At 33.8% G+C, this 72,089-nt stretch overlaps 4 protein-coding genes across 6 annotated transcripts in view; 3 read left to right on the forward strand and 1 right to left on the reverse strand.

Annotated features, from left to right (window-relative positions):
* Window positions 1–1,038: 1,038 nt before the first annotated feature.
* On the reverse strand, window positions 1,039–23,669 carry LOC138333634 (putative ammonium transporter 3). Its single transcript, XM_069282132.1, has 9 exons — window positions 22,973–23,669; window positions 20,714–21,118; window positions 10,074–10,623; window positions 9,419–9,490; window positions 6,799–6,858; window positions 6,235–6,311; window positions 5,233–5,381; window positions 3,608–3,775; window positions 1,039–3,064 (listed from the first exon to the last, which is right to left on the reverse strand). The coding sequence occupies exons 2-9, from the start codon at window positions 20,832–20,834 to the stop codon at window positions 2,657–2,659; spliced, it is 1,605 nt and encodes a 534-aa protein (XP_069138233.1). The 5' UTR covers window positions 20,835–21,118; window positions 22,973–23,669; the 3' UTR covers window positions 1,039–2,656.
* Window positions 23,670–38,580: 14,911 nt separating this feature from the next.
* Window positions 38,581–43,049, forward strand: LOC138333635 (uncharacterized). The gene is made up of 2 exons (XM_069282134.1): window positions 38,581–38,739; window positions 39,995–43,049. Exons 1-2 carry the CDS (start codon window positions 38,737–38,739, stop codon window positions 41,927–41,929), a joined length of 1,938 nt encoding a protein of 645 aa, XP_069138235.1. The 5' UTR covers window positions 38,581–38,736; the 3' UTR covers window positions 41,930–43,049.
* Window positions 43,050–49,084: 6,035 nt separating this feature from the next.
* On the forward strand, window positions 49,085–52,745 carry LOC138332798 (toll-like receptor 8). Its single transcript, XM_069280757.1, has one exon. The coding sequence runs from the start codon at window positions 49,511–49,513 to the stop codon at window positions 51,650–51,652; it is 2,142 nt and encodes a 713-aa protein (XP_069136858.1). The 5' UTR covers window positions 49,085–49,510; the 3' UTR covers window positions 51,653–52,745.
* Window positions 52,746–59,883: 7,138 nt separating this feature from the next.
* LOC138333636 (microtubule-associated protein 1B-like) overlaps window positions 59,884–72,089 on the forward strand; it is a 17,860-nt gene continuing 5,654 nt past the window's right edge. Inside the window, exons 1-2 of one of the 3 annotated variants that reach the window (XM_069282136.1) lie at window positions 59,884–60,013; window positions 63,407–63,504. The gene's annotated coding sequence lies outside the window, so the exon portion shown is untranslated. Of the gene's footprint in view, window positions 60,014–63,261; window positions 63,278–63,406; window positions 63,505–71,660; window positions 71,812–72,089 lie in introns of those variants that run through there. The other 2 variants (XM_069282137.1, XM_069282135.1) reach the window with 2 other exon arrangements.

Here is a 72,089-nt window from a genome sequence, read left to right on the forward strand (position 1 = left end):
AAATGCCATCTTGTCTTTGTAATTTGAATGTTTTATTATTTTTGGGAACGGGCTTTATATAAGTTGTATAACTTGTGCTCAATCTTACGGCGGCATATTAGGGCCACTACAAACTTTTATTTATCTTGTACGTACAAGTTATTATCTTGTACGTACAAGTTAGTATCTTGTACGTACAAGTTAGTATCTTGTACGTACAAGTTAGTATCTTGTACGTACAACCCAGCATCTTGTACGTACAACTTAGTATCTTGTACGTACAAGTTAGTATCTTGTACGTACAAGATAGTATCTTGTACGTACAACTTAGTATCTTGTACGTACAACTTAGTATCTTGTACGTACAAGATAATACCTTGTACGTACAACTTAGTTTCACTTTTAAATGACAGGGAACCTAGGGAACATCAACACCTTTTACCTATGCATTACCAGAGAGAACAGCTAGTCAGCTAGCTAGCTAGATACTGTTGTAACGGAAAAGATATCACCTTCCGACTGACTTTTCCAGAAGGTGATAACTTTTCCGCTACAACAGTAGCTACTAACTAGCTAAGACGTCATTTTAGTTCAGTCACTCATGTATGTAATTTGTTGCATATGCGAGTATGTAGTATGTTTTGAGAGACAGCAGTACATTTGTATGTTCGTTTTTATTGCGTTTTCTTGTTAGTGGAATTATACACAGTACTATGTTTGCTAAAATATTGCCAAAGCACATCGTACCCAATCAAAACATACTGACAAAGGGCAAACCAGTCGTTCCACTCCCTTTATCCGTATCTTTATTCATGAACTGTTTATGAAATAAGGTAGTTTCTCGGTAAGGGGCAGAACCCAGAACACTCTAAAAGGGATATTGATAAAAATGGATTTCCATGCTACATTACAATGACAGGGAAACAACGTGAATATATGAATTCATATCAAGGAATCGATATACAAATGTACACAGCAATGGAATGCACCCAGACGACTGTATATGTTTGCTAACATGGTCACATAATGACTGGAATATTAATAGATCAGAAAACCTCGTAAACTTTAAAATATCTTTTTTATTCTAAAAATGACATCTTCATTAACGTAGATACACGCAATGTTTACCAATGTATCGATCGATATCCTTACATAACAACATTAGTGCACTCAAGCGCATCCATGAACACGCAGAAAATGAAAAATATGAGACGATATGAGTGCATGATTATGGTGAATTATACGTAGTATATATAATGACCGATTCCATAAAATATCCACAGGGAGATCATTGTTTATAATTTTACATTGTACTTTGACGTTTTTATGGATTGGTACCACGTTGTATGCATAGTTTATTAAAGATCCATCGATATATTATCCATACTTCTATTTTATGGCCATCATTATTCACCACATGACACATTATCAACTGTTAGTTTTCATTGAGTAAATATATATATTATATACAAATCAATTTATTATATCACAATATTGCAAATGTTGAAATTTACGTGAGGCCAAGTATGCATATTAAGTATTTTTACCACGACACTTTCCTCTTTAAATATTCACCAGATACAAATTTTCCCACAATTTTGCGAGAGAACGCGAATTCAATTATGTATGATATATGCTACTACTGTTTGAAGGTAACATGTATTGCGAAAATAACATTGGAGCGAAGTCTACAAATCAAAATTGTAAAGAATTAAATAGAGTTATGCATAATGACGCCTTTACTGTTGTCTCTTCGTTCACCATGGTACATTAATAGGTTTAATAGTTGAAAATATAATTTTATAATCATAAGTATTTGGCATAAGATTGATGAGTTATTTAGGTTATGGTAGCATATTTGTCATCCACATGTATGTAATTTAATGGAGTAAGAACTTCATAACACATATTTTCTCACCAACATATTCGTATCAGCAAAGACCTGTGAACTGTATTTACAATAATTTACTGAAGTAGGAATAAAATGGTTTTCGTATTCAGTTGTGACGAATAACCAGGTAAGCAATTCATTACTTCCATAAAAGGGAATTTCTTTAGCCCACGGACACTTTCAATCTCCCATCGAAATTGAACATGCACTCAACAGCCGAGAAAACACACGTCAAATCCAACTTCATTTTGTATCCATCTGTTTCTATTTACTAGTATTAGGACAGATTTGTCGTTTAAAATGAGTCTTCGCCGTTATTCTCGGGACGATTTCAGATTGGGAAACACCAAAAGTAAAATTTAATTGTAATATTCACAGCTATTTTGATGAATTCATTGATGAATCCGATATCATAAATTGACGCCTGTGTATTTTCTTTTTAAAGGTATATATGCCGTAATTTTCATACTCACGAATAAAGAAAAGCGTTTATTATGTTTTTGCATCGAAATGAAAAGAGGATTAAATCGAATAGCGCCGATGAAGTTGTTTTCCATTTTTTTGTTGACGCACAAGTATTTCCTTTTCATTGAAAAGAACAATGCACAAATTCACAACATTGCATGAAAAGATGTTTCACAATTAATAATGATGTACACGTCCAAACTTAAATACACATATCCGATTGAGCAAACAAGAAATAGGGAATGAGTGACACAAGGGGTCAAACTGTCGATCTACTTTTAAAATTTAGCATTTGTGGAATTATTTGTCGTTTGAATGTGGCTATGAATTGATAACTAACTTCCGATTTGTCTGCTTGCAACACAAGAAAGAAATCCTTGGTTTGTTCCGGGGGCAGTGCTGTTTGGGTTTACTGTTATTTGACACAACTGTCGTATTTTCGACGTATTCGATGCTTTCATCAGTGAAATCAGTGACTGCTATTACATCTGAAACGGACGTCTGCGCTTCAAGGACCGCTCTGCTAGCCCCACTGGTTGATACCTTATCACAGACGATGCTATTTAGGCGATTTAGGCGATGTCTGCTGGCTGCTTGGCGGTTACGAGCGGTAGATGGGCGTGAGAAGATGATGTTGGTCTCCTTGTGCTTTATATTATGTTCTACATAATCCGCACCAAGGAACTCCTCGTGTTCCGATAAGCGGAGTCCGAGTGTCAATTTTATAGGCTGCAAATAAATCGAAAAGTTAAGTCTCTTGCAATTCCATACATAGCCAATTAATCAGGGAAAATATGAAACCATAAATGCCAAATGGGATAAAAAATATCTCTTATCCATAAACAGACATTACCAAAGAGTATAAAAGGCGAATATGTCAAAATGTCTTTTGCGAGACGTACTTTTCCATATAAGAGATATTTAACAAGCGATATCATAAGACTCATTATACAGTTCAACCTCGTTAATTCAAAATTATATATTTCGATGACCCTGTTTATTTTGTAGTTTACAATTGTCCTTGGCGGAAGATTTCAATTCGTCTTGGCCGAAGCGTTCACTCTACATTCGAGCTAACTTAATTAACTCGAATACTGGGATGACTTTTATCGAGTTATCGAGGGTCGACGTTTTATGATTTTTAGAAACTAAAACAGTGAAAGAATTATGAACAACGTCTGAAAGACGCACTTTCCCATGATCACGCTTATCAGTATATCTATTTTATTTTTGAAAATTTATTTGTTTGGCAGTCTTTGTGAATCAGCTTACCATGAGAAGAAGAAATGTACAGATAGCTGCCCAGACCGTGAGTGTAATGGCGGCTAATACCTGTACACCTAACAGGTAAAATCCGCCTCCGTGTATGACACCACTCCGTCCGAGCGTCAGGTTCTCAAGCATATCGTTTTCTGTGAATATCCCTACTACCAACAAACCCTGAAAAGTTTGCAAGGTTAAATTTTCAGTTTCCAAATATTTTATTGACAAGAAAATATTAAAATGTCAATAGATTTAGACACCAGATATAGCCTATCTTAATCTTCTCCTGAGTTTACAAGTTAAAAGACATCAAATATCTAACACCATCATACACAGTAAAGTAAATTGTCTTACGAACGATTTAATTTAACGAATTATTGCGGTGAGCAGAAACCGCGAGAATTAATCATCGCAGATTTGGATGCAAATAAAACATGATTTTCACTCTAAGTCGAAACTCGTTGAACTAAATCGTCACGAATCATACAGATCACGCGAAATTTGTCACTATGGAAATTAGTTGGTTAATAGTTAGTTATCCAGTCTACAGTGAACCAGTTCAATATCATCTCTAGTGTGCACAGTGAACCAGTTCTATATCATCTCTAATGTGCACAGTGAACTAGTTCTATATCATCTCTAATGTGCACAGTGAACCAGTTCTATATCATCTCTAATGTGCACAGTGAACCAGTTCTATATCATCTGTGCACAGTGAACCAGTTCTATATCATCTCTAATGTGCACAGTGAACCAGTTCTATATCATCTCTAATGTGCACAGTGAACCAGTTCTATATCATCTCTAATGTGCACAGTGAACCAGTTCTATATCATCTCTAATGTGCACAGTGAACCAGTTCTATATCATCTCTAATGTGCACAGTGAACCAGTTCTATATCATCTCTAATGTGCACAGTGAACCAGTTCTATATCATCTCTAATGTGCACAGTGAACCAGTTCTATATCATCTCTAATGTGCACAGTGAACCAGTTCTATATCATCTCTAATGTGCACAGTGAACCAGTCTAATGTGCACAGTGAACTAGTTCTATATCATCTCTAATGTGCACAGTGAACCAGTCTAATGTGCACAGTGAACTAGTTCTATATCATCTCTAATGTGCACAGTGAACCAGTTCTATATCATCTCTAATGTGCACAGTGAACCAGTTCTATATCGTCTCTAATGTGGACAGTGAACCAGTTCTATATCATCTTTAATGTGCACAGTGAACCAGTTCTATATCATCTCTAATGTGCACAGTGAACCAGTTCTATATCATCTCTAATGTGCACAGTGAACCAGTTCTATATCATTTCTAATGTGCACAGTGAACCAGTTCTATATCTTCTCTAATGTGCTACCATGTATGGCGTATTCTAGAAATAAGGAATTAACATTAGGGTTCAGTTACTCTTTTAAAACAATAGGTATTGCGTTATTTTTCAAAACCATTTCCTAAAACTAGAAAAACAGTGAAAAGTTACATTTACATGAAGAAAATAAAATGTGTTTTTGTAAGTCTTATGACTTTCTTATGACATATAACCCTGCAACAAAATTAAACCACTCCTAAACTACCAAAACCCCCAAAATCACCCGTAATCCTGAGAAAATCATCATTTTACCCAAATTCCGACAACACCATGGATAGACACGGCGTCCACAGGATCATCCACTCTTATCCTGTTGATCAGTTTTGGTGTGTAGATGGCTATGAATCCGCCAATGGCTCCGGCTATCAGCGCTTCCCACGGTCTGATAATAGCGCAGGCAGCTGGAAAAAAGACATGTTCAACAATATTTCACTTAAGGTGTGATTTAAGAGAGGAATCGGTGTTTTTAAGGGAATATATTTAAAAGATGTCTTACCCGCAACGTTTTGTGTATATTTGCTAAAAACCTGCATGTATACCACACAATAACACATACGAGAAACGTTTCAATTTGTAAATAGGCAAATAATAATTCGCGAATACTACCGATGTTTACAGTATGATCTTCCAATTCATCCTTTGATGTTATGTAATAATCCAGGCACATTGAAAGATCAAAGTGAAAGTGTTTCGGTTCAAGAATGTTTTACTTACAAGTTTCACCTTCATAAATTTGGACCTGAATTGTTAGAAAACAAAAATGTTGTCTTGCGTTTAACGAGCATTTTTCAGCTGGATGTCCTTTTGGCTGGCAATGAAATAAAGTGTGTACTGATCAAACAAAAATTCTTTGTCGGTGATGCTTTAAGTACTTTTTTGAGATTTTTGTTGTAGAGTACTTGCTCACAAATAAAAAAAATGTAGAAAGAATCATACTATTTCGGTTATGTGATTGTCGACTTAATGTTAATTATAGTTGACTCTTGTTAAGTCGAATGTAAATAATCCAAATACTCTGTTTATTTGGAAGTGATTTGTTGGTGTCAATTCCACTTTAATTTGGAGATAATTAATATAAGTACTCTCTCTATTGTTTGATCTATTTTCTTTGTTAAAATAAAATATAATCAAATTGACCCAGAAATTATATATATACAAACTGTTATTTCAAGTAAACTTAAAAACTTGGGTCCCGCCATCTTGTTTACGAGGGTTTGACGGTACTAGTAATTATAAGGTCTTTGTAAACGTTACCTGTAATCGCCACTAGGCCTCCGAGAATACTGTTTACAATGTAATCAATTTCAAATTTCCCCTTTCTTGTAATGAAGCTGTCAACAGAAAACGGAATCGATAAGTCATCTGATCAGAGCCAATTATCCAATCTTTTATTTAATCATAATATTACGAAATATTTAAAAAAAAAATGTTATTTTACAGTTTGTATAAAGAACATATTTATCATTGACAATAATTACTCCATTTTGTGCTAAATTGTAAATTCATTGAAGAAAAAAAGAATAAAATAAACTCAATTAAAGTTATTGTCATTTATTTGCTCTTGAATATTAAATTTCATGATGTTTATATAAACTAAATGTATTTTACATCTATTACGAAACAAGCCATACAACTTATATAAATTACTTTCGATGGCCTGGATGAAAGCGCGCGAGGGGTCATTTTTATGTGTGATTTGACATCGTATTAACATTTCGTGTTTATCAAACCAATTATTTAATATGGTTTTTTTTTAAATTATTATATAAAAGAATAAATAAATATATATTTCATAATATATAATCAATAACACATTACCTGGTAGTGATACCGACCACGCCTCCACCGATTGATCCTAGTAGTGTCACAATGGCACTTCTGTAAAATCAAAACATTAACGTTAAAACTTACAATATTAGAGAAACGGGTCGTGAAACGTCCTATTTCACTATATATCTCATGAAATTTTACTTCTGGATTTTTTTACGGATAAGTTTTTCATCAATTTTTCTTTTTCCGTAGCCTATTTCAAAATTTCAAAACAAATTTCGCCCGCGGAAATATGGATATATAACATACTGACGTCAACGTTTTGTCACCCTGCATGTAATCGCCTATTTTACAAAAACCAAATAAAGGAGAGATATTAAAAACATATCCAAAGAAAGTGATCGTCTACAAACGTTTACAATTTCTAGCAAATCTTTCTAAAACAGATTATTATTCAAAATGCATGGAAAATATAGTACATGTAAGAATATGACATTTCTCCCCTTAATGTAATATTGAGGTGCATCATCATTTAAGCAAATGTACAACCATGAAAGAACACTACATGATCTCAGAACTCTAAATACGGGTAACAATAAATAACAAAAGGAGAACACAAACTATGGCACTAAGGGCACTAAAATATATTAGATACCGAAATAGAGGTTAAGGTATTGTCAAGAATAAAATGTCAATAAGGGATACTTTGAATGGTATTGATACTAATGAAATACGAAAATAAAATAGGGGAAAACGCTACACAAAGAAATTGAAAGACACAAAACGTGTTTGTGTGTCGGGATGGGTAACGGATAGATTGTACTACATGGTTATGAAGATACCTTTTGAAGACACATAGCAGTTTCTATGGCAAGCCAAGTTACTTTTTATTCCAATTACCGATATCGGGAATTCTAATTACCGATATCAGAAATTCTAATTTCCGATATCGGGAATTCAATTTCCGATATCGAGAAATCAATTTCCGATATCGGGAATTCATATTAATTTTTGATATCGGAAATTCTAATTCCGATATCGGAAATTCTAATTTCGATATCGGAAATTCTAATTCCCATATCGGAAATAAGAAAACAAATTCTGATATGGGTAATTCTATTTCCGATATCGGTATCTCAATTTCCGATAACGAGAATTCAATTTCCGATATCGGAAATGAAGTATAATCTACAATGCAAATAATGAGTAGAGAGAATTTCCGATATCGGGAATTGAATTTCCCATATCGGAAATTGTTTTCTAATTCCCGATATCGGAATTAGAATTTTCAATATCGGAATTAGAATTTCCGATATCAGAATTAGAATTTCTGATATCAAGAATTTTTGTTCTAATTCCGATATCAGAATTAGAATTTCCGATATCGGAATTGAATTTCTGATATCGAGAATTCTAATTCCGATATCGGAAATGAATTTCCGATATCGGAATAAAAGAATAAAAAGTAACTTGGTTTGCCATAAGTTTCAACCTCGTTTCAAATGTTGACACTTTGGTGTAGTAATTTATATTTCAAATTCTAATCTCCCCAAAACGTACAGTAAATTAACATAAATTTTACGACACTTGCCCTAGATTGTTGTAACAAACTTTATGTGTAAAGTGTTGATTTACAGACAATGAAACATTATATCACCACGGAGACACATGCAGCCTCAGTTTCATGAATATCAAATTGTAATTATGCTTTTGTCATCATGCTGTTACCATGCTTCACGTTGGTCTATTTCATACAGACGTTGTTATCAATAGTCTATGTCATACAGACGCTGTTGTCAATAGTCTTTGTCATACAGATGCTGTTGCCAATGGTCTTTGTCATACAGACGCTGTTGTCAATAGTCTATATCATACAGACGCTGTTGTCAATATTCAATGGCATACAGACGCTGTTGTCAATAGTCTTTATCATACAGACGCTTGTGCCAAAACAGTTTTTTTTATCAAAAGTTGGAGGCGTTGTGATTGATCTCAGGGGATATTTATCATCCATTTCAGTTCAGTAGTTGCTAAATACAACACTGTTGTTATTACTCTTCCTTCTTGGTTAAATTATTAAGTATTGATAAAGGACTCAGTGTTGCGAGAAGCCATTGTGAAAGACCGGAATTCCCTGAAGTGTCGGGAATGGCCATTTCAACATCATAGTAAACCATCAAATGAAAAATCGAAGGTACTAATGAAGATCTGTTTGGTTTATATTTAAAATTAGACTTAATTATGAGCCCCCATAAAGTAATAGGCTCTACTGATTGTATTATGACATGCAATCAATTTAGGCCACCTAGTAGTAAAACTCGCACTTTCATCTGGAGTCGATGTCTTTTGTTTTCTAGGTCATACCAATATTATGTCTGCACTCTGTGACCTACAAATCGGATATATTGTGATGAAGATACCTATTTTGTATTTGCATATTAAAGAGCTATCTGTCCTTGTGGATATATTTGATTTTAATGCCGTGTGTCTGTGAGTGTAAAGTTATATTTTCAAAGAAAACTGTATGAATTTTACTTACAAAATATTGACGTCACAATCGATACCTTTCCCCAAGGGAAATAACTCTGAAATATGCCAAGACGGAATAATTTATACGTAATCATGGTAAACTAATTCATTGGTATATGTCCAAACTGTCTTTACTTACTTGGCAGCCAGTTTCCATTTTCCACCTGATATGCCAAATGTGCTGCCACAGTTAAAGCCAAGCCAGCCCCACCTTGAACAAGAACAAAAACATTGAAAAGGAACATAAATAATTCTCTTTTAGCACGATTCTAATGAATTTAAAATACAAGTCAAGCCGCCATGTATCGAAGTTCAATGGACCGACAGAAAAACTTCGAAACATCGAGACTTCGAATTATTCGTGGTTGGGATTAGGCCGATGCTGTTTTACCATGGCCAACTGTGTACATTCATACATGGTTTTGTTAGTAACGTTATTTAGTGAAGAAATTCGGGACCAAGTAAAAAGATCGATACAGCGAAAAATTCGATTCATCGGAGTTCGAATCATTGAAGTTTGACTGTGGTTTCATTTTTATAGTGCAAGATTAAAAGACCAGAATATTGTGAAACATATTAAAGAAAATAATCTCAATGTGGATTATTGATTTCACAATGTTTGCATGACACCTTTGTGAGATAATAGAAAAAATTAGAAAAGTAAATTCTAAAAATTATTCTTTCACTAAGTTGGGTATACTGTATGTAATTGCCTACTACAAACGATTGATTAAATTATACCTGGAAGATACAGTGAATCTATAATCTATAAAATTAAAAGCGAATATACGAACCACAACATAAAAGTTCCAAGCAGTGAGTTGACAGGATTTCCCATAGGAAGTGATTCGGTCCCATGGTCATATCGCCCTGATCTTGGTTTTAACATGACCGCTGCCACAAACGCGGAACTACCTCCGATAAGGTGTACACCGCCGGAACCAGCAATATCTATGACACCGAGTTTGCGCAGAAAGCCAATATCATCCCATAGCCAATGCGCAGGAATACAATATACCACGGTATTAACACAACTAAATATGATATATGACGTGAGTTTTGTTCTTTCCGCCATTGCTCCGGATACGATTGTGGTGGCAGTTGTGGCAAAGGAAAGTTGAAACACAAATGTAGAAAATATAACTCCCATTTGATCATCGTCTGCATCGACGAAGAAGTACCCCACACCACAAAACAGATTGGCACCCTTGTCCTGTCCGAAGCTGAGACCAAATCCGAATGCCCAATACGTCAAACCACCAAAGATGACGTCAGCGGCGTTCTTCACCATTATGTTAACCTCATTCTTATTGGTCACTGCTCCGGCCTCAAGCAAACCAAACCCTGTAACAGTAATGTATTCATTCAATTCTAGTTTATATTCTATCTTTTAAAAGGTTATGTTTGTTTCTTAATTTTCTTCATAGCAAACTACGCTTTGTCGATATTTTAGGATGCCAGGCTCCCATTTGTTTCACGAAAAGTGCAGACTTAAGATAAAACGTAAGTTCATTTCCCTACATAATGTATGTAACATATGTGAATTTTTTTATTTAAACAGTTTTTGACTGAAGTTTGTTTCGAGAAATCCGTCCCTTATTTAACCAATTGACGACAATCTTAGATAGCTTGATTGATGTGGGCACGATTCGCGTTGATCAGTGAGTAAACGGATACTTCTCTGAAGCTAGCGATTTCAGAAAGATCTGTCTTTCGTTCACTAAATCATGTGCGTCCATATATGGATGTTAAATGTAAACAAACGGAACGTTGTTCTACCCAACACAAATATTATTAGAAAGAGAATTATACGTTTTTGTACACTTTGAAAACATAAATACAGAATTATTAGCAAAGAATCCTTAAATGCCCCGATTTTTCACTTCAAAATTCGAACAGGAAGACTGCTGTTGATGTCTTCAAGGCACCGATAAAAACACATACTGAACACATTTTGCTTTGAACTAGCGATAGTGGTTGATATTAAACATGTTGCGAACTTGCAAATGACTCCAATTCAAAGCAATCGTTATTTCGCAATATACCATACTATAGGCGAAAATTTAAATAAAATATCATGAATTGAACAATTTATGATTTAAAAGGAACGGAAATGTTACAGAAGCTCATCTTAAAAATTCTTTTGCCATTGAAAGTCCTATCTAATACTCTCTATTTCACTATCAACCAACTTATTTTCGCGTGCGATTTCTTATCTCATGGATGAGAGGAAACCACGAAATCACTCTCCTCGAAAATGATCAAAGCTCAGGTACAATAAAACCATATGCCTCTAAATCTCAAATAAATCTTCATGATACAAAATTAGCCATGGAAACGCGACATTACGTCACAACGTAAGTTAATTGGTTGACAGTGACTGTAATGACAATGGTTATTTTTCTTTCATACCTACGGACGTAATACCGGTTTATCCCACGCAAAACACTTGTGACGCCACTACGCCAACATTACTGTTTTCACGGTAACATTTGAACGTAATTTTCAGACACTTCACTTGTGCCATTGTAAGGGAGGCAAACAGTGGGATTTATATTAGAAATATTACACAATTTTCATGTATGAAGAAGTGACTGGCGGTCACGTTTGACTGTTGTTTTTTTATATTTAAAACACTGTTTTTTTATTTCGACGTAGGTCGTTCTAATTATGGAATAGATGCTTATTTTGTTGAGTTTATGAGGGTATAATGATAATGGAGCACGTGTAAATTATGCCGGCAAAACACGGGCTCCATTATCATTATACCCTCATAACCTCAACAAAATAAACATCTATTCCTTATATTTACAGTTTTTCAAGTAAATGAATATTATTTTTCCCGTGGCAGTTTTATATTTTTTATCAAAATACCCATTTTTTTTCTCTCCCGTCATCGTCAACGAATTCGATTGAACAGCTGATTGGAATCCAATCATTCATATGTTCCCGCCAAAAGTGGAATCATGACCCCACGTTGCTACGCCATCGACTATTCCCGTAACAATAGAATCGCCGCGCGTGTTGTGCTAACATTATACACTGATAATGATAATACTAGAATGCATGGTTATTGAGTCCATGTCAGTGCAAACTGTATATATTCTAAAATAAATTACAACTTTAAACGTTGGCTCTGTTGGTATATTTTTGTTAATTCGTGTGATCCCCGGGGATTTGTCCTAAACATACGACCATAATCCTGGATGATATGAATGTATCAGCCTGCTTTTTTCTACATGGCATATATCTGAAGTCTGAATTCGTTGCTTATCTAAAGTAGATCAATATGTCATGGTTGGAGCGTGTATACATGTTTTAATAAAACATAGATACTTTCTGATCGATAACCATTTGATAGACTCAGTAGATATCGCCTGGCCTTTGAATTATTCAAGACAAACAAATTGGATACGGTCGTTCCTTAGTGATACGTAGTTTTCAATAACAGAGAGTTATTTTACTTCATAAAGGCTTAAATAAGCACCAAGCTCCATACAACAATGGCTGAGTCCTGAACTATTTAGTTATTATTTTTATAATAGCTACAGTGATAGTGAAACCGGGACATATGATACATGTAGGATCTATGAACCTTTAGATCATACATTAATAAGCCCATTAATTAACTGACAAAAATGCATTTAGTGATCAACTTTAATGTTAGCATGTTGACTTCTCTTCACGTGCTATTTACCATCGTCGATGTTTCAAGGGTTATTATCGCTGCCGTTAATGTCCATCCCATAACTATCTCATTATACAACTGAAGGCGCTTTGCATGATAAATAAATCGACCACCGCTGGGCTTTAGAGAATTATTCTGAAGTTACAGAGACAACTTCCAAGTCATACACATAGTGTATTGATTCTTTCTATGTACACCCAAAGATGATTGTTGAACCTTGTTAACACGATAATGTGAGTTAATATTCACCAATCTTAATGAAACTTTTTATGTAGACCTATTAGATCTATGTTTCTATTTCATGAATAAAAGACATCAGTTTGCTAGTAAACAACATAACTAATAATCAAATATCAGGTGACTGTTAAGGCCCATGGGGTTCTTGTCTATCAATGTAACGACTTCTTTTAAAAAAGGAGATTTAAATTACCTTAGGATTTTGTGTAAAATTAAAATGTGTACCCCTCACATTCAATACCTTTTGAAGAAAATACAATGTAATAATTTCTATTTTTTTTCTATTGGATCTACTTTTTCTTACGGTTTACAACGATTTTCTTTGTCTTAAAAGTATAACGTGTTCTGGTATTTGTGGGTAAAAGTAACAACTGGAGGAGTAGTACATGTATATGTAATATATGCAATATGCCATTTACTTACACGCGTACTAGGCTATAATTTAAGACAGAAATGAGTAAAACATATGGATTCTTTATGGCAGTGAATGTCGATTTGATGGCAAAACTACCAATATTTTTATTTATCAATTTTTGATTAATCTACATATATTATTGACCACCAAATGTTACCAAAAGTAATTAAACTACAATAATTACAATGGATAGGTAAGGCCCACTACCTTTCCGAAGCAAAATATGAAGGTTTCTTAAATACATTAATAACATCAGAAAATATATACCGATGGCCTAATATGAGGTTACAATACCAAACATGTGCAAGATTTCCTGCGTAATATATGATAACAGTGGAGAGTCATTTCGCTGTTTTGCCGTCTGACGCAATGATACTCAACTACCGCGCGGTATTTAGGACGACGGCGGGAAACATAAGACGACCCGCGTTATGAAAATTAACATTTAAATTTATTTTAATCAAATTGTTCAGAAGGTGGTGATACATTTAGTATTGACGGTAAGTTAATAACTTTTGCGACTTTACAAAATTACCGATCTAGTTTTACATTCCCAATTTGAAAATTAAAAGCCGTTTCGGAAAGGTAGTGGGCCTTTAGTATTGCACAGAAAAACTCAAAAAGTACAACTCATTATGGAATTCGAACACTCTCGCAAATCGCATGCTGATAACAATAACCAGTTATCCTGTAACCTCGGAGAGAGTGATATTCCTCGTGCTAGCCACAAAACGTATGCCGGAATATCTTTAACGAGTTACTTACTATCGGACAACGATATTACGGAGTCGTGTTTGAAAGGAAGGAAAACTCAAAATTTGGAATAGGTGTATTAAGAAATCCATTAAGAAATCCATCGATGAATTAGAACTAGTGCAGAGATATGCATGTCGTCGCTGTATTGGGTTACCAAAAAGGTCTTCTACACTAGTAACCACCCAATGTTTGGGTGCGTTTGATATATGGTGTGAAATAGAGACAACGAAATTGCTATTTTGGAATAAGTTGTGCATTGGAAGTATCAAATATGTATGGAAAGCGTTGTTTATTGTAAGATTATGTCAGTTCATGTTCCTGGAATGCTCTCAGGTACTATTCGGATTTATTTCAGAAGGTAGCTAATTTATAAGTTTAATTTATGTTTACGAAAACTTAAGAATGCTTTAAATATTACATTAAATATTATGTTTCGAAAGCGTATTCGCCTGTCTGCGTGTAGGCATGTTGTCACAATGTTTTTATAAGAATCTTAAAAACAAAGGTAGCTTTAAAAGAGGTTTGTTGGTTAAGAAGCTTTAACATAAATAGTATTTTAGGGGAGATAAATGATTCTGTGAACTCCGATTGGTCAAAAATTAAGGTTTGGGTTTAGATGGAGAGGCACATGCGCAACGTTCTCAGTTTATGATTAGAAAAGATTAATATTTTAATAGATAAATAATTTATGTAAAGGCTTAAACAAATTTTAGTGTTTGGGACAATTTTGCATCCCACCAACTTGCCACCCTCTTTATATTTTTAGTATGTCAGTGTGGCGATTGGCGGATTTTTACAACCCCACTAGGGCTAATTGTTATAATGTTTGGTAATATAGTTTCCAAATATATTCTGAGTGAAAAACGATTTGTTCTGATGTTATGATGTTATTGTTTTAATTCTTCGCGATCATAAATATATGTCACCTATGGTGACGTTTTTAATGTCTATTCTGCATTGAGTAAGTTGGGAGAACATAAATATATCCAATATTCGGAAGAAGTTCAATATTGATTCTTTTATATCTGACTTTTTGACCAACGAATTGGTACCACCACAATATTGTTGGAAACGCTTTTTAAAAAGATTTGTAACAGATTTTTAGTTTTTGCATCGGAGAGACAAAACGTATGAAAAAAATGAATTACATGTGTAATTAGATATGCTACAATACATAGTAATCAAGAAATCAACCCTATACTATAATTGAGCACAAGACAAAAATCTTACAAATGTGTGAGGAATTTAGTAGATATTATGATGTATTCATTTGTTTGTGGAAAGCTCAATATTGATAAGTTGATTCACTTTTTGCTCGAATGTCCAAAACTGTTTCAACCTCGAGTCCTAATGATGGAAGAAGTAGTGAATGCTATAGAGGTTCCCTCTTATATTATGTTTACAAATCTAGATAACAAAAGCCAATGTTACTTTTTATTGGGAAATCGTTCCTGTATACAGCTCCAGGAGTATGAATGGGAAAATCTAATGGTGAATATGTCTGTAAATATCCAGGAAATGCTTAGGGAGATGAACACAACTCTTGACTTTTCTATGTCTTCAATTAATGTATTATTTATTATGTAAATATATGTATTGTATGTAAATTGAAATGTAACACATGTATTTTTTGATTGCCATAATCTTTAATAAAGAGGAAATAAAAAACAGTATCTGTCTGTCTACTTTTGTCTGCCCATTTAAATGATTTTCACAGCTTATTTCATCAAAATGTATGACTTTCATTAGATTACCGACGAGCAAAAAAGCCAAAGTTGTTGACAAATATTTATATAAATATTAACACTAAACTCTTGTCAGTTTAAGTGAGAAATTAGAAACAAAATTGATAACGATTCCTTTCTCTAATAATGCAGTGAATCTTCGATTTAACTCCCCAATCTAAAATTTGGACAATGATTTGTGTAGATGAAAATAATGCAAATGAAAAATTCCCAATCTCATCACTTTTTGACCTGTGTATAAAGATAAAAAGATCTTTTCTGTGGTCATTGAGTGGTCTTTATAGACAGGCGTGACTGAAACTGACACGGAAATGTTTCCAAGATTCGTATGTACAGTATCATCTACCTATCTGACCTTAAGAGTTTTACTATTAGATTAATATACATGGTGAATATTTCACCACGGGCTGTAATAGGTGTGTAGGGAATACAATCACTAACGAATGTCAATGATTTTAATGTTAGCAATTACAGAGCGTGATGTATCGATGATAAGTAAAGCAGACGAATGTCACACACGTGCAAAGGTAGATTTATACAATTCATATAACTATCAGAAACAGCAGGGGGATTATCCTTCTCCGATCAAATTGATTAAGGTTATTAATAAGTGATGATAGGTCTATCTAATCTTATCTGATTAAGTAGTAGCTCCAAATCGTTATACTGATTAATTTTATACTGCTCGTTTTTTACTTTACCAAGCTGGTATTTAGTCACTGTAGTTATATACCACCAACACGTCTGACGTCATCCTCGATACACCAGGGGTTCCGATCAAGTACGATCTCTACACCCCCCTCCCCGGACTATCTCATAGTAAAACTGGAGACAACAGAACAGAACAGGTAAAGGGCCGTATAACGGTACAGTGTGGTAGACTGTTTGACTTTGAAGCTGGGAGTCGCTCTCTCTGTAGTCTTCAAAGATTTTGTTGCAGGTCTATGATTGGTTGAGATTTGTTCCCCCTGAGCTGCCTTCAATTTTACTATGAGATAGTCCAATGGTGTGGAGATCGTGAGTGATCGGAACCCTTTGAGTATCGAAGATAGTCTGACGTCGGTTAGGGGAAAACTTTCGTAAGTTTATATCCCAGCTGTTTTTATGCTGATATATCAATATTTATATCATAAAAGTCAAAATGTGTTCATATCTTGATGGATACGGAACCGTGCATGACCTAGAATACAGTATTCCCTTATGGTACGATATTATCAATGTGTAGACGAAAGAATATTTAGGAAGGCTAAATTATGTAGTAGTTGATTTCCTAGTACATATACACTTACTTTTTTTCCCAATCTACTGTCCAAAAATACATTTCACCATATTGAAGGTATATACAATGTAGTGGCATATTTCAGTCATCATTTTATTTTAGGTAGCGTTACAGTGTTATAAGGCCGTCTTGTCGAGCTATTTATGGTAAGTCGACTTATCACTTAAAAACGTCGACTTAGTTTATTACGACAATATCCATAATAATCTGCCACGATAATATATCTCAACTTCCCAAGCTGCTTATGCTGGCATGTTATGTTATAACTCGATTTACTGATCAAATATGGATATCTCAACAAGTGATAAGCCCGCTAAACCTGTACCAAAAAAAAAACAATATATGTTGGTTTAGCAGACTACATGTTCATATGATCCGAAAGGACAGAGTACTGTAGGGCATGGTAAACATAACGTATGTAAAAGCCATATATATGAAAGATGAGAATTTGTTCATAGAATTATAAAAAGTATACTAAAAGAGAGTCATGTGCTCCAAAGTAATGAGCAGATTCATATACGACATCAAGCATACCAACAATCTAGACCAACTCGTTTGTAAATAGTCAGTGTAAATGTAATAGAAATATTTTGCTAAGGACGATAACAATATCCAGCCAAAAACTTGTTGTTCAGCATTCAGTTAAAGTATGTCTTAATTCATTTCCATCATCCTCGACACTCCAGGGGTTACTATCACTGACTTTATATCCACCAATGCACTATCTTCAGAGATGGAGGCAGTTAAACATTTCAGAGGAGAGTCACGCCAAAACCTCAGTATACCGTTATACAATTTCTTTGATGTACATTAAAGGTTAAATTACCTGTGTCTTCTGCTGCCTCTAGTTTAACTATGAAATAGTCTAGGGATGGATATAACGTCAGTGATAGTAACCCCTGGTATATTGCGGATGAATTTCCATTAATATATCATTAATTATACAAGCCCTACCTACACTTGGAGTTTTACTCTACCTGTTTTTATTGTTAACGTGCTGATTACATATAAACACGAAGTTTATGTACTATGTATATTGTGTAACGCAATCCACACGAGGCTCATAACGTGACATACGTAATATCTTTACAAACATAAACTTAATCACTGACAGCTATTGTGGGGAAAAAGCAATTTACTTTCAAATAGAAATACGATACCATATAGCCAATTAATATCAATAAATAGCTTGATCATATCACATTGTTTTATTGGTAACAAAGGTAATAACGCCCTACACGTTTTCCTTTACTTTATAAAATATTTATGTTAATGCAGATTTGTTGCTATGTTTATATCTAATATTGATTCCAATGAAGATATGACGTAATGATAGTATATATCAGTAAAGCCTACGGCAATTTATTTTTTTCAGTTTAATTCATGTTAATAATTTGTTCCCGACATCGTGTCAATGTAGAAGTGTGGAGTCAGTGTACTGTGTAGGAGAGCAGGTAGTTTAATTTAGCGTTTTAACTGATATCGGCGATTATTCAGAAATGGGACCACGTGATACCTGATAAATTTTGAGCGGGACTATTGTCTCCATGTTGATGTGATGGCGTCAAAAATATCCCGCGCTAGTTAACGTCATTTTATTTTAAAAAAATAGTCTCATATATTGACGTACATAAGAAAAATACTGTAATTAAAAGATTTATTGAAAAAAGCATAACGCAACTCCCGCGAATATTCCTCGAAAAGGAAACCGCGAAATATTGATCCCGGTTATTTTAGCGCGATACAGTTTATCAATTAATTTCCAAGCAAAGTGATATCTGATATCTAATATATTAGACAGTGATCAATATCAATTTGTTATTTTGTTCTCAGTCTTTGAAAATGAGCATCTCAATCATTGAATATTGAGAAATGTTAACTTTTGCTATTGATATTCCGAATTTTCATATTAAAGAGTTATCTGCACTTGCGGGTAGGTATTGATTGTGACTTCATGTGTTTAAGAGCATAGCGTCATATGTTTCGGAGAAAACAACGTGAATTGCACTCACAAAATAATGACGTAACAATTGATTCCTACCCGCAAGGTAGCTAACTCTGTAATGTGCAATGACGGAATTAGGTAAATGACGTTGAAAATAAAAAATGATAGAGGAGAAATCAATTATCTTATCCTATCTAATATTCAAGAAAAGAAATGAAGTTAATGAAACATTGTGTGGTTCCGATGTTTTTGTCAGTGTGTCCAATTAAGTCAGCGTTAACAAGAATTCCGCTATATCAAGGAGACACATCACATCCCCATGGAACGCATCGCATTTATAGCAGACCCTAGGTGTTGGTATGGCAATAAGTAATATTAAACTAAACCCAAAATTCGAAATTGGTTTAGAACACGATTGTATAGCTGTTTGTACCATATTTTGGCACCAAATGAAAAGTTAAATATATCGATAAAATGATAACTGCAGGTCATAGTAAGGAAAGAGAGCCACGTGTATGGCTATAGTAAAACCGCGTTTTATGGGATGTATGATTTATTAACATTATAAAAAGGGAAGGAATGCTATCATCGAATCATCATTCCCATCTATTTCCGTTACACATGCGAGCGAAAGGATATATTTATAGATACGCATCTTACATATCTTACAGTTCGTTGAAGCATATCATTAAGTCGACCACGCGTGACGTGTTAACCGAATACTGGTATCTGGTAAACATGAATAATTAATTCCAAAACAAATGTTCACTTGTAGGGCCAAGTTAATGTAAAATATAATGAACGTAATGAAAAAAACCGGTCCAAGCACATCGTTTGATAAATATTCACAGTACTCCGACACATGACCGTAATGGAGTCATAATGTATTGGCTGTAAACACTGGCCTGTAAGATCTTACTATGCTGGAGTACCTGGATCTATAATCGGTATATCTTTATCATAACTCTCTTTCATGTATGTATGGTGAAGTAATGCATTGATATCAATATAGAAAGGATCTTAAATAAAAACATTCCTTACTAAAGGATTAGCATGATTAATATTTTCATGTTATAAAGATATGACAAAAGTGTACACTTAATAAAGGACATTTTATGATGACAAATACATAAAAAGCTATTCAAATTTATTTTCATATTTCAATCTAGTATAGAGTATCTCTTGAAAATTTAAAATTTACTGAGGGACTCTTTTTTTCTATGAAATCACTACGCTGTTCTTTTTTTTTAGTCAATCAGAAACGGCTTTACAAACGGCAGCGTCATTTTTTCCGGATTAATGTTTAAATAAATGCAAATCCCCGTTACAAGTAAACTTGAATAATACTTGGGATATCCCCAAAACTTACCCGACTGCATGGTGAATATGATGAAAGAACTTGTAAGGATCCAAGTGGCGTCGTCCCATGTTATCTCGACCTCGGCAGCGTCCGATGGTACAGTTGTAACATTGGAGTCTGACATTGTCATACAATGAGTATCACAATTTACGGATCAATCATTTTCAACCGTTTTCTGTAAGGAATGTAAATCCCATCACGACAAAGACAGTTATTTTTTAGTACTGGTGAAATATAAGTTTGTAATCCATTACTGATTATAGACGAAACACTAATCCGACCTTACTTAAATCCTTTCCGAGAACATGAAATCACATGATGATACAGGTAGATTTCCACTAGTGTTGATTAACATTTCAGCCAATTTTATCCACCCTCAATATCAGCACTGGTACAGTTCCTTGATACGCATACCTACAATACAAAATGGAGATTGAAAATTGATCCTGAATATCAAAGTTAAACTCTTTTTCTTCTTAGAATTAAGTTGATAACCTTTACATAACGGTATGGCAGGACGTATTTGAGGCAAAGTAAGATGGCATTTGACAGCTGGTTTTCTTGCATTTTCATCAACATACAATTACACTCAAACCTGTGTATAACGAACACACAAGGGGCAGAGTAAAATGAACTTTACAGCCAGGCGATCTTTATACACCAGTCGAATTGTGTTGACATTGGTCATTTGTGACCCTAGACAAGTGGTCTTCCTACGCAGGTGGTCTTTAAAGAAAGGTTTCGCTACGACAGGTTTTATTGTGATTGTATAAATCCTAAAAGTGTACATTATCAGTTCACACTTACAATAATAAATCGAAGACATTGTATCTGTGATTCAATTTTAAGGTAAACGGTATGATTCCCTGCATATCCTCTACCATTGAAAGACTGATAACTATTACAGAATCGGGAAACAAATACAGTAAAACTCGTTTTTAATGGATTTCTGGGGACACGAAATTTTAATTCGTTACATAAGCAGCTCTTTCTATAGATATAATAGAAATACGTTATATATTCGTTGTTTCAAAACAAGGAATATGGTAGAAATATAAACAGGTAAGAATATTTGTCCCTAGAAAATATGATAGTATATACCAATTATGATATCAAGCATAATGCCATTGACTTGCTTTAGTGAAATGTCAGTAACAAAGGTCATTTTCAGTAATCGAAATTACAATGTGTCATCAACCTAAATTTAACGAAGTGGTGAGCAGAATAGAATCTTTGATAAAAAATTCCCGTTCGATTGAGCAAAGAATGAACTCATTTGCAACATGATATCAATATGATCATATTCAATGTATTTTATAACAAGATCATTTCAACAAGAGGAGAAAACAGGTCTAAGATTTGTATAATTACGTACTTTTCTATCAAAACGATGTATATTAGTTAAGTATCATGAGATATACATATGTAGATACATATAGTATATTGTATCAAAACATGAAAACATCAAACAAAAAAATGACAGATTTACAATCGTTTGTTTATTTCATTTAAAGATGCTCCACCGCTGACAAATGGTATTTTTTCACCATAAAAACATGAGCAAACGATTTAGTATTTTTCTTCTGTTACAAAAGTTACTTACTTTACACCATTACCACCATTGAAAAGTTTGAGCTTCTATTTCTCTAATTTTCTAATCTTCTAAAGAAATAATTAATTGCATCCCGAACAAATTCCGTGTCACTATACCCCTATATGGAATGAAATACTGATTGCGCATGCACCAAAGGCAAAATAAATTATTTCATTATAGTCTTTGAGTTAATTAGACATGATCTATATACGATTTAACACCAATTATTGTTCAAATGATGAATGTCATTTATGCTCTGTCGGCGTTGGAGCGCATCTTTAACAGTTCTAAGTATTTGAGACATATCAAATGCGATAGTTAAACGAAAATAATTATAACATAAACGAAAATAATTATAACATATAGTATCATATATCTCCTATTCACATAAAATAGCATTTTATCTATTTTATCAGATAATAGTTTAATTATATCATATATTCAATTAACATCCGGGGGCTGCATCCAAATCTATCAATATTGAGAACACCAAGCGGACATCGTAAAATTGTCTTTTAAATCTAAGTGTCTTTCATAGAGAGACAAATTATACAATAAATTGCACCAAATAGGGTTGGTAATCCAATCCTTTATAGACATTTGTCCTTTATATAGAGGTGTTCTTGACTGCAGGTTTGACATTTTATATATTGTCTATTTCAATCACCACTTACCTAGATAACGTTCACTGGTCGCCATGTCCCCATACTTCCACCCGTCCACAGTGACAACAGTATTGATGTTACGCACCCAGCGTGTGACTGCTGACGAGGTGGCCGATACCGATAGTTCGCATTACCTGCGTCGTGTGTATCAGAGATCAGACCTGCCATCTAGGCGTTCGATTGCATTGGGAATTGTTATCAAAACACAAAACATAGTTTAGAATGATATGAAGATTATGAAAATTACACAGGAAATATGATATGCGAGATTTTGTATTGGTTTTGTGTATTTTTTAATGTTAAAGCTTTATATTATAATGTGATATTGATTTGGGGTTGTTAAAGCTCTAGAGCAATTCAATAAACAACTACAATGCACAAGAATTGATATGAACACTATATACATTGTATACAGTATTCTACGATAAATATGTAAATAATTCATAGACTGTTCATCGAATAATAGTTTAATCCTGCTAGTAATAATCATTTATATAGCTTAAAGTATTGTCTTTTTTTCAGTTTATAAATGAACAAGTGATGTTGTCGTTTGTAAAGTCGTTTCTGATTGGTGAACAAAATGGCGTAGGGAATTCATCGAAAAAAGAGTATTTTAAAGATCCACCACCGCTGACAGATGGTATACGAGGGATGTTCCGAAATTAATGTTACTTGCGCAATATCTCGTGGAAATCGTGCTAAATGGGCTTAATTTTGGAACACACCCCTCGTATTTTCTCTATCGAAAACAAGAGCAGATAATTTATCAGGATAGCAGTGAAATTCGTATGTTTCCATTTCGTTTTTGCTTCATTTGCCTATCAATGGGTCGGTATATTATTAATATGAACTATTTGCAAGACTTCGGCACTTGATGTGACCTTTACAAATCATGATGGATGTATGTGTGAATTTCCTGCTAACATCATATTATCGACGTTTTATTTTTATTACATCGCAACAAAATTGAATTATCACTTTACATTTGAAGTAGTTTGTTGTTACTATTAGCAGTTGACAAGATTCTTTTTTGGTATTATTTTCTTAATGACGGATGACATCAAAAATTTGAATATTACATGCATAGAGTCAATTCTACCAGAATGTCACATATGTTCTATAAACATCCACAATGCATGGTGTTTATTTGTAGAGCAAAAACATGCATGATTATAGATTCCATACACAATACGTACATGTATATGTGTGTAATACAACATGTTCGAATATCAGGAATTTCTTTAGATAAATAGAAGCATTGTAATGCTAGATTTATTTAATGACAATTAATATCTGGGATTTCGAAATTGGCGGTATGAACTTAAAACATCGCTTAAACAGTCATACATATATAAACTTCATGGAATTCAGAGGAATTTATAATAAAACACTTACCAAAATTAAAACAATAACCTGTGCACTGTAAAATATTATACATGGTAAATTTACACTTTGCTCAATATTAACAGTATTTGGTTTAAGTAAGTTTTTGACTTAAAACACATTGTATTTTATCAAATGTGTATCAGGTATAGGAGGACAAATTAATTATGATGCTTAATATATTAAAGATGGCATTCACAGCCTGACAAATGGTCATTTTTTCACTGATCAAAACACGGCAGCAGGACATTTTAGTATTTTTCATCAGTTACAGCAAAGTTACCTTACTTTACACATTACCGCCGTTGAAAAGTTTGAGCTCCAATCTTCACTTCAATGTTAGTATAAATATAAATAAAATAATTAATTGCATCCGAAAAAAATTCTGTAGCACTATATCCTCTATGGAAGTATATTTTCTTGAGATTTAAACACTTAATTATTGCAAATGAGAAGTTACTTACATTGTTAGCTGATTTCCAAATTAATGAATTATTGATATATATGTTAAATTTTATAATTACACCATGAAGGCGATTCTTAATTGTTGAAGACCAGGATAAACCATGGAAAATTACATTGAGCTTCTAATTTTACGTTTACGATGCAAACTTTTGCAAAAAACATCAATAATTTAACTTTTTTGCATCCTTTATTCTGTTATGTTGTAAAAATTCATACCAAACAAAAGGAACTTTCTTGGCTTGAATGAAACACACTTATATATGTTCTGACACTATATGTCCCATTGACTGTAATGTTGAATGAACGCGAGTGTGGCATTTAGATTATATGTAGGCATTTTATAATATAAAACTGCATCTTTAATGAAAATTTTGAGTACATTTAATCTATATTTTAGAAAAACATATTAGACTTTTGGATTAACGCTTCTTGTGACATTAATTTGGAAATATTTTTTGTTATGCCAATAATGATGTGAATTACAGCTACGATATAACACAAAAATCTCAGTGTACATGACAATTTCATTCATAAACGGGAAAATTTAGTAATCTGGACGGTTTGTTTCGCGATATTATTTAACAACAGAATACCTAGATAGCAGACAGTATCCTACGGGTTGACTTTTCTTCAATATTTAAATCTCTTTCAAAAAATCTATGTTTGTATTAAAAGTTACGCCATTTAAAATATTCATAGACTTTAGAAAACTTTGTATCATCTGTAACACAACCATTTGCAGCATAAGTATATCATCAACGTTATAACGACAGGAAAGTATTTATGACGTCATATTTATAAATGTTCTAATAGTGATGTTTCTTGAAAACTCGAAGTCTAAAAGTTCATTTGCAAAAGCTATTCGAAGATTCCATAGGAATAACGAAAAAGTCACTGTAGATTCACATGTTGCGAAGGCAACATGAAATATTGTTAGAAAACTCTTTTTCGCCGCATTAAAGATTGAATTAGTATTTTTTTTGTGTGTGTCATTCTGAAAACTATTATGGAATATTTAATCTATTCCGAAACAAATCCTTCATTCAAATATTTCCATAAAGAACATTCAAGAATCGAAAAACAAAATGTGGTCATTAAAGCAAAAAGGTTTTTGTACAAGGATTAAATGGTAATAAACAATATATAGTGGGTTTTAAGCAAATTAACCTTATACGTGTTCGCTAAAGCAGGTTTTCCTGTACGCATTATTAACTTATCTGATTTGTTACCATAAAATGTTAATAACCTATTGTGAGGTCAGCAGACTAGATGAAGTGTAACCTATGTCTACCAGCATTCCAATGTTCTTAAAGGCCCAATATGTACGTATCCAAAACAAAAATAAAAAAAAAAGATAAAGGAGACTTAAAATATCTAATTATCTATATATTGGCCTAAGGTGAAGTTACAACGCCAAAACATACGGTATTCACTGTGTAAATGAAGTTTCATTTCTCTGCTTTGCCACATGGTGTAGTGATATTCAACTTCTACGCGGCTATTAGGACGTTGGCGGGAAACATAAGACGACCCACTTTATGGAAATAAATATATTTAATTTACTTATTTTAAAATGAAATGATGATAATTGTAGTATTAACAGTAAACTTATAACATTTGGGACGATACAAAATTTTGAAATTCGTTTAAAAGATACATTTAGAAAAATTAAAGCCGTTCCGGTTGATGTAACCTTAAATCCTTAGTCATGTATATGAATGCATGTATACCTATACCAAACCTAACCTGTTTATTGTAATCAGCAAACGACAATCAATAGCAACGAAGAATACTTTCATAGGTGTATTCCTTTGTGTAATTCACAAACTAGATGTCTGTAATTCGTTTTTGTAAATAATTCAGAAAAATAGATTTGCGGTTCCCTATGGGGATAAAAGGATATGGGATACTTGGTCTGTTTATAGCCTAACCATTCTAACCATGGGCTGACATACCAAAGCCTGTAACGATTTCGCAAGTGATACCTTGTGATAACGAGGGTTTTACAATCAAACCTTCTTATGTCGAAATAATGGGACCATGAAAACACTTTGAATTATCCTTGTATTCGACTTTGATTCAGAAAATATTTACTGTAACTCAACTCTATTTAATTTACGACCGATAATTACTTTCGCAAATTAATTCTGATCGCGAACTTCGCGAATTAGTAAATCGCAAACGAACGAAAGTTTGCTTACAACAGGTTTGGAGGTTGGCCTTCAACATAGTTCGATTAAACGGGGTATTACAGTGATATGAGTTAGATCATAATAAACGATGTTCGTCTTATTAGAGTATTTCTCTGTTGAAGTGAAGTTATTCTTTCCATTTTTCATACAACGTACTTTCTTTTTATCTAAGGTAAAATGAATTTCTTGAAACTAGATCATTTTAGGATAAACCACACTGTTATTATACCAGTGGCCAGATTAAATAATATTCATTAACTGAAAAGAAATTCTCTAAATTCAAAGTTATACATAATCATGTACAGTACTGCCATTGACTCTGCCATCAGTGAAACATTTTTTTAAAATAAAGTATTTAGCTCACGGGCTAATGTTTCTGATACATTCTTATGGGAAATTAAAGCTAAAAAGAAATATTTTTAACTTAAGGAACATTAAGGCAGCAGAACGATCTTCATGTTGGGGTGGATGAAGAAAGACACCAGTAGCTGGACACCCACCACCGACGCGCAGTGACTCATCACCACTGTGGACCCCCTATCCTGATAGTGTACCAAGTAAGGGTCGAAACACGCAATTAGGGAAGGCCTAGGCTGAGGACGTCGTCGGTGCTGCAGCATACCATCACAGCTGTATATGGGTAATAGGAAACAAACCACGACCAGTAAATGTCTAAATACGTATTTCCCTCGATACAAACTCAAAAAATACTATAAAATATCTTAATGAGGAAGCAAAATGTTATCAAAGGTATGCAGTTAATAGCAATCTCATTTGTCTGGAGAAAGTTAAAATTGTATATGATGTCATGAATAAATAAATGACAGTGCGATTTACACCTGGGATCGGGGGGTTTCAATTTAACCGACAAAAACCAGGAATTGGTATTTTTGATACGGTTTAGTGCAAATGAACCTTAAATAGTATTTTCCTCATAAAATATTGATATTTTATGCATATGTAGTCTTCTGGGAATGCAACCGTACCTGCCATTGCTAGGAAAGTACATATGTATTTTCTGAGACGTGTCATGGGCCATAGACTTGTCCATATAGAGAATGAATAGTGTTTTGATTGCGTTAAAGCCAACTTAAAGGTGGTATGAACGCAAAATGGGATACAGACACATTCAATGTAGCGCAATAACGCTACTTAACGCGCTATATATAGAATATGTTCCATTGCTTTCACACCACCTTTTCAATATAATCATATATCAATGATGTCCATTTCAGCCGAGGAAAGTTACTGTGATATAGTCTATTGATGGTATGACCGTTGAGCAGCTGCGTGTTTGTCATGTATGTTTCGGTCTACGAACGTGATATAGAATAATTTCTTCATAGTCATGACTTTTAATTTCATAGTACGGAAGATAGACAAATGTTTGCATTGGTTGTGTAGGCCGATTCGAATGCTAAGACGGAGGGTAAAGCTGATGATACTGTTTCGGATAGGCTACTTGTAATGTTTTTTTTTTTTATTATTGAAACTTGTACATGACCTGTTTACCTATTGTTCGCTTAGACGCTCCCAGAATTGTTCTCCGACAATCAGATATGCTGTATATACAGGTGAGATGAGTGACCGTACACACATACTGACGTTACTATGGAATTCCCGAACATTTCCGAGGAAAGTTTCCCGGTTGTAGCCCCGACCAGCGATTAATTTTGTTGTTTTGATGTCAAATATATGTTTAATTGGATCTAATAAAAACTCTTTATTGTTAATTTTAAATCTGTCAATTTATGATGCAAAATCTTAAAGAGGGTGAACTAGAAGTAGTCCGAACTTGCACTGTGTTTGTATTCATACGTCATTGCGATTACGCTAATTTGAACGCAACTCCCATCCCGTTGACTATATAGGGGCATATGTAAATATATAGTTGCATATGTAAGTGGTTTAATGAATTCCTTGATATAGATACCTTATTGTCTGCGAAACACGTATATATGGTGGCCCGTTAATGCCATATGCAATAATGTTGTAATATCGCAAACTCATCCTGTCAACCGTATTTCATGTAAGTGGAGGAGAAACAGGTTCCCATGTACCCATCTAACAGTTTTTCGAAACGTGGTTTTATAGGACCGGTATGATGTCTAGTTTCATTTTATGTTTGATGCCATTGACAACAAATGTCTCATGGGGGTCATATGGCGGCCATCTTGGATTTCAGTTATCAAAAATGGCCAAAATGACTCATTTGTAAATAGATAGATATAGATAGCGAACCAGACAACAGGCATAGGCAAATAAAAATATTATTTAATATTATGATTGAAACATGCTGAATACGATAAAATCATAATAATGAAGTAACTTTTTCTCAGTTTTGTAAAATGACGGGAAAATAATGACATTTTCAGTTTTTATTTCACGAAAAAATTGATAAATGTCATTATTTTTATCACAAGAAAATCATTTCATGGACAAAACACCTTGTGAAAATCATTTTGGATTGCACTAGCCCTTGTGTTAACACATGTGTATTATAAAAAGATAGACCACATCAATGAGTTGGGCAAAAAGGAGGCCACCCCCCCACCCCCCGAAAAGAAAATAAAAAAAAACATAAAAAAGAAGACCTTAAAATAAATTAATTAAAACTCCAAATATTCAGGAAAAACATATTGTAACAGTTTACTGAATTACTTTAGTGGCTCTTGTCCAAATATATGTGTATTATAAAAGAATTAAATGGTTTTTTTTAAGCAGAAGATTCGTGGACGCCCCCTCCTAACGCTAATCATAGAGAAAAAAATCACATAATTATTATTACATAAATTACACATTCTCTGATCCAGTTAACATCCAAAGGTTATTTAACATGTTTTATCTGTGATTCTGACAGTTCCCAAATACAATTTGTTTTATTAGTTTAACGTCCTATTAACAGCCAGGGTCGTGTAAGGACCAGGTCTATTGGTGGAGGAAAGGGGGAGTTCCCGGAGAACACCGCCAGCAGTCAGTACTTGGCAACTGCCCCATTTGGGATCCGAACAAGCGACCCAGAGGTGAAGGGCTTGTGGTAATATGTCGAGACATCTTAACCACTCGGCCACCGCGGCCCCAATTACAACTAGAATGTGGTTAGCACCGTTATAATCCATTGTCTTTTAATGAAAAACTGGAAAACACAGAATTTTTCATGAAATATCGGCCTGTGCCAGAACGCAACGTAACACAGTGTTCCAAATATTATCCTTGATTTTTTCGTCCTGAAGACAGGATAGATAGTATATGGCTGTGATTGGTCAGATTCTTTTCTCCTGACCTGCCTTCAGTTATAATCCACAGCAGTTAACGTAACGACAGTGAAAATAACCCCTGGAGGATCAAGGTTGCTGTAAATAAATATCAGAACGAGTCCAATTAGTGACGTAACCTGTAGAGATACCGAAACGCATGATTGTGTCTTGAATGAGCGGAGATGCTTTTTGTTTTAACTCTAAAACACACCAGTTTTTAAGCGCGGAAAGAAGAATAATATGAAAGATTGGTTGCCAGTTATTTGGTTCAAATGTTCATTTTATTAAAAAAAAACATTAATTTAATCAAAGGAGTTTGACGTTCTGTCAATAATATATAGTATACATATATAAAAATACCCCTATATACTATATAAAAACACCAGAAAAGAAATGCATCGCTGGCCAACATTTTCACCATCTTCGGTCAAATATGTAAAATTTGTTCTAGGCAATGTGTACATGTGTCACCGCGTCGATAATACAATAAGATGCTATTCTTCACATATATATGAACACTTACCTGTTCACAACCCTATCACAATAAGTTTAATCCCATGTCACTTTGAAAGTTTGCAGATTTCGCGGCCACTTTGTTTTGTTCTCGAATCCGTGTTCTGACGTCACACAGTTCCGCACAAACGAAATTTAATTATTTTAAAATCCAATTATTTAACTATGAACTCTTAAGCTTTTTGTTACTTATAAAATATCTGTGCTTGTTACATATCGTATACATTTTTTCGTGAATTTAAAAGATATTTTTGATAAAAATTTTAAAGTTTCAAACAAGGGAGAGCACTTAAAATGGAACATCCTAAAGAACTGAATGGGCCGTGATCTGACATGAACGGAAAATAAATGGGTTTAAAAATGAAAATATTCGTTATTGTCTGATGTCATTATGTGTTTAATAGGAATGAGTATAAATATCACAGTTATATGAATATTTTAATCCAAAAAGCCCAGTTTGGTACTTTTGATTTAGATTCAGATCCAATCATGTTTTTAGGATGTCCCATCCCATCTTGTGACGTCAGCGCATGGATTCGGGAACAAAACAAAGTGGCCGCGAAATCTGCAAACTTTCAAAGTGACATGGGATTAAACTTATTGAGATGGGGTTGTGAACAGGTTATTATCGATATATGTGAAGATTAACATCTTATTGTATTATCGGCGCGATGACACATGCAGACATTGCCCAGAACAAATTTTACATAACTTTTACCGAAGGTGGTGAAAATTTTGGCCAGCGATGCATTTCATTCCTGGTGTTTTTATATAGTATATAGGGGTATTTTTTATATATGTATACTCTATATTATTGACAGAACGTCAAACTCCTGTGATTTAATACAATATAACATATTTACAGATTGGATATATTGTCGTTTAAACTTTTTGTATTTGTTTAATCTCCTATTAACAATCATGTTCATTTACGAATGCGTCAGATTTAAGTCGTGGATAGCAGTCGGAGTAATCGGAGAAAATCCACCGACTTACAGTCATATTTGACGTGACATTTGAACTCGAAAAACACAATGAATATGTTTTGCTTTCTTTCTCAAACACATCAATATCTGGAAAGGATGTAAACGCATCCATTCATGTCAATGAGATATACATAACCTGTCTCGTCACACAGAATTAAGTACTTCTGGAACTTAATCAAGCGTGTACGTCATTACAGATAAAAACACACACATTAACTTTACATCACATGCTGATAGGGAATTTAGATCTATATAATTGTACAACAGAAAATAATCAATATAAACATCAATGTAACATATCTGATACAAACATATTTTTTCTTGCTCTGCAGTGCGAAGTTGTTTTCTTATTAAAACACAGGCAAATACTGCGATAATAATTCATTCTGTTGTTCCAATCCACCGCTCAAACGCTGCTATCTTGATAAATTACATATGTATTATTCAGTTTTAACTGACCCGTGAACCGTTTTAAACATTGCATATAAACTAGCTTTTATTTCGCGTGCGTTTTAATTTGATGTATTTTACGGACTAATAATAAGTCGCGCAAATTAATCGCCGTAAAAATGTCAAGCATGTAGTAAGATTCTAAATCGTGAAAAATATTACTTTGTTGATCAGATATCCATCTATAAGGGTTTTATTAGTTTAACGTCCTATTAACAGCCAGGGTCATGTAAGGACGTGACAGGTTTGTTTGAGGAGGAAAACCGGAGTACCCGGATAAAAACCATCGCCCAGCGGTCGGTACCAGGCAACTGCCCTCATTGGATTCGAACTCGCGACCCATAGGTGGAGGGCTTGTGGTAATATATTGAGACATCTTAACCACACGGCCACCGCAGCCCCTCTATCCATTAAAGCATTATAACACAATCTGTTGTTTTAAGATGATAAATGATTTTTTTCTTAAGGTTAGAAGTTCTTTTATTCATAAAAACTAACGATACAATACGAAAATTATTCTGTTAGGTTTAAACGTATTTTATCGCAAAAACTTTCACACGAGGATTGGACAGTCATTGCAAATGAAAAGGCCTTCTTAAAACAACAATAACACATAAATATAAATGATTTATTCTAAGTTGATATTCAAGTATCGGGATTTTAATGAAAATCAAAATCAAAAGTTATATAGCTTTCATTATTTTTTTTCCAATTTGTCTATGTTTATCTTTCGCTCGAAATTTCTAGCTCACATAAGATACTCACCGACTCATGCCAGACGTTAACAAAATCACAAGTGCTACTTAATGCCATTTGAGTATTTATTACATCTCAAAGAAACAATAAACAGTTATCTACGCCAAGATGAAGTTCGTCTAATACGTCCTGACTAACAGAATGATAATGACCAGTAAATGTCTTTCAGTGATAGACAATTTATCAGAAAACCTAATTATGATAAATGCCTAATAATAAAAACCTTTCCACACACCTTTTCTACATTTTGAGTAAAGTGACGTAAACTCGTATTGAAGCAAATAAAATCGCTAAATATTTATCAATTCTACTCGAATTTAATCTACACTCAAGTTTAAGTGGAAGCTCGTCATTTGAAGTTTTCAGGGATGAACGACATTATATAATACAACAAAACACTTGAACAAATTTACATAAAAATCTATGTGAGAGCATGTGATAAATTTCCTGTAAATATACAGTTACGCCCAAAGTTCACTAATTTTATGTATTATGAATGCATCTTCCTGCATACACTAGCAATGTGCTGAATTTTTTTGCATAGGTATTCATAAATGTATGCTACATTGTATATACCACATTAGTTAAACATTTTGAGATATGAGAATTATTTTCACAGCTTCATTCATCAATTTCGATGGTTTACAATTAATCACTGAAAAAACAAAAACATGTGAAAATGTTCGTCCATCTATAGCCAATATAACTTAACATGTATAATTGTTGCGTTACTCAGAAAAAAATGGATTTCCATCCAAGGTCTGTACCTAATATACTGTCCATACCTACTTGACATTGTATGCATTTTATCACGTACATATATGCATGTACGTATCTGAAATCCTCTACTTATCACCTGTTTACGGATACCATGAACTAACATCTCGTAGATATTGTAAACAACTACGATCTCTATCACCCAGGACCACTCTCGATTCCCATCCCTATCTATAATACGTCCGTCATGATGTACCCGACACTTGCTCATCCAATGTCTTTCTACTACTACCAGGACATATTTATGATAAATAAAAATATTATTTACATAAACTGCTCGGAGTTGGGCTAATGTCGGTTACTGACCGAATTTCGCCTTAGGCAAAAGCTAAATTGTTTTTTTGGCTTGATAAATGACCGTATTTAGTAACATTATTAATCAAATAAGTAGTTCAGTTTCTTAATATATGAATACAGAAAGCGATATTTTGAAATTGTTTTACAGAAATAAGGTCACCGAAACAACTCCATCGAATGTTTTCACTGTTTAAACTGTTGTAGACATAGTTACTTTGCAAAATAAATTATTTAAAATAAATGTAGAGAAACCACCAGTTTAGTTTATCAGTAACATAAATGGTATCCCCGATACCCAAGAGAAAGCACCAGTTTAGTTTATCAGTAACATAAATGGTATCCCCGATACCCCAGAGAAAGCACAAGTTTAGTTTATCAGTAACATAAATGGTATCCCCGATAACCCAGAGAAACCACCAGTTTAGTTTATCAGTATCATAAATGGTATCCCCGAGTTTATCAGTAACAGAAATGGTATCCCCGATACCCCAGAGAAAGCACAAGTTTAGTTTATCAGTAACATAAATTCTATCCCCGATACCGTAGAGAAACCACCAGTTTAGTTTATCAATAACAGAAATTATATCCCCGATACCCCAGAGAAACCACCAGTTTAGTTTATCAGTAATATAAATGGTATCCCCGATACCCAAGAGAAAGCACCTGATTAGTTTATTAGTAACATAAATGGCATCCTCAATACCCAAGAGGTTACTATCGTTATCTACCCCTGGAATATTTCATAGCAAAACTGAAAGCAGGTCAGGAGAAAAAATACCAATCATAGGCCTTTGACGATTACAGAGAGAACGACCCCCAACTTCAAAACCTTACAGTCAGCCAAAGTGAATCGTTATTCAATGCCTTTGATATATATAAAAGGACCAAACTACTTTCTCATCTTTGGTCGCACACAGATTCTACAGTTTTTCTATGAAATATTTCAGGGTTTAATATTACGATAGTGTTAGTAACCCCTGGACTATATTTATCTATGAAATATTTCACAATTTTCAACAATATTTTTCAAAGTGAATTTGTTTCTACTTTAAAATTCCATCGGCAGTGAAATCATATCTTTCTACGTTAAACATCAATGTCAATTTACGATTGATAAACATGAACTTACTGATCGCTTCAGGTGTTTATATGCATATGCACTGAAACGGAATCAAATTTGCTTTATGTTATGTTTCGGTATAGTATAATGAAATCTGTAATGAAATATCGTAACGTATACGTCTGTTATGTATGTATATTGCTTTCTTGCAAACGTCCCAGTTTTTAACCCACCGATGAAACAAACACTATCAATAGTATTTACTAGGATTTCCTAGCATTGCATTTCACATAAGGTATGCATGTGACACGCGCCAGGGTCATGCACTGCGTGCATTATACATGACTACCTGGGAATACAATGGCGTCATTATTGATATACTTTAGATACAGCTTAGTCATCAATCAAGCTTATTTATATAAACTGTTAAAATGTGACTGCTTTCATTTCGTTTTGCTCTCTGGCTTTATTAATTATTCTTTACATAAATGTTGAATTTCAATTATACAACTTAAATGACACATTCACTTATTAACTCAAAGTTGCTGTGCATTACAGGATGATTAAGTGTATATAGGATGAATGGACCCTTTAACTCTTTTTGTACGAAAACATACGCTGGCCATAAAAGACAAAAACGATATGTTACATAAGTCCCATACGTTTATAAAATATTAGAGGATTTGACGTGTGGGTACACTTTCAGAAAGATTAATGATAACAATAAGAATATTTGTTTGCATATTCAAAACAGATTATGTGCACATTCGGAAAGAATATTTATAACAATAAAATTTTGTGAATATTTGGAAAGAACATTGATAACAATACAATTGTGTACATCTTCTGAGAGAATATTACTAATACCAATATTGATAACAATACCATTTTTGCGTATTTGGAAAGAACATTTGTAAAAATACAATTACAATTCCAAGAGAATATTGGTAATTTCCAATAGAATTGTGCGTATATTCCGAAAAAATATTGATAGTAATAAACTGGCGCAAATTAGAAAAGACAATTTAAAATAACAGTAAAATGTTGTGCATATTTGTCAAGAATATATGTACAATAAAATAGTGCATAATCGGAAAGATTGTTAATAACAATACAATTTTTTGGATATTTAGAAAAAAAATAGAAATAGAAAAAACTTTTGTTTGATGTTAAGTATATATCGTACATAGGAATCCTTTTTCTATATCGATCCAAGTTTTATTTGTTTAAAGTGGCAGGATGTAAAAACTTATAATATTTAAGCACGCTAAGAGGTACTTATGAAATACCGGAATGCTTGCAGCATGTGTTGATCAGTACTGAATGTTATCACCCGTTAGTACAAGTGCACTAAATATCCGGGCGAGGTCATGACGTCGCGCTCGGAACCCGGATTTTAGCGATGAGGAGCGCATATATGATAGACGACGGAATAGTAACAGACATGGATTTACCTGGTGTAAGGGATGTTACCTGTATTGATCGTGTCACGGTTGGGAAGGAGAAAGACGGGCGGTCATTGATGGGCTACATAGGTGCGCCGAAGTCACAAGTATTAGAAAACAGCGTGACAATAAAATGAAAATTTCCTTACTCAAGTAAACTGACCGCATTTTGACAAGTGTTGATTTTCTTAGTACAACGGAATTACTGCTTACAAATAATTTGTGGCAGACTCAATTTAACTCTTATGGTAAACTATATGAAAATAGAGGGTGATCTTGTTTTCTACATATAACCCTACCATAACACAATATGTGCGTTATAACTTTTTTTTCTTATTACTTTTCATGAATTTATTTTTCTTGTTCTCTCATTAAAGATTAAAATAAAACTAAATTAAAACATTAAGTACTTAAGGTGGCAAAACATTAAGTACTTAAGGTGGTATAAATGTCCGACAGCTATCCAAAATTGAAAACAAAATAGTAATTGTACCTATTATTGGAAGGTGTTCGTTTAATAATTTGTATTATAATGAAATAAAGTCAGTTCAGCAGTTTTCATTTCCAAATTAGAGTAACTATTTACATCTTCTATTACGCACATCTTCAATTCGTCAAGACATCAATAATTCAAAATAAAGAAAACAAGAAACTTCGTCATATGTGTTGTAGCATTCTCCATATCATTTCCGTATTTCATGGTTCAACGGCATAGAAATAAAAAATCTGGATTATTTGTGTTTTGTTTGTGTGTTATTTCGTTCTAAAATTGACTTGTATTGTGGATTTATTTTTTACAATCTGTCACTTCGAAAAATAAAAATAAATCAAGCAAAAGAAATGCAATGAGCATTCAATGAAAATTAATTACATCGTATACTCCTTTTGTTTACATATATTATGCCATCATGAACATATGGTGACCGGTTTGGTATCCTAAAACCAGACAAGGTGGACAATATAACTGCAGTTTAAAAAGTTTTAGAGTTCAGCACTTTACCATTTGTCATAACGAATACCTAATTAAAATTTATTTAAGCATAGTGGCGTTTCGCGTATTTATTTGACAGTAGTAATTGTTAGATTGTCTATGAAATTGACAATAAAATCGTTTGTATTAATATGACAGTCTCCCAAAATACACAAGCAGTCGCCACCCACAAAACATCACACACATATAACGATAAACAATGTTTAGTAGATAGAAAATAGCTGTCGTTTAAATTCTTGCAGTTCATATGAATCATATAACCCATTACGCCTTGTGATAATGGTACCGATGCAACGCAATGATAACCAGACATTGATACTGATGGTCCAATAGCCGAGATGCCAAACAACATATGTCACCATTACCGCACAATGACATCAAAGATTCTCAATTGAAATTGAAGAAAAAGCTTTTTGAATGCCAAACTTGGTTTTCTTATAATGCAAATACCTATTTGAGACCTTACGTGGGTATTGAGTTCAAAAACAAAAATAACAGATACCATTTCGTTTTTCAGGTTATATTGAAAATCTTTATATTCCAATTTATACTCTTGGTTTTCATAATGAGATCCGTTCTTGAAAATGCAGAAACATCAATATAAAACGAAGTGGTAAACGGGAATTCCTTTTATTCCACATACCATCCATATTACTGTTTCAAGAACAGTTTTTTATATTTACAGTGTTAATTATGATTATATCTCGGAATTTTCTGAAATTATTTAGATTGCTTGTGAACTAACATGTTAATATTGACAAAAATTTAATAACTATATATTATACAAAATAAAAGTATGAATGACACCGAAGTACATAGAAAACGAAATTCTTTATTTTTAAACATAAACTTATATATTACTGAATAGCCATGACCTTGCACGTTAGCTTCAATAGTTTACGTGATATTCTGACCATTCATAAATCATAAGGGCATGCTTGACCTCACCTACCAGAGATAATACCGTGAAAACGGATTTAGAGAAAACCGATATCCGGAATGATACTAAAACTTTATTCCGAGAAAAGCAGGTCTAGTAGAATACGTAGGCATGTGCTGCAGATAAACAGGATCTACAATAGGTATATAACACAGCTGATCAGTTTACCTCACCATTCCGAGCTCATCAGACTCACCACAGAGCAACAAGTCAAGACCTCAAGAACTAGCCTAGCAGTTCACAACACAACTTATAACAGAGATGGTAAGGATTGTGATGTGCTAACTATCTTATTTTGTTAATATGACTATCGTAGTTTTAAGTAAATAGATGGATGTGCTAACTATCTTATTTTGTTAATATGACTATCGTAGTTTCAAGTAAATAGATGGATGTGCTAACTATCTTATTTTGTTAATATGACTATCGTAGTTTTAAGTAAATAGATGGATGTGCTAACTATCTTATTTTGTTAATATGACTATCGTAGTTTTAAGTAAATAGATGGATGTGCTAACTATCTTATTTTGTTAATATGACTATCGTAGTTTTAAGTAAATAGATGGATGTGCTAACTATCTTATTTTGTTAATATGACTATCGTAGTTTTAAGTAAATAGATGGATGTGCTAACTATCTTATTTTGTTAATATGACTATCGTAGTTTTAAGTAAATAGATGGATGTGCTAACTATCTTATTTTGTTAATATGACTATCGTAGTTTTAAGTAAATAGATGGATGTGCTAACTATCTTATTTTGTTAATATGACTATCGTAGTTTAAGTAAATCGATGGAAAAGCATAATAATTAAATTCATTAATAGAAATAATGAATGATTCTAACATATCACTACTTTGTAAAAATAATTTTATCTAATAGTGATAAAGGAAGTATATTACAATTGTAATTGTACATATCCTTGATTTATTCAAGGATTAATTTGACATCATTGATATATAGCCTAATGTTTGTGCTATATCTGCATAATATATAAAGATAATTATAATTAATCACACTATCTTCTAAATCATTTAACTGTAATTTCTAATAATAATTTTAAGATTTTTCTTTGAATTTATATGATTAAAATATTCAGTACACGACTGATGTTTAAACATTAGCATAACGGCAATTCAAAAATTATTCTTAATATTGTCTATCAGATATTATTCATTCGTATAATAATTGTTATTGAATCTAAAGATCAAACTGATATAGTCTAATCAAGCACATTGCAATATGTCAAAGCGAGCAGTAGTTGTTCCTGATAAGATCAATCATAAAAAAATCATTTGAAATATATGCATGTGAATCACCCCTGTTAACGTAAGAAAGGGTTAAGGATTGTATTTGGCTTTCTAGATTATCTAATGATTATTAGAATCATGGATTAAAATAAATTAAACATTATTAATGATCAAAGTAAAAGTATGAAAATTTCATAAATCGATTCTAATAATATTTTGATTCATTATTAACTATTTTTGGTTATTTATTAATATTTTTATCATTCCAGGCTGAGAATATGTGTACCATTGGTATAGGAAAACTAAGGAAGGTAGCACTAGCCTATCTTCAGGACGTGTTACAGAACGTCTACAATGTTAGGGTGAAAATCGACAGCCAAACCAAACCCTTCCGGTCCGAGAGAGAACTTCCGGTTAGAACTGCTGTGGATTTCAGCACCGTCAAGGACCACGTGTGTGAAAGACTAAAGCACATCTCAAACGGTCAGTGTCAGGGTCCATTCTGGGATATCTGTGAGAATATGATAGAAACCAAAAATGTCGGATGTATCATGTCACAAGTTCAAAAGGCAGGGAAAGAGGCGAGTAAGGTTATCCATTCGTGGGGAGTAGAAAACGAGTTATACGTCGGCATAATACCGACCCCTCGGGATCAGTCTCTCTTTGAGGCGACGATTGATGATGACAACAACAGAGTACATATTCACTGGGACAAAGAGATTTTGCCGAATGAATATATGACTGCTGTATCAAGAATGGCACAAATTCTTCGAGATCAGAAACGACAGCCAACACCAGTGGAATACTTCGCCTTCCAACTGGCATACTATAATCTGTCTCATGGAGCCCAGGGACGTCATCATAACGCACGTGGGCTGGGTACCCCTGGCTTTCGACCTTCTACACAAACCTACATGTCTCTTACTGACCCAGGTGAGGGTCACGTGCTAGGAACAACGCGGTTTAATGAGTGGATGGAAGGTGCCATAGTCCACGTGGAACATTTGGAGCGTCCGCGAAATCTGCCAAGAGAGAACATCGAATCCTATCGCATCCCATCAATGATCGATTTCTCAAAAGTCAGATTACACGTCGGTTCAAGTGCTCCAACGACTTATTTCGTTGGACGAAGAGTAAAAGATTCTGGAAATTTCGACGAGGATTTCTTGAAACTGGTAAACATCACTGCTGCGTCTGCCACAGCTGCATTCTTACAAGGAGCAGCTGAATGTAAGGTTTCTATGGAAGGACTTAGCACGTCACAGGCCGTCCGTTACATGCAGTCACTCCGAGGTCAGATCCAGAGGAACAGAAAACAGTTCCTCTCAGCCGCATGGAACCTTAACCAAGTCGTCCTGGATGACTACGAGCAATCTCCACCCTGTAAACTCAATGAGAGAATGGCAATCGCTACCAGAGCTATTGAGATTACCTCCATTGGTGGATTTGATAAGATCACGTGGGACGGCGCCAGCGACACATATCCTTCCAAATGTATCATGTATCAGTTGACCTTTGAGGAAGCCTTGACAATTGTTCACGAGGCCCACATCCGGGGACTTGTCACCTACTTCTCTGCTGGATTTAAATTCAACGAAATCAAATATGCCGTGTACGCCGGTGTGGACGGGATCGGAATCGGCGGGGCCCAGGTTCTCAGGTTCATGGACGGGCAGACTGGTATGCATGGACCTTACACAGAGGAAAATATCCCAAGGATCCTGGAAAGTCGGAACGATGCTGCAAACTCTACTCGTGGACGAGGCGTTAAACTGCTATCCCGACTAGACACGATGTACTTCGAGGGTTCTATTACCAAGGAGTATGACGAACTTCGGGAAGAGCTCTTCATAGCTCTTAAATCCATCGATGAGTCACGCATCGATGAACTTTTGGATAAACTGAAAGAAGTCGTGAATATGCCAGAAGAGGGCAATTCGCCTTTGATCGGCCGAGCGAGACGTCTTGTGAATAGCAGTGATCCGTTATTAAAATTACACACAGAATCGGAAGAGGAATGGGCCTCGTTGAAAAAGCTATTAGTTAGTCTAATCATCGCTAAGGACGAAGAGTCAATCGCAGAGGAATACGAAAGTGATCCATGGCTCGTCATGCGCAAACGCTACAGGAAGAAGCAATGGGAAGACAACCGGTGTATAACACGTCAGACCTCATTCGATGTGACCTGTAAGTCATTTCAATAATGAATCAGGAATCGAACAGAAATACTAAAGTGATCTTGAAACGAAGCTTAAGAAATTTGACTATGCAATATCATGTATTGTGTTCGACTTTCAACGTTCTTTGTCCTCATTTTTGAAACAGTGAGTCACCTCTGTGCTACTTCATTTGACGTATAAGGTACTGATACTCAAACCCGATCACATATGTAGAAGTTCTCTTATACGGTGTTCTAGCAAACGGCTCTAATGACGCATCTGCATTTTATTATTGTATATCATTGTGTTGTATTCTCTGAACAATTTGTCTGTATATTTACATTTTGATTATATGTTTTTCTTTGTTTTATCTGATATCTCAGGTCTGTGTAATTATTATAAGTTTTTATTCGAAATCCAATTTATAATTATAATAGTTATTTTTATGTCCATGGATACCAATATTTGTCTCAATTCATATGAATTGCGAATTTAAATTCATCATGTTCATCCCATTATCAGCATATTCACCCATTATTATTGCCATGGACACATTTTGTGTTATTACATGGATTTAAACACTAAACTATATGAGGGAATTTCATAATTGCAACTAATACATCAATGGTTTAACATCTTTGTCAATGTAATCTTTGTTAAAATAATTATGTATTATAATATTCTTTTTGTCAATTGTGGCATCATGACATCACATTCTCGGTACTTCGGAGGAAACTATTACTTTCGTTTATATAAAAATGATAGTAACCCCTTTAGATTAGGAATGTTGACGTCATAAATGACGTGCTCAAATGCATTTTCTTTTATAAATAAAACCCACATTTCACAGGTAATGTTATAAGTATGTAAATGAATTTTCGTTTCATAAAAGATTTCACGAAAGTTGTCCTATCAAGGCATTGCAAATATTTCTGAGAATCTTAATGCAAGAGGATATTGAATGAAATTTTAAGATCAAAGTTTAGAAACATGTTCTTATACTGAAACTGTCATGCAGCATTGAAGTTTGAATTGTAAGGAATATGATATTATTTTATGATTTATTTTGAGTTTATTTTATTTTCGACATTTAATTTTCTTGAATTTTATATGTACAATGTATTTATAATTTGATATGCAATGTTATTAAATTTATATTTTGTAATTTAAGTGTCATGTTTTCATTGCTATTGTCGATATGTTAATGCCATAAAACACCAAATGGGTTTATTTTCCTAAATTCGTAATAATATATTTCAGAATGTTGTGGCAATTGTAATATTAAAATTGGTTAACTATTGCTCAAACTACACAAAAAACTCGTACCATTATATCTGGATACCTTCTATCAACAAACTGAACATACATATGAAAATATTTTGTTACAAGGGACGTAACTCCTACATTATAAACCATTTAGGATTTCTGCAAGAGTTATACACCTTATGGGAAGCAGTTCAGGTTTGAGGATTTGATTTTATAATGTGATAACAGTCAAATACAAAATGTAATCAAGGAAAATTGGGTCATTCGAATATCAGCTTTTAAATGGTCGTTGATAAACGGGGTTTTGGTTTTATTAGTTTAACGTCCTATAAACAGCCAGGGTCATGTAAGGACGTGCCAGGTTTGTTGTTGGAGGAAAGCCGGAGTACCCGGAGAAATGCCACCGACCAGCAGTCAGTACCTGGCAATTGCCTTACATGGGATTCGAACCCGCATCCCAGAGCTGGAGGGGTTGTGGTAATATGTCGGGACTTAACCACTCGGCCAACGCGGCCCCCACAAAAATAAACAAAATCAATCAATAAACGTAAATTGGATGTAAAACAAATAATTCATAACAATAATCAGTAATTATTTAAACAATCAGAGTACCACATATTCCATTCTTTAAAATACTTGACGCCGATCAAATTTCTTTCAATAAATCAATGCAATGGTTCGTTTCCTGAACTATTCTATCTTTAATTCCTTTCTCCTCAGTACTCCAATTTAATCATTTTATTAAATAAAACAAAACTTTCCATAGGAGTAGACGTCAGGTATTGTTTATACAAGACTTCTCCATACCATACATGCAATATATTGGTTCATCACAAAACAAAGATAGCCATCTTATTCATATGAAGGGGAATAACTCCACCATGAGTATTACTTCATGACATATACATGTTTATTGATAAGTCGATGTACTGTATTTTAAAACCAGATTATGTCATGGAGGATTTTGTGTTTCTTAAACGGCATGTGATATTTTCACTTGTATTTTCCAATTATAACAGCTATCTGTGTGTTCTAAAAGTGTCTTGATCTCTTTCTCTTTCTTTTTGTTAGACCTCATTCATCTACTAAAACATTACAGATACAAATATGCACGTAATATCCTGGACATTTCAAGATAAGGCTAGAAACGGTTGATGTGGTCATGTATCATAGTCAACTCATTCACTATATGAACCTCTCAGTTATAGTTTTAGAAAGGCTAACTAAAAGTAAGTTTCGTGACCGATTCATTTATCAGGACGTTCCAGCTAAATAAAGATAAAATCTAATGAATCACGTCCAAAAGTCATAGTTCTAATGTCTCGGCAATTTATCATCGTCTATACTTGGAATTAGCCATGCATACTGTAACCCTCAATTAGAAAAGTAGACTACACACATATGCATTGTACACATTCCAAAAGTCTTCATAATTTGTCACTAATTATCCTATAGACAGATGCCTACAACTTAAATCAAAGCCTAAAGAAACCGTAGAAATACGTTTTCGTTTAAACCCTTCGTTTCATCAAAGATCAAAGATATGTGTGTTCTGAAAATTTTTGAAATAAACTATTATATAAGGCTTAAATGACCTATGCTGATCGTGGGATGGGGTCAACTGGTTCATTTTTGTGTAGTTGAATAATATACTTGACTGAGTAGTACGTATAAAATGCCACTTACAATGACATATGATTCGCTAAATGTGTAGAATTCACCATTACCATGTCACTGATATAAACAAAACAGCAAAAGACATGTTAAGATCGAGTTAAATCTAATAATAATTTTCAAACATATATTTGATTTTTTTTTTTTTGGTCGGGGGCTCTAGTGACACATCCTTTGCTTGCACCAACGAAATAAGCATAGCTTTCTCGATAAGATGATTTAAGCAAAATTAAAATAACATTGAAAACTGCTTATACGTAGTTTTTCACCTTTTCCATTTGATCTCACTTGATTTATTTTCCACTTTAAGCGAATTTCATTAAAACAAAAGTTTTCCATGATAAATGTCCCATCAAAAGTATGTGATATGGAATATGACGAAAGATATTTTTCTAATTTGTCATATGTTCATCAAAACATGGATTTCAACTCAAAATGATAAGCCATGATAATGGTAGACTGGAGTACGAGTGATTTGATGATCGCCAAAAATCTTCTATTTATTAAGCACATTAATATAATCTGAGACACACTCTGTAAAACAATCCACTTCAATATCATGTAGTGATGTGACGGAACACATTAACGATATAATTAATCACTCTTGAACAATACCACACGTGTATGACAAAGAACAATTGAACTTATCATAACCCCTTTTCAATTGCCCTTTAATTCGTATAATTTCCCACGAAAAGTTATCAATGTATGGACTTTTGTTTTTATTTAGGTCAAATGGCATTGATTTGTAAATATGACGACGTTGCTATTCAAGTTAAGTGGTTTTAATGCGACCAGACTTATAAAACGAGATTTATCGACTGATGTATAATAAGTTCTGTGTTATACCCATAGTAATTAATGATAATACTTTGTGTATAATTAAAGAAATATATTTTGATTTTAAACATAATGTTGAAATTATGTTAATGTCACAAAAGGGATTTTGTTGTTTCAAAATCTATCAAAATCCATTTAACAAACGGAGGTGAAAGTTATTTAAGAGTCAGGTTAAAGTGATCTAAAAAGTAACTTTTTTTCTTTTCTCCAGCCACACCCGTTTGACCTTATGTAAAACATAATTTTATAAATAGTCGATGTTATCATCCATTCCAAATAGAAAGAGGTCGCTAGTTACAAATAATTAATTGTTAATATTCTGAAACAGAAAATATACAGATATGCGTCTGAAACTATCATAAAATGTTGATACAATTAATCATGAAGCCTCCTTTCAAAAAAAGAAAAAAGAAAGAAAAATCATTATTGACGAAAGATTGTTTTGGACAAGCGTTATTGAATTTTGGATATCTTAATATATTTCTTCAATTTAGACACTTGATCTAAGAGTGTAATGAAACGTTCTCAAGACGAAAGTCTAATAGGTGCAACATGTCAATCACATTATCAATATACAAACAGTACCTACTTAATCTAAACTATATATTATAATGATTTATACGATTTTCTTTTGATGTAGATAAGTTGTTTACTTCGAGATGCAGATTTATCTTATTTATTGCTCGTTATTGACCGTTTTATATCCACACTTAATATTCTGTTTATCTGTATTTATCGGTGATAAAGGTTACCTAGTAAACATGCTATTTACTAGCCGATAATAGATGTTATTGTACCTGAACACTTACCCCTGAAATTTCACAATAGCCAACTTGTAATTCCATTGATGTGGTTATGTACTGATAACAATGATGTGTTTATAGCTGTGTTGATTCCTTGACTCCATATTACGACATACCACATCAAGTGTATGGCCACTTTTAATTTTCACTGAACCTGGCGTTTCGGAGTGGCACGCGTCCTAAGATACAGTATCAGACATAGACTAAGAAACGATTTTCCAATTACATTTTTGCAAAAATGTCATCATAGAATCAGGCTTACACTTGTAATCAAACCAGATTTATACAAAATAATATGGTAATATCATATTTCAAGTGTTAATTTCAAAAAATGCTTTCCAACAGAACGATTTGTAAGGTAGTTTCATAAGGACCCTTGTCGTTCCACAATAACGAATTGACCTTCTGACTGAATAAAATCTTTTGCTTTGAAAACCATCTCCTTTACACAGGGACATATGACCTAATATATGTTACATATGTGTAATATTGTCTGCGTAAAATATCTAAATTCCTGTAAATTTTAACTGCAATTTTCAGGTCAAATTTGCTAGAAAAGAGCAAAGATTTGCGTTCAGGTGATCAGAATGATCTGAATTCACATTAAATTTTCTCTTTGTCAATTTGACCTAAAATTGACCTCAATTTCAGTTAATTTTGATTGGAAAAGTGTATGGGCCGCGGTGTCCGAATTGTAATAATTTTCCAATATAATATCACCATCACATCTACAGTTGTTTTGTATGTTGTTAGTTTGCAACCAACGAGCGGTATTTCAATGATGTAGATGGCAATGTATAAATGTATTTCTAGTCATTAAAACGCCACACATAAAACATTGTGGATATTAATGTTTATAGGAAATGGAGATAGAGATTGGTAGTCTGACAGCTCAAGAGTCATTACTCACTGATAAAACAACATCTATCATCAACTTCCAAAAAAAAAATTAAAAATATTTATTGAAAAAAATTCCCATAACGCGGGTCGTGTTATCCTACCCGGAGTCACCACATCGAACTTTATCTATACATATTCTGATGTCACAGTTATGATTTGGTAATTTGATTTTGTTTAGGAAATCTATAGAGCCTTAAACTAAATATCAAAGGCTATGACATCGATTTATAAGGTATGGTATAATACGCATTTTCCCTTTTTTGTATTCGACGTGATCATCCTCGTAGATAGCAATACACCCGTATAACCCTTATCAACAGTATTGGCAAAAACGTTCGCTTAATGACTGCAATTAATCTTTACCTCTCACCTGACGGCAAAATTAATGAAATATCTTTTAACGATAACTAGAAGTGAATGACCACAAGGTCAACTCGTGTCTTCCCATCCTTATCGCGGACAGGGCAATACCCTCAATAACCTCTAGAATACATGCTGTTTGACAGGACTGCTTTAAATAATAATTGTACTGATAATTTACCCTCATTTAAACTGATCTTAAGTTATGATTTTTGTTTTACTACAGGAATTCGTGGTATGGCCACTATCGGTAGTCAACCCGTGTACTATTTTTTATTATCATTCCTTAACGTATCTCTTTAGGAGAGAAAACTTCCTCTTAACTCATTGGTTAGGTTGCCACCGAAGTCCATAACGGGTCACAGGCATAGAGTATAAAAAGTCACGTTTGACGTCAAAATCTACAACGAAATTTGTGATTTTTCAAAGCTCAATTTTGTTTCATAAAATTGACAGATTGATTATTTCGAGTTGAAGGGATGACTTTTTGAAAAAACTAAAATATTAATATATAACAAGCCGAAGTTGTTATTCTTCTGAGTTTCTGTGGTCTTGTGCTTCCAAAAATATGTCCTATGCCAAATTCTCTATAAAATTAATCTGTGTTTGTATACAACAAATGAGATGACGTTAAAATGGTGACATATTTTCTAAAATATGATTTAAAGACGCTCCACCGCCGACAGGGTATAATTGATGTTTAATCGTGTTCATATGTGTCTAATTAACACAAAAAGACATATAAATTAATTTGTCTTTCTTTTGGTGCATGCGTATGCAGAACTTTATTCTATATAGGGCATAGTGCCATGGAGTTTTCGTGGGACGCAATTAATTATGTTTAATATTTTTTTTATTCAAGTAAAATAAAAAGCTTAAACTTTTCAATGGTACGTAGTGTAAAGTAAACAACATTTGTAAATGAGGAAAAATACCAATTCGTCCGCTCCTGTTTTTTCAGAGAGAAAATACCCTTCTTCAGCGGTGTAGCATCTTTAATGTTGATAAGCCAATCAAAATGCTCATTAAAAGCAAGGAGTGTAAATGTCTAAACGTGTAGAGGAACATGTGAATGTGTCGGTCATCGGCGACCTGGTAGCTATCAATGGTAAATCATTCGTTTTTCATATAGTGAGTCTCGAATTCGAATACAATGTACCCGGTATAGCTGATATTAATATACCATATAATCATCTTTTTCGCCCTGATTGTATTTTTTGTAAAAAAAACCCACCATAAACATTAACAGAAATATTAACACACTTCAATATGAAATGAGATAATGTTTTAGTGTGTTGTATATACATGTATATTCCTTAGAACATGTGACATAGGGTATATATATTGGCGACAAAGAACCACATAACTAAACTAGAAAATAACGTCATTATCTTTCTCATTAATATCATCACTCTTGTACCTCCGCCATTCATATCTTTCTACCTTTCAGGATTTTCCATTGCGAACACGCAAAAACATTGGCTCATTACAAACAAACGAATAGTTTTCGAAGCAAACATTTTACTTCAAACATCAAGGAAGTTGATCCTATATATCTCATTTCTATGTAGTTGATAAAACATTTATTAAGGGGAGATATAAATCCCCCCCCAAAAAAAATGAGGTATAACCATATCGTTCAATAGCTCTTATAACAGTTGAAGAGGTCTATCAGGAAGAAAATTTCAATATTACTAGGATATGTATTCTCTACATTACAGCTATAAAAGTTCCATCAGAATTCTCATCGTGAATATTTGAGGTATTAGACCGATGCTCCGAAATGCAGTTTGCTAAGTGGATGATTTTATTTCTCGTGGAAATAGCCAATGGTCAATTTTGGCATTTTCAGCCTAGCGATGGACTTACAAAAGACAATGTGCTGTGTCCTTTAACTTGTCAAAGCTCTCGTTACGTTGATCGTTGCTGTTCGTGCGACTCACTGCCCTCGTGGATGGTGAATAGGTCTATATCACTGAGAAATATTTACGTGGAGTACGTGTCTGTCCGTCCATCTGCGATACTTGTGAATATCACAGACAGACCTTCAACCTCGTTTGATTCCGTTATATATGCATCTGGACGACTGAGGCACTTTCCGTTAAACATTTGTGATTACCAATATCTGGGACATATAGACTTCTCAGAAAATCACATCGAAAATATAGCAAATATATCATGTCTTGAATATCTCGATTCGTTGATTTTGAAAGGAAATAAGCTTATGTACATTTCAAATACGACTTTCATCAACTTGAGAAATTTACGCATTTTAGATTTGTCTCACAATTTGATTAAAGGTATGGATCCGAACGTGTTTAATATGGCCAAAACACAAATTTACCACACGGACTTTTCGGAGAACTTATTTCAGTCTATGGACGTTACTAATGTCTTGGAAGAAAATCCGTTGTACTGCGAGAAGAGCTTCAACCATAGTATTTTTGGTGAGTTCACCAACGTTAAGAACTACCGACTGAATCCTAATGCTCAGTACGGTTGTGGCAAACTTCGAATTTCCCACAATAAAATCACGAACAATTTAATTAATGTTGTTATGGAACACTACCCAGAAGACTATGCACTTCTATCAAAGGTTATGGTCCGCGGTAAAATCGTCATGGATGAAACACCAATTACTTGTGACTGTCATTTAGGCCTTTTTCTGACACTTTATAAAACCATAAAGGATTTTGAGAGGCGTTACTTCGTGTTTGAGAATGTAACAGAGGTAATCTGTGACGCTCCTCCCCAAATGACAAACTACACATTTCACGATATTGTTTACAACATGAGCGTACGCCATCTTCTTGAGTGTGATGTGAAAATGAACTGTCCAAAAGGTTGCACATGTTTAGATCAACCATCGAGATTCCGTCTAAATGTTGATTGCAAAAATTCTAATCTTTCTTCACTCCCTACCAAAATGCCAGAAACCGTTCTACCAATACAGCTCCACTTGGCAAATAACTACATTTCACATCTGGAGCCACGAGACTATCTGAAAGACGTCTCGCTTTTGGATTTAAGCAACAACCCCGTACAAACTTTGACAAAAGCGGCCGTGTATTCTCTTGGAACCACAGCAAATGTGATTTTTGGTAATCATAAACTTCAAGGTCTTCCGGAAACACTCAGACTCCTCGATCCGGACCAATTCGAATTTGGAAAAACGCCTGTTCCTTGTGACTGTGAAAATACCTGGATAGGTGATTGGAAGAGAATCAAGGGAGGTAAATCAGATGAAAATACTTTGTGGTGTAAGACTTCTAAAGGTACCGTGGAAGCCCAGACTGCTACGGAAGAATTCTTGCAATGCACAAATACAAATCGAAGTCAGCTTATCATCGCCTTTTCTTCAGTATTAGGTGTCTTTGTGCTTGGTGTAGCGGCGATCCTCTCAGCTGTCTACTTCAAATTTGAGATAATGTTCCTCGCAAGGTGGTTTCGTGTAAAGAAAGAAAAATCGTGGATACATGATATATATCTCTCGTTCGATGACGACAATGACGATGTTCGAGGATTTGTGCTGAATTCACTACGCCCATGCCTTTTGGAGCATGGATACGACCTCTACACACAATGCCTGGATGGGGATGTCGGAAAGACAATAGAAAACCAACTGAAGTTCCACATAAATTATTCCCGATCATTTCTTTTCGTTATGTCAGACAACTGTCAAATCAATATGCAGACTGTTCTAGAGTATAAACTTGCGTTTTCTCACTTCACTAACGATGTCAGACGCAGCATGGTCCTTCTGGATTTCGATCACTCGACACCTTTGAACAATGGCATTTTTAGAGGATCAAGGGCGTTGAAACGCTTTGGAAACTACATTGCAATTACCGATAGGAATATCCAGGTCTATGCAAAACTTGTTGAAATGATTGGACTATCGACTAAATGCAACATGAAGGAATAAAAATCTCAGACAAATGTGATGAGAAATGGTCTCTTCTTCACAACATAAAACAAGTTTATAATAGTTATCCATCCGGTATGTACAAACTGCAGTAAAATTTGTCTTTACCAGCATTAACGTGGCCAGCCTATTGTATGCCGGAAAACACAAGGTCCGGATTGTACAAGTATTACGTACTATGAAATAAGCGATTAACTATTATACGTATAAGCCGGAATAGTCAGGGATCTAGATTATACTAATATGATCTTTCACGAGGGTTGAGATATCCCTGTCCACCTGACTGTACCATGTAAGATTATTTCTCATCAATACTTTAAGGAGAAATAGTGAAAATCCAGTCGAATTGAACGTGACTATCGTCGTATGTATTGATGACGTCACTGTGTAGCGTGTGTGAGTTGTCTTTTCCCTACCTCGGTAAAAGACAGAGTATATTTTCCCTAGCAACCGCGGGATAACCCTTTCAGGTATGGGAAAGAAGACCGGTTTTGACAGGCGCTACTGAAATATCTTCCTCATATATGCTTTGTTTTTATTCGGTTCATATTTCTACGAACGATACAGATACATGCATACATCTGTTGAAATAGTAATGATAATAGTTTAGGATCCATTAGCATATCGTCTGTTTTATTTCAACCATATCAACATTTGGGTAGAGCAATGTCGGTGTATATCTTGTATATACAAGTAAATAAATCTTCTAGAAGCCTATCCCCCACTATCTTATGTTTCACATGTATATTTAATATTGTTAATAATCAAATACAGTCTATACGCAGAACTTTTGTTGTTGCGTTTTTATGATTTTGTTTTGTTTTTACCCGACAAATATCAGTTGTGCACTTCTTTATACTCATACTTTGACTTGATATTGATATTTATTCGTTTTCTGATAAAAAATATCTTTGGTATCAATCTATTAGTGTTTGATAGATATAGCTTACAGAATTAAAGAGAACTCATATGATAAGAATGCTATGGAATCTGATTAGAAAAACACTTTTCATCATTACCCTATATCATTGAGTTAAAATTGAAAATAAAAATTACATTACAAACAAAAATGTAAACAAACAGTATTAGACTTCACATTCATGGGAAAATATTTTCATATCCTAGATTGTTTTTTTTTTGATAATTGAAAGTAATCAGATTGCATTTCAATTCATAATGTTGCTTCTGTAATATCACTTTCGTAAGCTGCAGCTCACAATATTTATTTTGAACATATTTCGTATTTTGTTTCGTTATCATTAAATGTGTTTGTTATCTATTTGCATTCTGAACATTTTTTGTTCTTATATCGCTACATGGTAAGCCAGTGAAAAATTGAACAGATATTTGTTATAGAAAGAAAAAAATAACTACAAATAACGCCTACAAAAGTGGGAATGTTTACATACAATCCTTCTTTCCTATTCAGTCCATATTTATGTGGAAGCATTTCAAAGACAGTAGGCGTGACAAAGGTGACGTGACAACTCGGTCAGTCCGTCTTAACCCCTCCAAGTGCATGGTGAATGTTATCACCGGCTGTCCCCTTTATTGGTCTTTGTGATGTACGGTAACGTACAGACTTCGAACGCATAAACACATCCATAAGCTTTAATTCGTATCCCAATAATATGGTGTTGTCGTATGTGTCCTGAATGAACTTTTATAATAAAGCTTACATCAACAATTTCATGAAGTTGATGGTTGTCAAGCGTCATATGTACGCAATACTAAGCTTAACCAATATTCCAGTTATTTAAAGTGAGAACATGAAGTTACAATGAACTAAAAGGTAGCAGTAACTGTAAAATTAGAGAAATTATTATATTCTGAAAAAAAACCCATTAATGACAACAAAATTTTTGAGAACACATGGGGAAATGAATTTTCAAAATGGCATCATATGTTTAAATCATGTACTTAAAACATACAATATTATCATAATACTTATGTATTGATTGTCACAGTTCTCTTCGATGTAATGTAACAAGAGGCTTCAATGACGTCATAGAAGCTGACATTTTTATGTTATCGATATATCACCAATTAAATTCCTTAAAACGACGTTATATTACACTGTACCTATAATTATGTATTATATTACCTTTGAAGATATATTATATTTCAAACACTTTCATATCATAACAGAAGCTTATTACGTAAATGGAAGGGGCTTAGCTGTGATGATCCAGAAGGTTGCGCAGTGCGAGAATTTCCATATTGACTTGAGATCTACCAAGGTTGTCAGGAAAATAGGGAGTTAGGAGGAGTATCGTACTGAATACCCTTGGCTTGTAAAGTGGCTTTAACTCATACTTAAACATACAAAATTTCAATAATTATGCTAACTGATTGCCATATTTGAAATAAGTTGACTTCATTATAATGTAACCAGAGGCTTCAATGACGTCACAACGGCCGACATTTCAGGTTATCGATAACAGTCGAAATTAATACTATACTTTCAGACCATAACAGTTCTCTAAATGCTTGCCAATGCACAGAGTTGCCTCCAGACTAACACGCAGCATTCATCATAGTGTCTGATTTCAATAATATACTAACTTGGGGGTTATCTGTGTTTCATAATGGTTTTTTACTGTACAGTTATTTGAAATATTATATGATCTTGTAAATGTAACGGCTTCTGGATAAGAATATGCTGATCTTCTATATACGTTACTGGAAATGAAGGTAAAATGGATTTCATTTGACCTACCGGGTGTTTTGTGGCCTTGATTTTGTATGTCATTTTCCAAAGCAAGAATAAGAACGTTTTTCTGGTCATTTATATGGCCAAAGTTGAATATGAAAGCCAACTAATTGTTACGATTAATAATTAAATATTTTGCGAGATCTTTTACTTCAATAGTATATGAAATGTGCTATAATGTTTCTGAATTAACCTTTTAACAACGTATGAATCATGTTTCAATGCAATAAAAGTGTAAACACAGCGCCGTCAAATGTTAATATAAAGAATTTTATTTTGATAAATATGTACATCAGATGCAGAAATAATCATAGTTTAATAATAATCCATCAACTGATTTAACCTCTTAACGCATAAATTACTTGTCCACGAGTTTTAAAGGATACAATTTAATGAGCAAAAAATTTATGTACGTACACCATACATATTTATTTATATAGCAATTTTAACATTGCACGAATTCAAACGATTAAATACTGTTTATATCAAAAGAGAGGTGGAGTTACTTTGAAAGAATAAATCTACAATACGGATTATGATTTCTTTTGTTGTAAACAGAACAATTGTCAGCAAGGTAATTTTAAGTTCAAATTCATGTCAGAGTGCAATTAGAATAAATGCGCTCACGATAATATGAGAATGTTAAGTTAAGCCAGCTGTTTTGATGATGAGTATGTCTGGTTTATATATGAAATAAGAGCTATAATACTGCTATTAACATACTTAATTATTTCGTATGATATTAAAATTAACCTATTGTGTATGGCAAGAAATTGATACAGGTGAAACTGTTTTTTGTGTGCAGTAAAGTCATGTATCACAATAAATCGCGAAAATGAATTGTGAAAAATTAGTAATACCTTGTTCTTAAAATCGCGTTAGTAGCTTAGCTTACAATGTCTTAGGAAATCAATAGTTACTTACTTTTCCTAACGAAACCTATGGATGTTTACACTTCTTTCCGTTATTTGTTTACTTGTAGTATGATGGTAATACACGGGAGGGGGCACCGATATAATACGCGATTAAGTTTGATAAACGCCCGGTCTACACGCCTTCTCCACAGGTAAACATGTTGACGGGAACACTCGTAGATATTGGAAACACATTCTGATTTATTCTAGTTTGATTGTTATTGTTGTTTATTTCCTGATAAGTATATTTTGAAATCAAATGTGTCCGTTACTTTAACAAAACAATCTGCGCTCTATTGTAGTTTCCATTAGAAATGTTTTTCATTTCAACAAGTTGTTATAGGGAATCACATCAAAAACAAGTTTAGCGTGTAGAAACCGAAAACATCATTTTTTTAACACAGTACTGATCTTGTGCCTCTAACACAATGCCCGGAATATTTTTATGTCATCAGATTAATTTGCGTTAAGATTATTCCCCCCTAAAATTTCATTTTGTACTCGTCCGACCTCAGAATGAGAATGGATCATATTTGTATATAGGGGAGATGTATGATAATTCGCGTTACTGTATGGTGCACAGAGGTTAGTAAAACATTGAACCATTTACATTTTACAATTCATTATAAGTGAGATAAGAATGATAAGATCCTTTAGAATTTAAAATAAAGATAATAACGATTATTTCAGATTAAGCTACTTATTTTAACATTGAATATTTTCATTTCTTTAGATGACATTTCTGTATCACCAAGCTTAAAAGTGAAAAATGATTCGCAGTTTGTTCGGTTGTTATCTCTATAAACACAGTCTATTATTCAATTACCATACATTAAAACACACTTTCTTAAATGACCATGACTGTTGTTAAGGTGTTAACCTAATAAAAAAAACAAAATGTAGTACTTTAAATAGCTACTAGTGCACAATCATATTTGTGAACACTTACATTGTCATTTTACTATGTTTTGACTATAAATTTTAAATACATGTCTATGTTCTATTACTAGTATAGGTATCGGAGGTGAAGGAGTAAAAGTAAATGGCATGTTTAACATACAGTTTTGCATTCTTCAGCAATAACCCAGATACAATACCTTTTTCATATAGCTCTGTGCTTTAACCTTTGTTAGTTACATATATGTTTAGTGAATTACAGTGATTGGTGTTTGTGAACAAATTGGGCCCATAACATGTTGACCCACTGGCAGTATAATTACACAGCGGAGATGCCGGTACACTCTCGTTACCTCGCTTTATATCCTGAATTAAAAGTCAATATTGTCAAACATCTTTTAACCTTCAGTTTAGACAAAACATTTCAGCTGATTTATATCAAAAAGAGCAATTACACGTAGTGTACGCGTGATAATAGGTCTCTTTAGGCCAGAGAACCTTCGACTTTGCTATACTTATCAAAGAATAGATTTAATGAAAGTCTTTCCATATCTAAACCTGGTACATAAAATTCAACAATGCAGTTATTGCTATAACAAGGCGTTTACATCACGGTAATCAAAGTCTTTTGAAGCCCTTTTATACAATGTAGGCCTTCGATGTTTATACAGTAATTATGTACAAGGTATTACTACCAAAATTTCATCCTGAAATAGTATTTGACTTCATAATAGAATTGGTCTTATAAGGAATATGCAATATGCCATGCAAATCAGATAAGGTAGGAACATATTTTCTTTTTATCATATCATAATAATGCATTAGCGCTTGCTCATTTCATAACTTTGTCTCTGCAGTTTAGCATTATTTCATAATATACATATTGCATTTTGCTTCGTTCACGTTTTAATCAAATGCATTTATAATGCATATACAAAATTCTTATCTAAAAGGACTGTATCTTCTACAAATACTTTGAACCAACTTTCTTTTGCATGCATTTTACTTTCGCAAATTTTGCAATGCATGTTAAATCGCGAAAGTTTATCTCCGCGAATTAGTATCTATACCTCTGAAATAGAAATGAATATGATTCTTTTAAAATTTGCGAATGTTTATATCCACGAACTTGTGAAATGGAAATCGCGAAATTTAGAAGCCGCGAAAAAAAGTACTGGGTTTATAGCTGTGTTAACCAATTAAATTCGCCCCTATAAGAGAGAGAGAGAGTGGGGAGAGGGGTTGGGGTTGGGTTGGTTGCTGGTCTCAGGTTGTAGGTGATGAGAAGACTTGGTTAGGGAAACGACAAATGATATGTTATCAATATATGTATCTTTCAATTTTGACAACGTCATCAATTTTGATGCATTAAGACGTCCCTGTTGGGATGGCGCCATGAAAATATCTTCTACAATAATTTATCACTTGTTTTTTAAATGTAACAAGAGGCCCAGAGGGCCTGTATCGATCACCTGGTTTGTAATGCCAAGTAATGTTCTGAATACAAGTTCATTGTTTCTTTTCTGAAGGAATTTGAATATTTACCTCTAATTCCCCTATTGGGCCCCACTCTTTCTGCTCCAGGGGGTCAAAGCCAAAATTTATACGAATTCTGTTTACCCCAAGGATGTTTCTGGCCAAACTTGGTTACAATCAATGCAGAACTCTAGGACAGGTAGCGATTTATAGGATTTACCTCTATTTCCCCTATTGGGCCTGCCCCTCCTACCCCCGGGGGTCAGAGCCAAAATTTATACAAGTTCTGTTCCCCTTCCCCCAAGGATGTTTCTGGCCAAATTTGGTTACAAGCCATCCAGAACTCTAGGACAAGTAGCGATTTATAGGATTTACCTCTATTACTCCTATTGGGCCCCGCCCCTCCTGCCCCAGGGGGGTCAGGGTCACCATTTATGCAAAATCTGATCCCCTTCCCCTAAGGAAGTTTCTGGCCAAATTTGGTTGCAATCCATGCAGAACTCTAGGACAAGTAGCGATTTATAGGATTTACCTCTATAACCCCTATTGGGCCCGCCCCTCCTGCTCCAGGGGGGTCAGGGTCACCATTTATGCAAAATCTGATCCCCTTCCCCTAAGGAAGTTTCTGGCCAAATTTGGTTGCAATCCATGCAGAACTCTAGGACAAGTAGCGATTTATAGGATTTACCTCAATTACCACTATTGGGCCCCGCCCCTCATGCCCCAGGGGGGGTCTGCGGTCACCATTTATGCAAAATCTGATCCCCTTCCCCTAAGGAAGTTTCTGGCCAAATTTGGTTGCAATCCATGCAGAACTCTAGGACAAGTAGCGATTTATAGGATTTACCTCTATTACCCCTATTGGGCCCCGCCCCTCCTGCCCCAGGGGGTTCAGGGTCACCATTTATGCAAAATCTGATCCCCTTCCCCTAAGGAAGTTTCTGGCCAAATTTGGTTGCAATCCATGCAGAACTCTAGGACAAGTAGCGATTTATAGTATTTACCTCTATTACCCCTATTGGGCCCGCCCCTCCTGCCCCAGGGGGGTCAGGGTCACTATTTATGCAAAATCTGATCCCCTTCCCCTAAGGAAGTTTCTGGCCAAATTTGGTTGCAATCCATGCAGAACTCTAGGACAAGTAGCGATTTATAGTATTTACCTCTATTACCCCTATTGGGCCCCGCCCCTCCTGCCCCAGGGGGGTCAGGGTCACCATTTATGCAAAATCTGATCCCCTTCCCCTAAGGAAGTTTCTGGCCAAATTTGGTTGCAATCCATGCAGAACTCTAGGACAAGTAGCGATTTAAAGGAAATGTTGACGGACGGACGACGGACGGACGGACGACGGACGACGGACGACGGACGCCACGCCATGGCAAAAGCTCACCGGCCCTTCGGGCCAGGTGAGCTAAATATGAGTCTGTCAGCTGGAAAGGAATAGATTAACCCTCATATGAAAGATTTTGACAGTCAATACTCTGCAAGTTTTGGTGCACATGCATTTTAACACAAAAAATCTACTGCATGGTTGTGACAATTGTGATGAAGAAAAAATACATATTTATTGCAATGCATATCAGAATATATATCTGAAACTAAAAGATTTTTTTTAGATTTTTCTACTATGATAGGTTGGGGAGATACACTGATAATAATATTCATTTATAATGTAATGTTAAATGTTAAAATATTTGTTGATAATTGTACTATACCGGATTTGTTTGGAGATGGCTAATATAGGCTTTGCCTGTTGCCAAATCCTTTTGCATATTTTTTTGCAATAAAATTTGTTGAAAGTCTTATGTATGATAAACTTTATGTGTGTAGAATCGAAAATAAATCCTGTTATTTCTGAGTGTACCACCAGTATTGATATATTTAACAATGATGGGCCATATATGAAAGTTTTAACAAGTTACTCTTACTGTACTTTAAGATATCTGCTGTCAGAGACACCGTTTTTTCTTTTAATTATTATGATTGATAAAATAATTTGCATTATTTAATAGTTATCCCTACGAAGATAAAAGTCAAATTAACTCAAAGTGCAGACGAGATATTTCCTTTAAATAAAAAAGTGAGTGAACTATCTAATTTCCACGTTAAAATCTGCAATGACGAGAGAAATAATGTCCATTTAAAGCTAATCTCGTGTGCAGTCGAACATAAACTGTATTTTTAATTTTAGTTTAAACATAAATATATATCCCCTACTGTTTAACTATTAGACTGCTATGTAAATGGTTCGTCTGTCATAACATGCGTATATCGTATGTGGAGGCCTGATGTGTAGTGGGGTGTTAGTCTAGTCAGATTTAGCCTTTTGTAATGACCAGGAATCACAGCAAATTAATGATGCGGTAAGTTTCAGTTTTAATGTTTTAATAGATATCATTACTGTTTTACAGGATTTTAATGACATCTCAGGACATTCCAGTAATTAACTACGTTTCAAGGTTATTCACATATTCCACTTGTATGATAATGCAATTTTAGGGATGTAATAAAATTCTATATGCATATTGCCTTGGTATATGATAGTGAAATCAGGAAATGTAAATGTTGGTATACATTCAAATTATACAAATCTACATAAAAAGCAAATGGTTTTGCTTTATTCTGGTTTGATCCAATATCAGTTTTCAAAATGAAATGAAAACGTGAAAAATGCAATCCGAAGGAACACTCATTCATGTTGGAAACGAACCGTAAGTCTTAAGTCGGCTATGATTCTCATGCTTCAAATCTTTAATTGATTCATGTACTTGTTGTTTTCAATTTGTACATAGCTAGTCATTCGTATGTCAAAATTATTCTTCCTGTTCCAGTCTTTTCTATGTTCCCTGTAAACGTATCAGTATGCATGTTTTCATTATACTTCCTATATTCTGGTCTGGTACACTTGAGATTATACTGGTAAAATGGACTTATGTTTGGATATTCCTTTTCTCTTTTTACAAACTACCTAACGCCCCTTTACAACGCCTCCCGTAATGCTACCCCACATTTGCACATAAAAGTGGTAGTTTTTACTCGCGATTACAACCCAGCATAAACGGAGTGGAACGACTGGTTAGCCTTTTGTCAGTATGATGTGATGTGATGGGTTGTGCTGTGAGGTATATCTGACGGCATGTTTTAGTGATATATCGATACAAAATGGGTTTCGTTGTTTCTATTATGTCAAGGTGGCACAGCAAGAACATACTACAGACTACCAAAAAGAGTGATGCGTGCACTAAGTATATGCAATGCATTCAAGCGCGTTCAATGGAAGTCATCCCTAAATGACCCTAACTGTTAATAGGACGTTAAACATTATTAACTAATCAGTAAGGGCTGCAGTATCAGGTTCATAATACTTTTCAGATATATATGTATGCATGGCTAATGGTTTATCAAACGCTGGATATCAATGTATGTATACAAATGCTATTGAGAAGCATTGATATTCAATAAGTATTGATTTTCAATACTTCCCTTGTTTGACAAATATATCGGTCAAACTTAATTATTGGAAATAATAATTGGCCGATGATTTATATTATAATATTAAACACTGAATACAATACGTGTAAAAAGAAAGGTTAGGTGGCATCAATGGATCTAATTGTTTAACTAATCAGGTCACTAATTAACTTGTATGGCAATCGTAAATTAATGTACTTTAAAGCTTGTGCGCGATTTCGTCACCTATACACAATGGCTGCCAATTAAGTAACTGCAAAATTGAAAAACTCAAAAAATAATTTTTTCATTTAGAAAACATTCAAAATATAATCACCATCGTTTATTTCCTCCACAAGAATTTTGTTTTACCAAAGATAATTGCTGAAATCTTAGATTGCCCTCATTTGTTTTATTCTTGTCTTTGTGTACTATATAACATTATTTAGGGTAGGTAACGATTGTGACATCATTACTATGTGAACAAAAGATATGTCGTTTTCTCTATTACAATATGACGTTGCAATATGTACCTAGCTCCAAGGACAGATAACTCTCTTATTTGCAAATACAAGATAATATGATGTCCATTGGTAGTATGATGTCAAAATCTACCATGCGGAACTCTTGTCCTCTCAGTTATGTGTCAAACCCGTTTAAATCTCACAGGTGGTTGCCATTATGGTGAAACTGTATTGTGAACAATGTAGAAAGCTCTACCGATCAGCTGCATATTCACAATCAAACTTGAAAAAATACTTTGATATCGCCTTCATAAGAATCGCTTTATGCGTTTATTTGTGATAAATATTTGATTCATTTTCTCGTGAATATGACACATCGTATATAGTTCTAACGATCGTGTCACTATTGCAGGTGCTAGTAAACAAAGTCATTTGAGTCTGGGAAGTGTTTGACATGGCGACCTTGTAAACAGCTTTCGGAATGTCTAAGTGTGAGAAAAAGCCATGCTTCCATTGTCAGAGACAGTGGTTAAACCTCTTGTGTAAACAATGAATCCCTACTTATCTGTCGTGTGTAAGGCCCATAACGTGTAAAATTGGTTCATATTGATCCATTGATTTTCGATATGTTTGTGACAGTATTTGATAGAAAAAGTATAGGTAAATCATCGAAAGGTATTAAAAATCGTTATACGTTACGCTTGTAAGTCGTTAGTTGGTGAAACATTCTGGTGCAAATTTCACAATGCGATATAAAGTTGTATATCCGCCTATTTTAACTGAAATACTTTTGCCTGTCCATGAGTGTTGGTTTGTTTTTAAATCGTTTAATGTCCTTATTAAATGTTAGGGTCATTAAAAGTTTACATTTTATGCTGCAATATGTTGCGTGTCGATAGGCCTCACTTTTGGGAGCCTGTGGTATGTTCATGTTCTTGTTGTTTCCTTCCTTGTGAGTCTATAGATCACCAATTTATAGTGATATCTCTCTGGAACAGACTGTAAAATACTAATGGGTAAGACAGAAATATCAACCCGAAGGGTGATATTATTAAAAGTTGTCAAATAAAAGGCCTACCCTCATAGCAAGTGTGGGTGTCTCTAGCCAAGTTACGCGACTTTTCAAAACACCCTCCACCCGGTCTCATTATAAACATCAGCATGTAGATATATCAATGAACAAACAAGAGACATTGACTTAATAAAACAACGTTCATATCTATTGCAAATTGATTTAATTCGATTATCATTCCATATTGTCATATTAATATGTAATTTAAGTGAGTGAGCCTATTAATAGGCGAAGTCATATAGGCGGTAAAGCAGTAACTTACTAATTAAAAACTATTTAAACTTAAATATCACGAGGATGTAATTGTATGCAGAGCAATTTACATAAATGGTATTCGCTTAAGTATTTCATTTCTGACAACTATCGTTATTAAGAATATACAAGAGAGTTCTAACGCAGTTAATAGCATTATCGGTAAGACAAATGTTAACACGGCCCGGTGACGATATTGACCCGAGGTGTAATGAACCAGACATATGATGGTATGATCAGTCTTCAATTTGTTCAGGACTAATGATACCACGACCCTAACCGAGGGATTGATTTAGAATAATCACCTAAAGCTTGGATATCTTATCAGATCGTCGAGTAGCTGTTAAAATGTATCGTCTATCATTAATACACCTGTACGACTTATGAAGGTTCGATAACACATGTTTATGTCTTAGGCAATTTGTGACACAATGTCGATATTTTGAGAATTTATGTCTAGTAGTTACAGGTGTATTGATTCCGTAAATGAGACATTGTGTGTTCTTTGGTATTACCAGAAACAGAGTAGTGATGGAACCGCAGTAGACGAGAGACGACAGGTAGAACAAACAGAGATTCTCCAACAGCTTTTAAAAATCATCAAAATGGATAACAGGTAGGTGCATAATGCTTGTTCATTTAAAAAAACTGGTTATTCAACGTCCAATTACAAATTAGTGTATTGAGATAATTTGCAGTTTTGGTGATGGTTTGCATTGTTTTGTAAATGAAATAGGACAGGCTAGAATAAAACAAAAAGAAATCTGAAGATGACTGTTTTTCTGAATCAATGATTTAAACAAAAAAAATTGTTAGCGAGGCAAACGGATTAAATTTTGTCTATCTTCTCAATGTATCATTTATCTGGTATTCCCAATTCTACTGGTTTTTGTTAAAGCAAATATCAAAATGTTTATAACCGAATATAAGTTATTTGTTAAATCATGGTTAACATACATAGGTCTTATAAACTATAGTTAAACTATGTGTCGACCCCCTAAACTGGAGGAATAATTAGATTTATTTGGCAAATATTCTGATTCCATTGTATGTGCGGGACCCAACAGAGACATACCAATGTTTTTATTCAATAGCTGTTAACGGCAGTGTGGAAATCCACATATGTAGTTAATACTCGTGTATCAATCATATTAATTACCCAGGTCATCCGACTGTGGAGTTTTCGTATACAATAAGTCACGGTGCTTCTGTTAATTGCCCGATAGGTTATGATATCTCACAAATTCTAAAATAGAGGCATTTATTGATGGTAATATGTTTTGTGTATAATTTGCCAATTGCCCTATATTTTGTGGTATCTCGTAAATTTGTATTTCAAAAGTTACTGTTTTAATTGTAGTTTTTTGTGTATGATAAGTCGGGTTGATTCTCTCGATTTTAATGGTATCTCACAAATTGAAAGATATATATTTAGTTACAGCTTCGGTTGTAATATTGTTTGGTTGTTTTTGGTTATTTTATGGTTGATAATCAGGCCATAAATCAACTCTATTCTAAAATACTTGTCTAAACTCAAAATTGGTAAAATAAGTGAAAGATGTATACAAAGAATATAATTTAAGGATGCTTCTGAACATGAATTGTACTATGAGGACAAAACATTTTGTTCTTTAGTTCTTAGTACTCATCCGTACTACTTATCTAGGTCACATTCGGGTAAACGTAGCTTCAATTAGAAACATCGACAAATAAGATACACGCACAAAATACGCTGAAAATTCAATAAAAGTAAAAGAAATATTTAGAAAATTTAGACAATAGCATCCGTGTTATATATTTTCATGCTATGTGCATTTGTTGGTTGTAACTACACCAAATTGCTTCTTTTTCGCAACATCATGTCGCATTCCCCCACCAATCGATGCTCTTAAATTTAAGATTCATTTCCTTTCCATGTTGTAATGTTGTCTTTTTATCAACACACCTTAATGCCTTTCCCACTTCATTGCCTCCTTTTGTGAACGCATTGAAATTACTGTTACTATATTGGCATTGAATTCCGCTTGCATGCCTATATCACATTTACACTTTTGGTTGCCTTTCTTCTTTATATGTCATACAAATATACATCTGTTCCTCCTAGGTAATATCAACCCGTTACCTTTTTACAGTTTGTTGTATTGCTTTACATTAGTCTTCGTAATATATATGACTGTTTTACTTCGTTTTAGGTCACATTAACAATAACAAAGCAATTTTTTACCATTATGTCGACTGACTTGACCAATATAAGATGAAAGAGAGAGTAATGAATTAACATTAATCAATATGCAAAACCAAAGCGAAAATAGTGTGTATTCAACCTATTTAAAAAGAATGAGAAATATAAAGAAAGTTTCCAACAGGTCAAATAAAATTGACATATAATTGGTGCTAGATTAGACAACAATTATGTAAGAATATTGATCTTCTAAAGAAATTTCCCATATCTATAAGGTAAACTGATTATAAGCGAATTGCAGAGAACAAATCTTTAAAACAAATTACCCTAATAACTCCATCGTTAGTTAGTGATCGATTCACCCCTGGTCACCACCAACCCCGCAGTAATTGTCTCAAATGACGTCAATTAAGTCAAATCATAATTGATAATCGATGGTTCACAAACGACCAAACTAATTGCCCCATTTTAGAAAATTGTAGAAATATCGATTATTTTTTTTTCCTGTAGGTATTTTCACACCACAAAAAATGACAAGCATAATGACATAATTCATTTAGAGGTATCCATTTCTCTGGCTGATTTTGGATTGTCGCCTATGTTAATGGTTATCGCGTTTTTTATCTAGATATCTCTAGATATTTGACAAAGAATGCTAAAAGTCATGCTAATTTAATAATTACAAAAATACAGAAATAAATAGAGCAGAAATCTTAGGATTATCAAGATCATTATTTTGATATTATTTAATGTTATAATTGAACTTTAAAGACCGTTTCTTGCACGATGATTCTTCATTATTTATAAGAAATATTTTTCGGTTTTACTTTACAGGTAATTGTCGGAAGATATATGTGTTTCAAATTTGTGAATGTGTTAAAAGTAAGCTGATGTTACCGACGATACATTCTTTAACCTTTTGCTAAAAATTAAAATTGAACTCTTAACTTTTAAAAGCTTAATTTGCGTTATTTCTTATTATCATAGGGATTGTATTACCGATCGAAATGTGATTCCAATATCAGATTATTATATACAGAGTGAAATCAAACAAAATTACTTTGAGTTCAACAACATTCTATAGACTGACAGTAGATATGAAGTTACATTAACTTCAGACCGTTAACGATACAATTTTTATCTTATAGGGTGACTTTAACAACAATTGGGTGCCTCCATTAGCTAATTATATTCCAAACACATGTGCTTGTAGCATAATGGTACTGGTCGATCTTAAGATAGAGTTAGATGACGCAATCAGGTTACAATAAAGAAAAATAAAAACAAAATAATTCTATTAACTATTAAATTTTGGAATAAGAAAATAAATAAACATAAATGCTAAATGCTGCACTACCTACCTTTGGTCACGACATTATAATCAAACGTCTAGTTAATTATCTATTAATCTTGCTCTGAATGTTCACCCGTGAACTTAGACCATTCGATAATGACAAAATCTTTCCAACGTTGTGGCTATTGTCTGATGTCTGTTGGGATAACGCACCTGCATAGATTTTTTATCTATCTAAAATCTAGACATGTATATATTCAATTTGTACCTTATGACGACATCACCAGCATTTCCTTAACCCTATTCTACAGAATAACAAATGCCAACTGCCAATTACATCATACATCATTTAGTCAGTAACAATAAATATTGTTGCTAATTAGTTTATGCTGTCAACACTTTCTTTGAGTCAGTAATATAATTGTTCATTGATTAAAAGTAAAATTACAGTAAAAATAATACACTAGTGATATTAGCCCACAATCCTATAGTATTTCAAGTGTAGTCTTAGTATATATGCCAGGCTAAGTGCACTGCTTAATCTGAGAATAAAGCTAATTCACAATCATACAGTATTTCAAAATTCAAGAAGTGATGCTATGACTAAATAAGTACAGAATTAGTAAATAGATAAGGCTAAGTGTAATGATAAATCTAAGTATATAGCTAAGATTTAGTGTAATGTTAAGATATTTGTAAGACTAAAGCTTAATGGATGGCTTAAATAAAGCCAAATATAAGGTTATACCAACTATGGAGCATAACAAAGATATGCGACATAGTGTATAGTTAAGGGTAAGTGTAATGCTTACATATAATACTTAGTGTAAGGCTATACATAAAAGTTAAGGCTTAGCGTAAGGCTAAGGTTAGCAGAAACTAATTCTAGAATAAATGAAGTTATCACAAAATGTTAAAGAAAAGGCCAAATCTAAGTCTAACGCTTATATATGAACAAGGCTTAGTGAAAGACGAAGGCTAAATGTTAGTCTAAGGGTCAGTGTAAGATTTATTAAAGTGTAAGGCTAAGACGACTATACATGTGTTCATAATACAAAATATAAGGCGGCTCAAACTTAGACTCAGTGTATTGACAAAAGTAAATGTTGATTCAAGATTAAGAGTAAAGTTAAGGCTAAACGTAATGTTTGAAGTTCGATGTAAACAAAATTTATTATATATAGTATGCCTAAAGCTATACAAATGAGTGTTGAGGTCAAGACTTAGTATAAACCAAGACTAAGCATATGGTTAAGTGTAAGGTTAAGGCTAATACGTAGTATTAAACTATGTATAACGCACTAATACATAATGTTATTTCATTACATCATTCTGCATCAATACGCATGCTTACCAAGTTTGCTGGTATATGTTATTTACAAGAATTCAGGTTTTAAATCATGTACAATTCGATATGTACCATTTATATTACAAGATACACATTTTTAAAATAGGCATGTGAAGTTGTTATGTTAACGCTTACTTTGTGATACACTTGTTACTTAAATACATGTTTGTCGTACACGGCACGTAGCATATGCGAAAGGTGACGGGGGCACACGACATCCCTGCATCTGAATGTTTCTATCGCTAGATAATATCACCACATTTTATGAGTCTCATCATATTGATCAATCATTTATCAATTTTACGACCAGATAATTCCTGTTTATGCGATAGTAACTCCCTTGAAGTGTAGCAGAGTTAATGAGGCGAAGGGATGGGATTATACTTTTGATGTTTGATAATGGGGTAAATTGTTGTTACCTCATACCTAAGCGTCCCTACACTCCAGTGTTACTGGGCAATAGCTAGTCCGACATGTTGTAATATCCACTCAGTTTTAACCATCACACCATGTGATCTCACGTGAGCTTTTGAAGATTTCACTTACATTTGAAATTTGCATGTTGATATAATAGCTTAAAGTGGGCAAGAGACCATTACAAGAGTATTTACTTTTATATCGATTTTAATGCTGAAGTACAAAAAATAAGTCAGGACACTTGAATGGCTAGCATTCTTCTTCGAGGAAGGAAACATCCTCGGGGTGACACGATCGTTAAAATACATGTCCTGTATTGTAACACATTTTATGGAGCTGTTTTTCAATGTCCTTTTAAATTCGACTATATAAAGCCATTAGCATGGTAAAGGGAGGCAACTCCAACATATTCTATATGTACATAACTAATCATATACCAGCTTATTGAAAAGTATTAATGAATTTCAAATTCATAGATCTAAATTTTAAATAAATAGATAAAAGTTTTAACGTTTTAATCATTATGTTAACTTGAATTTTAAGTAATGTGTGTTTGTTTGTTTGTTATATTAATTTACGTCCTATTTACAGCTATGGTCATGTTAGGACGGCCTTCCATGTATGCTGTGTGTTGTGTGTATGTTGTGCGAGGTACTTGTTTTGGGAGACTGCGGTATATTTATGTTGTGTCTTCTTGTATAGTGGAACTGTTGCCCTTTTTATAGTGCTATGTCACTGACGCATGCCGCCGAAGACATCAAGCAACACACTCCACCCGGTCACATTATACTGACAACGGGCTAACCAGTCGTCCCACTCCTTGTATGCTAAGCGCTTAGCAGAAGCAGAAACTACCACTTTTATAGACTTTGGTGTGTCTCGGCCAGGGGACAGAAACCAGAGCCTTCCTCACAGGGGCGAACGCTAAACTCAACGCCACAAGTGAGGCGGTGCCAAGGGAGGCATTAGGAAGAATAAAGTCAGTAAGGAAGAAGAGAAAAAATAAAGATCCTAAATGAAGTCGCCTTTTATGATCATGCAATAGGGCAGCAGGTACAATTCTAACGCCCTACCTGCAGGACAGATTTTAAATAATATGTCTGTAAACATCTTAATATCTACATTATATTTTACGGTAGGGCCTTTTACGGTTATAAAACTATCTGAAAATGAAAATTATACTGAAAACAACAGACTTAACCTGTCTTACTAATGAAATAGATAATTTGTACGATGTCTCATAGGAAAAACTATTATATATACATACATATACTAACTTATCTACGTGAAAGGGTAATGTACAAATAGTGGGATGGAAATAAGAGGGTCACTTATGTACTTTTAATTACTTCCAAAAATATCCTATGGAAATGAGATAAGTGTGGAGAAAGGTAATTAAAAAAATAATTACAAAGAGTTTTAATTAAGTATGTATTTATAGAAATATACATATTAATTATATCCTTTGCCACAAAGACTAGTCTTTGCACTTGCTGCTTTGATTTACAGATAAAATCTTCAGAATAATTACGCCCTAACTTCCTTCCACAAGATAATTTACAGAGACCATGTTGGTAGACAAAAGAATTTAGCACCCCACACGTATCGAGTAACGGAACAACGGATGATATATTTAACCCTATCATAATTGATTCGTTATCAGAATTTAACATCTCTAAGATACCATACTCTTAACACCTACCGTGTTCACAGCGACGACATTCAAACACATAGTCAAGTGTCAATGTGCCAAAAACGTTAAAACAAAGCAATACCTGTGAGGTTTAATTATAACCAACACAACTCATTAATGGATATTTTAGCGCATGATTGAAAGGCATCAATGATGCTATTTATAGGATATCTCTGAACTATTGTTTCCTTTTTTGGATGTCATTAATTCTACCTCAATGATTATGACCCCCTCTATATCAAATCGTGCGAAATGTTCATTATCTTATTGTTTCCATATATAACAAAAACGATATGTGTTAGCCAAAGTGACAATGCACTTCACAAAAAATGACCAAAATAACTCCAAATGATTTGTAGATTGTCATTTCTTCTTTGTTCTTCTTCTAGTCAAATGGCAGACTCAAGGGAGGTTTTGAGTGCACTTGTCCCTGGGAGGTGCCATCAGAGGCGATGTTTTATTATATATATATTTTTTTTAATTTTTTTATTTTTATTTTTTTTTTTTTTTTTTTTTTTTTTTGGGGGGGGGTGTTAAGGGGATTACTGGTTTTTCAATATGTAAATAAAAAATGCACCAGTAGTGTAATTGTAATCGTATCTTGTCATGGGGAACCTTGCTTTTAAACGGAAGGTAAAAAAACAATTTATTGGTGTTATTAAATTAATGTTCGTATCATTGCCTACAGTTTAGGGATAGTTATGAAGTTTCTCTAAAACATATTTATATCTGCAAGGATTCGCTAATTAAGGTATTTCTTTGTTTGTTACTCGAACGAAACTCTACTAAATCATTCAAAATAAAGATTAAAAGTTATAGCTATCAAAAAATCATCAAATAAGTTTTGTTCCAAGCCTATCAAAACATGAGATGAACTGAATCTTATAACCGTTACCAATGATGAATAATCTATTAATAGATAAATTGATTTTACTATATAAGTGTTTGGTGAATTTGAAACAATTTAGTTAGCCAACTTATAAAAAAAGAACGAATTTAAGTATTTGAATGTTTGGAAAACAGAAACATAACACGATTCTTCAAAAATAATCGAAATTATTTTGCGTTCATTCTGCTAATAATGAATCACATTTGAAAAGGAAGTCGTTTATATGATGATAGGAATTGTTGTTGGATTAGTTTTGGCATAATTCCTAATCTTTGGAAAGACTACAATGTATTAAACAAACAACTGGAAATAACAGTTTAGTAAAAAGTGCTGTATTTCTAATATTCTTCATTTATTTGACGTCATTATCAAGACTGGTTTAAGATGTGGTACACCACAGCCCACAGATGAAGTATGATCAGAGCTTCTCGAGATTATTTGATCGTGGCGCCTGTCAATTTAAGTTAACCACAACTGTTAGACATTTCGTAATGATCTCCCAATCAGAGTAAATGTTGGCCTGACACTAGTTAACAAAATATAAACGTTCACATAGAAATACTACGGCACAAGTCCCCCGGCATAAAGCCTTCAAGTCTCCAGTATTGGGTTCAAGTAGTAAAAATCAGCAATCAAAACTAAATCTATTAGAATAGTATTGGTATAGCGCACCGTCTATAACATTGTAACTTTACAATCGTAGTACAATAGATGATCGTGGATATTTAAATATTTGTCGATATAGATCACGCTACGGTGTAGTGCGAGGTGTGTCTAGATAGCCCGAACCTTAGTCCCAAGGTGTCGCCGACGGCTTTGTTGTGATTAGTAATGTGTATTGACGTCACAGAATCTCTCATAGGTAAAAATACACCTGTATAAATTTAGGGGTGTGGGAGTCTCCATTTGATTGACAGCTGCAAAATAGTAGGCATGATATACAGGACTTTAAGGTTACCCTGCTACTACAAAAACACACCAAAACTTCCGAGTCTTATTATATTACACGTGTCTAGCTTTAAAATAGGAGCGATAGCATCATGTTGATCATAATACATCTGTCTAGCTAACAGAGAGGTTATACCGAACAGGTCATAACTGTGAGTATAGAACATATATGTATTAATATCTTAATGTAATATCTATTTAATCATTATGTATTTTCTTTTGTATCCCAATTGTTTTTACTTTAGTATGAAATACCTTTTTGTTGTTTCTAATGCTTTGATATTCTTAGTTTTTTCAAAAATGTTCAAAATATTGATGTTTAATTCTATCTTGCTTGGGTTTATCGACACAAGCGAAATTATTTGTAGAGGGATATCTTATATCTAAATATGTAATGACTTTTGTTTTCATATGGTAGTTCTAGTGTCTT

This window comes from Argopecten irradians, chromosome 10 (assembly GCF_041381155.1).
Source record: "Argopecten irradians isolate NY chromosome 10, Ai_NY, whole genome shotgun sequence".
NCBI lineage: Eukaryota > Metazoa > Mollusca > Bivalvia > Pectinida > Pectinidae > Argopecten > Argopecten irradians.

Bases quoted from the DNA above. Each gene is read 5' to 3' on its own strand.
- LOC138333634 (XM_069282132.1), bottom strand. From the start codon at position 20,834: ATGACAATGTCAGACTCCAATGTTACAACTGTACCATCGGACGCTGCC. The intron at 3,776-5,232 runs GTAAAATGATGA...CAAACTTTTCAG, and splicing joins ATGGTGTTGTCGGAATTTGG to GGTTTGTTGGTAGTAGGGAT. The intron at 3,065-3,607 runs GTAAGCTGATTC...ATTTATTTGCAG, and splicing joins GTACATTTCTTCTTCTCATG to CCTATAAAATTGACACTCGG.
- LOC138332798 (XM_069280757.1), top strand. From the start codon at position 49,511: ATGCAGTTTGCTAAGTGGATGATTTTATTTCTCGTGGAAATAGCCAAT.